General features: G+C 34.4%; 8 protein-coding genes and 1 long non-coding RNA gene across 9 annotated transcripts; 6 read left to right on the top strand and 3 right to left on the bottom strand.

Moving 5' to 3' along the window:
* Nucleotides 1-4,081: 4,081 nt before the first annotated feature.
* On the top strand, nt 4,082-6,042 carry LOC144999964 (uncharacterized). Its single transcript, XM_078959105.1, has 6 exons — nt 4,082-4,489; nt 4,722-4,994; nt 5,081-5,241; nt 5,319-5,424; nt 5,492-5,617; nt 5,719-6,042. Exons 1-6 carry the CDS (start codon nt 4,298-4,300, stop codon nt 5,854-5,856), a joined length of 996 nt encoding a protein of 331 aa, XP_078815231.1. The 5' UTR covers nt 4,082-4,297; the 3' UTR covers nt 5,857-6,042.
* Nucleotides 6,043-19,201: 13,159 nt separating this feature from the next.
* Nucleotides 19,202-20,096, top strand: LOC145003105 (uncharacterized). Its single transcript, XM_078962250.1, has 2 exons — nt 19,202-19,621; nt 19,752-20,096. The coding sequence occupies exons 1-2, from the start codon at nt 19,202-19,204 to the stop codon at nt 20,094-20,096; spliced, it is 765 nt and encodes a 254-aa protein (XP_078818376.1).
* Nucleotides 20,097-20,099: 3 nt separating this feature from the next.
* Nucleotides 20,100-20,567, top strand: LOC145003104 (uncharacterized). Its single transcript, XM_078962249.1, has one exon. It carries the CDS (start codon nt 20,100-20,102, stop codon nt 20,565-20,567), a length of 468 nt encoding a protein of 155 aa, XP_078818375.1.
* Nucleotides 20,568-26,163: 5,596 nt separating this feature from the next.
* Nucleotides 26,164-27,771, top strand: LOC145003176 (RNA-binding (RRM/RBD/RNP motifs) family protein). Its single transcript, XM_078962309.1, has 4 exons — nt 26,164-26,620; nt 26,822-26,920; nt 27,045-27,335; nt 27,435-27,771. The coding sequence occupies exons 1-4, from the start codon at nt 26,258-26,260 to the stop codon at nt 27,549-27,551; spliced, it is 870 nt and encodes a 289-aa protein (XP_078818435.1). The 5' UTR covers nt 26,164-26,257; the 3' UTR covers nt 27,552-27,771.
* Nucleotides 27,772-33,129: 5,358 nt separating this feature from the next.
* Nucleotides 33,130-34,415, top strand: LOC145001357 (stellacyanin-like). The gene is made up of 2 exons (XM_078960728.1): nt 33,130-33,368; nt 33,853-34,415. The coding sequence occupies exons 1-2, from the start codon at nt 33,203-33,205 to the stop codon at nt 34,260-34,262; spliced, it is 576 nt and encodes a 191-aa protein (XP_078816854.1). The 5' UTR covers nt 33,130-33,202; the 3' UTR covers nt 34,263-34,415.
* A 2,093-nt stretch (nt 34,416-36,508) lies between these two features.
* Nucleotides 36,509-38,534, bottom strand: LOC145000403 (uncharacterized). The gene has a single exon (XM_078959625.1). The coding sequence runs from the start codon at nt 38,031-38,033 to the stop codon at nt 36,681-36,683; it is 1,353 nt and encodes a 450-aa protein (XP_078815751.1). The 5' UTR covers nt 38,034-38,534; the 3' UTR covers nt 36,509-36,680.
* Nucleotides 38,535-38,669: 135 nt separating this feature from the next.
* LOC145000404 (uncharacterized) lies at nt 38,670-39,339 on the bottom strand. The gene has a single exon (XM_078959626.1). It carries the CDS (start codon nt 39,231-39,233, stop codon nt 38,883-38,885), a length of 351 nt encoding a protein of 116 aa, XP_078815752.1. The 5' UTR covers nt 39,234-39,339; the 3' UTR covers nt 38,670-38,882.
* A 1,946-nt stretch (nt 39,340-41,285) lies between these two features.
* Nucleotides 41,286-44,107, bottom strand: LOC144999590 (uncharacterized). Its single transcript, XR_013660917.1, has 4 exons — nt 43,698-44,107; nt 42,417-42,486; nt 41,692-42,093; nt 41,286-41,470 (listed from the first exon to the last, which is right to left on the bottom strand). It is a non-coding gene; the product is annotated as an uncharacterized LOC144999590 (long non-coding RNA).
* A 3,411-nt stretch (nt 44,108-47,518) lies between these two features.
* Nucleotides 47,519-48,776, top strand: LOC145001443 (uncharacterized). Its single transcript, XM_078960817.1, has 4 exons — nt 47,519-47,619; nt 48,022-48,168; nt 48,399-48,463; nt 48,569-48,776. Exons 2-4 carry the CDS (start codon nt 48,024-48,026, stop codon nt 48,626-48,628), a joined length of 270 nt encoding a protein of 89 aa, XP_078816943.1. The 5' UTR covers nt 47,519-47,619; nt 48,022-48,023; the 3' UTR covers nt 48,629-48,776.
* Nucleotides 48,777-72,089: the final 23,313 nt, after the last annotated feature.

Raw genomic sequence — 72,089 nt, 5'->3', positions numbered from 1 at the left:
CACAAAGCACAAAGCAAGTAGTATTCAGACAATGGAAAATCTAACCAACATATACTAGACAAATCAGTCTATCCACACATACATCCCTCAAGCAAGTAACACCTGTCGCTAACCTCATCCTAGGCTTACCCTAGGGTAATCTCCGACCCGCAAACTGTCATAGAACATTCGACCCATAAACCACAGCCCCTGCTGACCACATCCACTCGCGCTGTCGGCTGCCTTATGCATGCAAATTATACACAGAATAGGGTCTAATAGACTGTCGAATAATAGACTCTACCCTAAGACCGCATGAAATAAGGTTAAATCAGCTATTATAAGCCTATAAGATCCTAACCGTATACAATTATCAAAACATACACATTGTAGTTACAAATACCAATTATCATTCTCATTCCAGCATAACATCCAATATCCTCATGGCTACAAGCATCACATATCAGGCCAACCTATTGTTGACTGCTCAGCACTAGCATACAAATCTATTAGCTCATACAATATATACATGCATCTCCCCTAGCCCTAACTAGCATGTGATTCACATGTTCATAATCAAATCATAACAGATAACAAATGTGGGTATTTTGGGGAAACTTACTCGAGCTCGGTTGATTGCATGCACCACACCCTTTCTTGTCTTAGAAATTCTTTACTTAAAACATTTTTCTTTTTAAAAGCTTTACAGATGCTGAGTCTGAGTCAAACACACCCGAAAGAATGTCCAAATCCCTCAAACCAAGGCTCTGATACCAACTTCTAATGACCCAAAAATCAAAGGTAAAATTTAATTTTTTAATATAGCTAAAACCTTGATATCATTTACTCTAACAATTCAAATCATCATTAAGTAAAACATTTATCAGAGTTCATCCCAAAATCATTCATTGCAGAAATCATAGGTGTGTGCACTACTACCAATCCGAGCCCTTCCTTTCCAAAAATGATGATACCTGAAACCATATACAAAACCTGTTAGCACGAAGTTTAGTAAGTTTCCCAGAGCATACAATACACACAAACCACATATCACATATCATGTTGCTATAAAAGCTACATGTATCACATTTTCCTGCTAGCTATAAAAGCTACATATAACAAATAACCCGTGTATACAAAACCTATAAGAATGTCATGGGCTACCCCACATGGTCTTTACCTAGGACTGCCATGGGCAACCCCACATGGTCTTACATCCAACGACATGGGCTACCCCGCATGGTCTTTACCTAGGACTGCCATGGGCTACCCAATATGGTCTTATATCCAATGTCATGGGCTACCTCACATGGTCTTTACCTAGGACTACCATGGGCTACCCCACATGGTCTTACATCCAATGCTACGGGCTCCCCTCCAGGTCTTCCATGCAAATATCACAAAGACAACTAGCGTAACACATATCATATAATCACTAGCATACCACTTAGCATAAACTAACTATCATACCACATATCTCTACTACAGCTAGTGTACCACATAACATGAAATGAGCCGGCCTTGGTTCCTTAGACCCATTGGTATGGTGAGAAGACTCACCTCGAATGCAGAAGCTTCCTAAAGAAATCCTTTGATGCTGCCTCGCCAACTTCCTGAGCTGCCTCTACCAAACAATATACCCAATTAGCAATTGGGTCCCAAACCATAATCCTTAATCCACGCATGGGGTAAAATGACCATTCGACCCCTGGCCCAATATGCTCCAAACTTAGGCCCAATTCCAAAACAAAAGCCCAACACTAGGTAGGCTTTCCAAGCCCACTAGTGGCCCATTAATGGCCCAATTTTCCAAATTGGGCCCAAATCCTCTAATGGGCTTTACCTTAAGCCCGAACATCTCCTTGGCACACATTATTTGACTTCAGATTTCCCACTAAGGCCCAAAGAATCAAAATCCCCTGCGTGGCCCAAACTGAGACCCAAAATAGCCCAAAACCATATTTGATGAGTACGTTGGATGTACTCCTATGTACGCTAAGCGTACAAGCCAAATATTGAGTATGCTGGATGTACCTGCATGTACGCTCAGTATAATCCCCCTGTTAAGTCACTTTCACATTAAAGTGCTTAATACTCTACTCCAGAAGCTACAATTACAGATCCAAGTCCTTATTGACGTCTTAAACCATAAAGTTGCTTACTTCATGGCTTTGCATGACCCACATAATCTCAAACTCCAAAAATAGCAATCTACTTCTATGGAAATGGTCTTAACTCATGCATGAACCCATTAGGACGTCAAAGGTGGCAACTTTCTGCCTTAAGGACTCATTTAGAACTGAGAGTAGCAACTCCAAGTCCTAGAAATCGGATTGAACCACAAAACTTCAACCTTTGGACCAAAATGGTCCTAAAACCCAATCTAAGAGATATAAGGAGATAAATGGTCAAGATCAAAACTTTATACCTTCATCAAGCTGAGAATGAGTCCCAAATGCCAGATCCACAAGCTCCTCCTTGATCTCCATCTTTGCAACAAGTTCCATCTTCTTGAAATGCACCAAAAACCACCCAAAATGCACTCACCAAGCTCACAACACTCTTGGATGAAGCTACCATTCGATTTTAGGGTTTAAGACTCTGAGAATGAAAGGGAGTCGCACCCCCTTCGGACTTAAGGTGCTTAAATAGTGAGCCAACCCTAAATTTTAGGGTTTTGGAGATCGTGGACATACGTTGGGCATACATCTTCAGCACCCGCGATTCATTAACCAGCACTAGGTTGGGCGTACCCCATATTACGTTGGGCGACTCACCTGGATGCCACCTTGCATGCATGGGCTGAAATGCAAGCTTTTCCATTCAGGGACCAATTCTGCCAACCACTTCAAAGTACTATAACTTCTTTGTTCCAAGTCCGTTTCCAACGAACTTTATATCCATGAAAAGGTGGCAAGAAGCTCTACGTTCCTAACTACACCCAAGCCTCAAAACCTTTCTAAATAAACCCGAGACTCATAAAATATTGAATTGACATATTACGCTTATACCCTTAGCCTCCGAAAGCACAATCGAACACTTTCAAAAACCGGGTGTTACACAGAATTGCTAGACAGGGTAAGTCGGCACCCCAGAATTTCCATACAGGGTAGGATGGTACCCCGGAATGGCCAGACAGGGTAGGTCAGACACCCCAGAATTTCCAAACAGTGTAGGACGGCGCCCCAAAATGGCCAGAGAGGGTAGAAAACTTTCAAAGAGAAATGTAATTTAACTATCCGATTGTTATTCGCCTCATATGAGATGCCAACCTTCTTGGTGTTGTAGATCTTGTACAAGAATTACTTATTTCAGTGGTGATGACAACATTGAAGTGACGATGGTGGTGCTTCATCGACGGTAGGTGAGGGTGTGGTCCGTAAGAGAATGAGGCTGCAATTCTTTAGGGACCACTTGGGTTATTCCATTCTTGATCATCAGCCCTTGGCATCGATCGAGATCCCTGGCCGGCGACGATTGTGGGATAACTAGTAGGAGCCGTGAGATAATATGGAGATGATATATAGATAGTTGGGGACATGTGGTAGGATGGGTGGGTGAAAGGTGTTCACCGGAGATGATGAAGACCACAAGTATTGTCGAGTCACTAGAGGAGGAAGATGGAATGGGGGTTGGGAGGCTCACTCAACGAAGTAGATAGGAGGAAGAGAGTCCGTATTGTGGCTAAGGATTTATTAGGTTAATAATTTATAAAAATATTTTTTTAATTAATATTACTAATAGAATTTAATTGACAGAATTATAAAATTAGAGGGCAAAAAAATCATTTAAACAGATTTAACAGAGCAAACTAACGAATGTTAGTTTTAGGGACTAATAACACACTCAAACCACGAAAAAAGGATTATTTTTGTGAGTAAATTATATTTTGGACCTTACTCAAAAAAAAATCTGCAAACCGTAGGGATCATTTCTGCAATTTTGTAATTGATAAATTACACAAGCTTTTCCTTAAACTTTTGTGGGGGCATTTGTAGATGTTTTCCTAAAAAGGGAAAGATTTACAAATGTTGTGAAAGAGAAGGGAAGGAGTCGTAAATATTTTCAAAACGCTAAAAGTGCTCACACCCACTTCGACATCTGCCCCTTTTTCTAACGGCTCTCCCCCAATTTCAAATAAACCCTATTCTCCCACTCTCCCTTCAGACCAAATCCTCTCAATCTCTCCCCAATTGTGTGTTGTGTGTGTGGATCTATACACGAAAAAGCGATATAGGGTTTGTTTCTTCTGTTTCATTAAATCAGGGGTGTTCAAGGCACTAACACAAACACGATTTCACTGACGGGGAACTCGAGAATGGATCTTCCACAAGAAACTGATGACTACATCCGTGAATCTATAGAGTATTCACTCGGTCTTCCTGTATCTACACATACTCTTGAGTTAAAGCTTCGATTTTCAGAAGAAACGCAAAGGCAGCTTCGCGATCAGTACTTGTATCTGAAATCTAAATTGAAAGAGAAAGATGAAACCATCGAACGTGTTAGGGTTTGTATTTTCTTTACATTTAACACCTGAAAATTACTTACAGTAAATGTTGCTTTTAATTTCACCAGCTTCTTATGAACTGCTTAATTAGGATTTAGGGTTTGAATTACGCTTTTTATGTTCATTATTTCCACGGCGTAGAAGTCTTCAGTTTAGCAACATGGCATAGAGTGAAACCAAAGAGAAACTTTTTGGAGATTTATTAGATCTTCTTCCCTTGAATTGTATGCAGGTTGAATCGAGTCTGAATGCACTTGCTGTAAAGAAATTCGTAGAAGAGAATCAAAAATTGGCTGCAGAATGTTCTAATTTGTTAAATCAGTGTAAGAAGTGGGAGAAGGAGTGTTCCTTATATGATCATGATCGTGAAGCTTTAATGGACTTTGGGAACGAGGCAGATAACAGGGCTAAGGAGGCAGAGTCTCATGTTCATGATTTGGAAGATCAATTAAGTAAATTGTCTGAAGAACTCGAGTTCTATAAGCATCAATCAGAGTCCCAACAAGTAATTCATCTTTTCATCTCAACATAAGATGCTACTATTTATTCAAGGGTTGATAACATTTATATCATTGTTTTACTCGATTGAAGGTTAGCGAAGTGACAAAAACATCATCTTCAGAACATTTTCTTATTGATACATTGCTATCAACTTTGATTACCAAAGACAACATTCCATCAACTGCACATTCTTTCTTAGAGGCAAACAGTGGGGTGGAAGTGTGTCAAAAGATGCTACAAATGTGGGAAAGGTAACGTTTTCAAATTTGAAACTTTTCTTGGAGAAATTTCAAGTAAATTTACCAAATTTGTATTGTCTAATTTGTAGCTTGAAGCCCTCAACACAAAAAGTTTTAGCACTTGCTTCTGAGGTCAAGATACTCCTGCAAGAAAAGGACCATTTAATGAATAATCTCACAACAGCAGAAGAAGAGGTGTGTGTATGTGTGTGTGTGTGTGTTTGACTTTCTTTGACTAATGAAACTTGGGTATGCATAATAGGTTAAAGTCTTGTATGAAGAAAATGACATTTTGGACAAAGAAAACAGGAGATTGATGAAGCGACTCCAAAAAGAAAGACAAGTGAATAGTGATTCTGGTGGAAAGACTAGTAGTGCATCCTTAAAGGTAAAAAGAAAATCCAACTATATATTAAAAAAAAAAAAAAAAACATTTTAATTTTCAAGAAAGAAAAGTGATTTTTTTTTTTCATGTGAATTTTTGTGCAGAATAATAAGAGGAAAGGTAGTCCAAGAGAAAATAGTCCAATTGAGAAGAAAATTGACTTCATTGAATCGGTTTCACCAAGGCAAGCGTTATCTCCTTTGAGACATAACACCCCAGAGTCTCGATTGCACAAGAAATAAATCTTTTACAAAAAGAAAATTATGAATTTTGGATTTTGGATTTATTATAATATTGTTTATGTGAAATGTGAACTATTATTGGTAAGATTTTTTGTTTTTGGGATTAGCTAAAAACAAAGCGTGTTTTCAAAGATGTTTTGGAATATATCGCTTAATCTAGCAAATATAATAACCTTTCTAATCAAATCATTGTGTGTGTGTATAGTTAGTTTTGTTGGAAACTCATCATTGTACTTCCTAAAATGCTAAAAAAAAAAAACTATGTTTTTAATTTATATTAACTATTGTATTGTAATGAACTTTGTTAAACATTAAGAAACTTTAATTGTCATTTTATGAAAAATAGTATGTGTAAAATATTACGTCCAAAACACCTCACCAAAGTTAAATGAAAAATAGTATGTGCAAATACACATATGGAGTCTAGATGTTTAGGGTCATGTGCCATAACAAATGACCCCACATGAGAGGTATCTAGCCTCACATGCAAGTGAGTCCTACCTAGAATGCCATCATATCACCAAAAAATTAGATACTCGAGTGACATTTTGATCACACAAGTCATCAAACATTACTAAGTGAATGCTTAGGCTTATGACCAAAAGATTTAATCAAAACAATAATATTGTCCTATTTGTAAAAACTCATTAGAAATCCATTTCTTGAATGTATCAAGATATGTATAGTAAATGCACATAAGCCCTGAGGGTGGTGCGAGTGTGCAATCGCACCAGGTCTCTAATCGTAAGGGGCCTCTGATTGAGAATTTTCGTTAATATTATATTACTAAAAAAATTAGAAGAAAATAATAATAATAATAATAATAAGTTAATTAAAATAGAATTTCATGTTACAAATCTCATTAATATTATAAACAATAAAAGTTTTGTTTGATAAAATAGTGGACTCCTTTTGTCTTTAACAGTAAAAAATTTCCTTAATAATATTTTACCAAAAATGTATGAAGCCTTAATTTAATTTTTGCATAGGGTTTCTAATATCTCAAAGGCCGGACCTTTCAAGCAATAGAGTGATTAAGTGAGCAACATATAGTAAGACATGTATTATTGGGCAATAACTGACCTCAATAATTATAGATACTATTTTCCACTTTTAGTGGTTTGGACGTATAGTGGTCACTTAAATATCAACATAAATCGAGTAATTTATTCCTAATTACTTTGTAGATGTGCTTAAACCCAAGTGTATAATCTTAAAATACTCATTTTCTACCAATCCAAAGATCATCGAAGATAATAATAAATAAAAAAAAAGGTGGAATTGAATCAAACAAGTTTTCACGTGTGAAAACAAAGTTCTATCCGGCTGATTGAACGACTTGACAGCACATTACAAATTAAAACTTCCATTAAGCTTCCATAACATATTTATCCAAATGAATTCGAATACCTCTAATTCCAACTCTAATGCTTTAGCATACCTAAATCGACTTCAAAGGTTCATTCTAACACTAAATTAACACATGATTAACACCATTAATTCATCAATTAAAGACTGATTTTCATCATCTTCTAGTTAGAACTTGAAATCTTAAGATATGACTACTAAATTGAAATCTATCTCATTGATCTGGACTTTAGAATACAATAATCGAATTCTAAATCATTCAAGATCTATCCCTATTCAAACTTGAATTTGAATATATGAAGGATGATCCACCATTGTTATAGCTAATAAGCATCATCCAAACTTCATAACATCAAGTTTGACCAAATTAGATGGTTTCAATACATGTTATGAACTTAAAAGCATTATAATTACAGCTAAACATAATTATAAAACTAATCCATACTTGTATCTCAAATTCCATCGTATCTATGGACGAATTCAAGAATTCAGAGATAAACTTACACCATTAGATCAGTGTTATAAACTTATAATTCAACATACAGCTTATTATAATCATGAATTGCATCATAGAATTCGGATTCATAAAGATTTCCTAAACACAGGAGACAACAACAGTGAAGAAAGCTACCTTACAAGCTTCTATTTCAAGTATTAACTTAGAAACACCTTTAGATGTTCAGTTTTGATCTCTCTCTCTCTCTCTCTCTCTCTCTCCAAACATTTAAGTAAGTAATTGGAGAGGGAATTTAGGCCTTAGTTCATAATTTTGATATAATGGAAAAATAGTTACTTAGACTTTTCTTGTTTTCCTCAGCTAAATCTCATTTAACCAACAAGTCTTAATACTTCTGCATTAAGTTTAAAAAGTTCATTTCTTACCATCCTAGATCAAAATATATTTAAGTCAAGGTCAAAATTAAGTTTGCATATTTGGCAAGTTTGGTCCCTTAATATTCAAAAATTCTAATTAACTCAATTTAACCTTTTAATTAACATTTTTAGTTTCATATATTCTAAGGAGTTGTCCGGTAAACTTCTTAATGGTTCAATTAAAAGACATGCTCCTAATCGCTCAACATGTAGGGTGTTTGGCAAGTCTAAATTTAACATATAAATGGTTAAGTAGCCTATAAGCAATTCAACATATTACTTATCTATAACCATTATATTTTGGAAAAACTTACACATTAACCCTCACAACCCTAAAACAAAACAATGCCATTTTTTCTCCATCTTTTAAATCAATGTCCTCCTTTGACTCGAGCCTCCAACAAACCTGTTCCTATTGACAACCATTGACCGTCATCAATGATCCTTTCCCAACGACAACCACTGCTAGCCACCTCCATCGTCGCTTATCCAACTTCCCATAGATGCCAAATACTCGTGTTTATACCACTTACTTCCATCGAATTGTACACTCGACCTCCCCAACAACACCAACTCCCTATCCATAAACTTGACATGAAAACCATGAAGTTGCAATGACCTTTGATATATCCTAAATTGAACATGTTAATTTTGTGAACAAATAAGAATCTAAAGAGAATTAATAATAATATAGAAAGAAAACGGATAAAGTTACATTGTTGATAGAAAACTATTTAGAAGGAAAATGGAGAAGGTTACATTGTTGATGGAAAAACTATCAAATATAGAGAAAGGTAAATAAGACTATAAATAAGAAAACTATATAGGGTTAACCTAGTTGATGAGGAAAACATAAGGCCTAATATAAAAAGAGACTAAATAACTTATTGTACTAACATCCCACTCAAACACACAATGTGGTAGAAACAAGAATTGAGAGTTTGTTTTCAAAGAAAAAAAAAGTTAAGTGTTCCTTAGAAAACACTCGTATCCACAAGCAACCAAACAATTTGCATTCTAGTAGCGAGGAACAATCTTATCTAAACGGTGATAACAAACAATCTTCAAGAGAAGAAGCGGAACCAAACAACATGCATGAAAACATCCAAAACAAACACTTTGCACGAAAGGAGCCAAAAACCAAACAATCTACACTAAGACATCCAAAACCAAACAATCTGCACGTTGGCAGCCAAAACAAAATAATTTGCATGAAAGCAACCAAAACAAAACAATTTGCATGAAAGCAGCCTAAACAATCTGCATGAAAGCAACCAAAACAAAAGAACCTTAAAGATACTTGCGAAAGCATCACAACGAAGAACATACCAACATACAAATATGTATTGTACTAAACTAGTGTACCCAATCATCCTTATTATCTTCTAATAAACTAAAAAATCCCCCCTTATTCTCTTTCTCTCCCTCAAACTCACAATGCTTGAGAAATAGCATTGAGAGTTTGCCAAATAACAATAAGCATTGAGAGTTTGCCAAGCAACAACAAGCATTGAGACTTTGCCAAACAACAGCAACATGAAACAAAAGCAAAACCCAACAGAAAAAAATAAAAATATGTAACACTCCAAATCAGGTATTACTCTTTAGACCATTGAAATAGAAAAAAATGGCATAAAAGGTCCCTTAGTACACGGGGCGTACTCCAGGATTACGCTTAACGTACTAAGGATGCATGATCGCGGAAGGTGGTCGCGTACGCAGGGCGTATGTATAGGTACGCGGGGCGTATGCGACATAGGGCCAAAACCCTAATTCTCGGATTAACACCTATTTAAACATCATTAAGCCTCTTAGACCTAACCCTAGACATCCTCCATAGCCCTAATTCGTCCTTCTACACTAGAGATAGCTTGTGAGATCGTTTTTTAGCTTAAAGAGGGTATTGTGGCCATTTTAGTCCCATTCAAGAAAAAGGAGTTACTAAGCAAGCTTGGAGTGCCATTGGACTTCAAGGATCTGCATCTAGTTCACCTTGAAGAGCTTCTGGAGGTATAAAGCATTGATCTTTCCATCTTATTCATTAAATCTAGCTAGGGTTTTTGTTTGGTCCCTTTTTGTGTTCTTGAACCACCTCTTGAGAGTTTGAGCAACTCCAGAGCTTAGGGAGGACATATATGAAGTCCTTTGGTCCGTTTATAGCACAAAAATGAAGTCTTTATGGGTGTTTTAACCTCATGCATGGATTAAGACCCTTGGAAAGGTCTTAATAGGTTGTTGGGAGCATAGGGGACATGCAAAGGTATAAAGTTGCCAAATTTATGCCTTAGGACATCTTAATGAGGCCAGATCTAAGGTTTGGACGTTAACACATAGAGTATTAAGCAATTAATGGAAAAGGTTCTTAATTTGTTTGTACACTAGGCGTAACCTAGAGAACGCAACGCGTACGACTCAAGGACTGAGTACACTGCTTGTACGAGGGTGGTATGCAAGGCATACACACAGCAGATGGACTTAGACTTTTTTTTGGGCTTGTAAGCTTTTGGGCCTTAATTATTCATTGGGCCTGGTCAGGTTTTGGAGTCAGTGGGCCAGTTTATCTGTTTCGGGCCATGGATGCTATGGTTGGACCTTATTGGTCCATGAGGCCGCATTAGTGATTTTGGACATGGACTTTGGGCCCATTAACAAAGGAAGACTATTTGGGCCATTATGAAAGGACTTAGGGTTTGGGTTTTCCCATTGGATTGTGTTAAGTCCTAACCTTAGTTAATGTTATTACTGTTTAACACGGGTGGTTACAGACTGTTAGGAGAGTATGTATAGGTACGCGGGGCGTATGCGACATAGGGCCAAAACCCTAATTCTCGGATTAACACCTATTTAAACATCATTAAGCCTCTTAGACCTAACCCTAGACAGCCTCCATAGCCCTAATTCGTCCTTCTACACTAGAGATAGCTTGTGGGATCGTTTTTTTAGCTTAAAGAGGGTATTGTGGCCATTTTAGTGCCCATTCAAGAAAAAGGAGTTACTAAGCAAGCTTGGAGTGCCATTGGACTTCAAGGATCTGCATCTAGTTCACCTTGAAGAGCTTCTGGAGGTATAAAGCATTGATCTTTCCATCTTATTCATTAAATCTAGCTAGGGTTTTTGTTTGGTCCCTTTTTGTGTTCTTGAACCACCTCTTGAGAGTTTGAGCAACTCCAGAGCTTAAGGAGGACATATATGAAGTCCTTTGGTCCGTTTATAGCACAAAAATGAAGTCTTTATGGGTGTTTTAACCTCATGCATGTATTAAGACCCTTGGAAAGGTCTTAATGGGTTGTTGGGAACATAGGGGACATGCAAAGGCATAAAGTTGCCAAATTTATGCCTTAGGACGTCTTAATGAGGCCAGATCTAAGGTTTGGACGTTAAAACATAGAGTATTAAGCAATTAATGGAAAAGGTTCTTAATTTGTTTGTACACTAGTCGTAACCTAGAGAACGCAACTCGTACGACTCAAGGACTGAGTACACTGCTTGTACGAGGGTGGTACGCAAGGCATACACACAACAGATGGACTTAGACTTGTTTTGGGCTTGTAAGCTTTTGGGCCTTAATTATTCATTGGGCCTGGTCAGGTTTTGGAGTCAGTGGGCCAGCTTATCTGTTTCGGGCCATGGATGCTATGGCTGGACCTTATTGGTCCATGAGGCCGCATTAGTGATTTTGGACATGGACTTTGGGCCCATTAACAAAGGAAGACTATTTGGGCCATTATGAAAGTACTTAGGGTTTGGGTTTTCCCATTAGATTGTGTTAAGTCCTAACCTTAGTTAATGTTATTACTGTTTAACACGGGTGGTTACAGACTGTTAGGAGAGTATGTATAGGTACGCGGGGCGTATGCGACATAGGGCCAAAACCCTAATTCTCGGATTAACACCTATTTAAACATCATTAAGCCTCTTAGACCTAACCCTAGACAGCCTCCATAGCCCTAATTCGTCCTTCTACACTAGAGATAGCTTGTTGGATCGTTTTTTTAGCTTAAAGAGGGTATTGTGGCCATTTTAGTGCCCATTCAAGAAAAAGGAGTTACTAAGCAAGCTTGGAGTGCCATTGGACTTCAAGGATCTGCATCTAGTTCACCTTGAAGAGCTTCTAGAGGTATACAACGTTGATCTTTCCATCTTATTCATTAAATCTAGCTAGGGTTTTTGTTTGGTCCCTTTTTGTGTTCTTGAACCACCTCTTGAGAGTTTGAGCAAATCCAGAGCTTGGGGAGGACATATATGAAGTCCTTTGGTTCGTTTATAGCACAAAAATGAAGTCTTTATGGGTGTTTTAACCTCATGCATGGATTAAGACCCTTGGAAAGGTCTTAATGGGTTGTTGGGAGCATAGGGGACATGCAAAGGCATAAAGTTGCCAAATTTATGCCTTAGGACGTCTTAATGAGGTCAAATCTAAGGTTTGGACGTTAAAACATAGAGTATTAAGCAATTAATGGAAAAGGTTCTTAATTTGTTTGTACACTAGGCGTAACCTAAAGAACGCAACGCGTACGACTCAAGGACTGAGTACACTGCTTGTACGAGGGTGGTACGCAAGGCATACACACAGCAGATGGACTTAGACTTGTTTGGGCTTGTAAGCTTTTGGGCCTGGTCAGGTTTTGGAGTCAGTGGGCCAGTTTATCTGTTTCGGGCCATGGATGCTATGGCTGGACCTTATTGGTCCATGAGGCCGCATTAGTGATTTTGGACATGGACTTTGGGCCCATTAACAAAGGTAGACTATTTGGCCATTATGAAAGGACTTAGGGTTTGGGTTTTCCCATTGGATTGTGTTAAGCCTAACCTTAGTTAATGTTATTACTATTTAACACGAGTGGTTACAGACTGTTAGGAGAGCAGCTTTCAGATTCTTCAGACAGAGGTGATTCTCTTCACCATGCCAATGGGTCGAAGGCACCAAGGATAACCCATTAGTTGCTACATATGTGTTAGTGGATTATGTGATATGTGATATGCTAGTTGTATCTGTGATATTTGTATGGAAGACCTTGGGGGGGTTCTCGAGGCACTTAGGTATAATAACTTAGAAGATTTCCATGGCATCCTAGGTAAAGACCTCAGGGAGTTCCCGAGGAACTTAGGTGTAAGACCTTGGATGGTTTCCTTGTCATCCTAGGTTAAGACCTCGGGGGGTTCCCAAGGCATTGGGCTAAGACCATGTGTGGGTTCCCATGACACTCAGAGTAAGACCCTAGAGGGTTTCCAGGGTTCCATATATGTTTTTATGCATGGCTTATATGGTAAATGTTGTTTTTAAAGTTGATATGATATGTGTTTTTGTGGATTATGTGTGTGGTATGATCTGGGGAACCCACTAAGCATTAGCTTACAGTTTGTGGATTTGTTTCAGGTACATCTGAGCCCAAGGGAAAGGACAAGGCTTGATGGTGCAACGTGCACTCTCTCTCAGGCATTTTCTTATTGGGCACTTTGATAATTTGAAATAAAATTGTACTTAATATGAATTTTGAAAACAATTGTATTTGGGATTTCATGGTTTGTGGATAGTATTGTGGTTAATGAAAAATAAAAAATTTCTTTTAAAAATTGGTTCGTTACAAGTTGGTATCAGAGCCTTGGTTTGAGGGATTTGGGCACACTCTCGGGTGTGTCGGGACTCAAACTAAGGAAATGGTAAAATTGTTTTCAAAAATATAATAAAAGTTAAACTTTTAAAGAATGAAAAAGAGGAGAGTGCAACGCGCGTGATCGGTCGAGCCAAGTAAGAGGTTCCCTAATATGTTAGGCATGTTATACTGATATTTAAGCTATGATAATTGTATGGATCTTGCTATGTGTATGCTTTAAAAATTATATACAGTTAGGATCTAATAGCCTTAGAATGATCAATTTAGCCTTATTTCATATTCCTTGTTTGGTTGTGGTCCTAGAGTAGAATCTCTTATTCGAAAGTCTATTTGATCCTTTTCTATGTATAATTTACATGCATAAAGGCAACATGTTATGATTGGTATGGTTGGTGTGGGTAGAGCAAATCTTAGGGTTGCCTAGGATGTGAAATATGCAGTAGTCTGTGGGATATGATATATTTTGGGATGAATTGGAGTTATCAGGTAGAGCCTTGGGGAAGGTACATGCAGGTGTGGAAGCTAGTATTGGGCTCGTACTATTGAAAGCACAGAACCTGTACCCGAACTGATGTTAGGCCTGGAAGCTCTAAGGAGGACTAGTGTGGGAGGATCCCCTCTAATGACATCCTAATCATTATGTTTTATGATATTGCAATTGAATATAATGGTGACACGATTTGGATGAAGGGGATTAGGATCATGATCTGGATCAGGGTCGGGGGACACTACCGAGCCCATTGACGAGAGGTTGTGTGAGCTTATTGCAACAGAGGTTATGAGGGGCATCCTTGATGCTACCCCAATTATCTTTGGGAATGTCAAGGAGGGTATGATGGAGATTATAGAGGAGAGGCTTAAGGCATTTAGAGCCGATATTTTTGCAGGCCAAGTTGGGGCCCGAACTCCCTCATTTCGGGAGTTCAAGGCGTGTAGGGCGTCAGAGTTTTTTGGGGTCTAGGACCCCATTGTCAGCTGATGTTGTATGGCAGATATAGAGAACACTCAGCGCACGAGTTCTTACCTCGATGTAGCAAAGGTGGGTTTTGCTTCATGTATGCTAAAAGATGTACACATGGAGCACCTGCTGTTGACATGGATCACTTGCTGAAAGCTAGTTGGATCATTATGATCTCAGATGGCACATCTAGATCATATGTGGAGCATCAATACACTGATGGATCATTTGGAATATTGATGACTCATCAAAAACGTTGTTGACTTATCCACAACTCTATGACTCAACAACAGTTGATGGATCAACAGGAACACTTGGTGACTCAACTAAAGTCAATGGATCAACATGATCACATTGATGGCTCAACAAGACTGCACATGGAACATCATGTACAATGAAGGCACGTCTAAATGCTCAAAGGAACATGAATTTCGTCCATGACCCATAATGAACATGTGATGGTACATCTTCAAGTTCAAGACACAATCCAACACTCAAGTAACAACTCAACTTGGTCAACAACATTTCTTGAAGTTGATGATATCTAAGAAGACAATTGAGCAACATGATGCTCATGTTGATCATCACTTTTTCTCTGTTGATCAAGAACGTTCAAGAATAATGAAGACTAAGTCAATTGATGACTAAGTCATGATGACGTGTCAACACCTGATTGGTCAAGCCATGTCATGGGCTTTTCCAAAGCCTATAAATAGGCCCCTCGGGATCCATTATAAAGTTGCTCTTCCTTGCTCATTTCATATCATTCTACACAATTGTTGTTTAGATTAGTTTTCAGAGAGCCATTTGAGTGTTTTAGCTTGTCTATCATTCAAACACTTGTAACTGAATCTTGATGAATATGAGACACTTTTAAATCATTGATCTTGAACATATAAAAACGTTTTTCTCATTAACTTTTTGATTCAAAACTCTTTATTTTCCGCGTTACTTGCCACTTGACGATTCTGAAACTCTGTTTCAGTGTTTTTAACACTTAGACTACTCTAGTCTAGGTTTACTGAATTTTTCTCATTTCTTCAGTTGGTCTCAGAGCTCAAGTGATCGACTTTGAGACTTAGAAAAGTTTTCACAAAAACACTTTTCAAGTTTCAAACTAGTATCACCTGTTCTCAATGGCAAGTGTGAATCAAAACCAAAATGTTCTCTATTCAGTTTTAGTTGCAAAAAGTCTTGGAGCAGGAAATCGTGCACCTATCCTTGTACCTAGTGAATACACTTCTTAGGCAGATCGCATCAAGTACTACCTAGAAGGTCATGACTCTGACATCTGGACCTTCATCTCCACTGGGAAACATACTCCAGATTTTTTGAAGGACATCAGAGTTCCTGAAGCTGATGTATCTCCTGAAACCTCCAAAGTTATCTCTGGATATGTTTCATCTGCTGCTCAACTCCGTGATAGGAAAATCAAGAAGTTTGAGGCCAAGGCAATGTAAGATCTGTTATCTGGAATTCCTCATGATATCTATGAGCAACTTCCCGGTGAAGACAAGAGTTCACCCTTTAATGTCTGGAATGCACTCAAGAAACAATTTGAAGGAAGTGATAAGATTCTTGCAAATAGCAAGAAAGTTGCATTGACAGACAAGGACGACAAGATGTTACCCCATGAAATTCTCTTTGATGCATATTCTAGGTTCAACATTGTTGTCAACAGGGTGAAGAAACTCAAAGGAGAAAGATCACAAGAGGATTTCAATCTGAAATTCTTGAACAGTTTATCTCCAAAATGGGATACAGTGCATATGATCATACTGCAAACTAAAATCAATCTAGACACCATGTCTCTGTTTGATCTGTATGCTGAACTGCAAAAACATGAACCAAAGGTCAACAAGCTAGCTCAAGCAACTCCTTTTGATAATCAAGGACTTGCCCTGGCAAATTCAGCACCCATGGCAAATCATTCTCAAAACTTGATTGCACATCACACTCCAATCCCAAAACACTTTGCTGATCAGTTTGCCAACCAAGGATATAGAGCATATCCTTATCAAAGTTTGAGTATCGCTCAACAGTACAACGAGAATCCGTACATGTCAACTCAACAACCTCTTCAAATCACAAATGGGTACATGGGTAATCATCAAGCTTTCAATGTAACTACAATGGAATCTCATCAAATCAATGAGGAAAAGGATTATGAAGAATGCTTGGCACTCTTAACCAAGTTCAATCCAAACTTCAAGAAGTTTGTGAACAAGCCAACTGGGAACTTTAGAGCACAAAGTTATCAGCAACCCCAACACTATCATCAAAACTCTGGAAACTTCTAAGGAGGAAGAAACGATCAACAAAGCTTCAACTCTCAGAATTCAAATTTTGAAAGTTATAATTCTCAAAGGATGAATACAAGGGTTCAAGATAACAAGTTGAAGTCCCATGATGATAATGAAGTAATCAGGTGCCACAACTTTCAAGGTGAAAATGATTTTACCAAGGACTGCAAAATGAAAACCAAGAAGGTCAAAGATGAAGCATACTACCTTCAAAAAGCGGAGCAGATCAAGAATCATTCAAAAGACAAAGCTTTCATGGTCATGGAAACTCCAAGTGTGGAAGTCTGGGAAACAGATGATGAAGTAGATCAAGCAGAAGAAACTGAAGACTACAAGAACTACTTCTGCTTCATGGCTGATGATGACAAAGAGCATTCTCCTCTCCATCAACAAGTTGTTGAAAAGGTACGCTTTATGCTTCGTGATAATCATTTAACTATTCAGCCTTTTCTTGATGACATTGACCATATTTCTAAAATAATCAAAGAATATGTCACCAATGTTGAATATCGTCTCAGTTACTACAAAGATGAACTGACCGACACTCAGTTCAGACTTGAAGAACTGAGATGTCATATGGATAAGTTAGAAAATGACCTTGCAATCGAAACTGAGTCACATCTTACATCAGTTGAACAATACAAAATTGTATTGAATCAACGTGACATTATTGCAAAAGACAGTCGTGAGATGTACGCCTAAATCAATACAAAAATCAATAATTATAAGGCATCCAAAACCCTTCTAGAACAGAACTCACATGTTATTCTTAAGGGACCAAAACCATCATGGATCAAATATGGACTTGGTTATGATAAAACGAACAAGGAAATCATGGGTCTTAACACTCAACCAGAGTTGTTAGCATGTGATCCAAGTCTCTTCACCGGAGACAATGAGGATCATGAAGAGATGGTAACTTGCAGTCCCGATGTAATTGCCACTACATCCTCAAACATCCCATTGGAAGTTACATCATCCCATGATCTTCCAGACTCGGACACTAGTTCTGATTCTCCAATAGAATTTTCACTTGAATGTCCCACCATGGAAAGTTTCAATTCAGAAGATGCCACTTCTGAAAAAGCAAATATCCCTGACTCTAAATCTAGTGATAAAAAACCCAAATCAAATGAGCCAATAGGATAATCCAAGACTGAACCCATTGAATTCCTTAGTCAAGAAACATTTCCATCTCTTAACGCTTCTGTCTCTGGAACAAAGGACTTAGGATGTAAATATTCTAAGAAACAGCAGACTTGAAAATCTCCAAATCCAGTCAACAAGGATGACACCTTAAAGACTGTTAGCAATGATAAAACTGTTGTTGAAATACTCAAGAGACCTTTTTCTCCAATCAAAATCTCTTCACCCAGTCCTAAACCACAGGAGACAATTGTTAATCCAACTAATGTCTCTAAAGACAAAGGAAAAGAGAAAATTAATGTCTCTAAAGAACAAGGTCCAACTGTAGTCAATCCTTCAAAACCTAAAGTGGTTAAGACTACAAATAATGACAAGGATAGGAAGTCCAAGAGAGTACCTAAGGCTAATCCAAGCCAAGGGAAGACCAGGCATACCAGTCCTCCCAAAACTTCAAGGGATCAAAGAACCTCTCCATCCAATCATGGTTTCTCAAATTCTGATTTCCTAACCAAACTGGAATTCACTATCAGCATAATTTTAGACCTAACAATCTTCTAGATTTGTCTGAAATTATGAGACCAAGACCTGTTCAAACCAACCCTTTCATGTATCAGAATAGTAATTACCCCATGAATTATATTCTTGGTCCATATTGTGGTTTTTCTCCGTCCATAGGAGGGAATCACATGTTTGGGGGAAACTCTGGGTTTCCAATGATCAATCAATTTGGGGAAAATACCCAGTTTCCCATGTTTGATCAATTTGGAATGCTTGTGAACTATGGATTTCCCTTTCTAGGAATTCCTACTCAGTTCACCAACTCTCCATTCTTCCCACAAACCAAACCTCAAAAGAAAACCCCTAAGAAATCAAAAACTAAGGTCACAAAAAACCAAGAAAAATCCAAAGAGGTTAATGCAAAACAAGAAAAGACTGTCCCAACTCCCACAAGTCCAAAGGAATCTAACACTCAAGGACCCAAATCTATATGGGTACCTAAACCTTCTCTCTAATTGCAGGTTTTTCTTGCCGGGGTACCACATGACGATACATGCTACATTGATAGTGGTTGCTCCAGGCACATGACTGGGCACAAAGGATATCTCAGAGGCTTCAAGATCACAACGCCATGTCAGTATGTTACTTTTGGAAACAACATGAAGGGAGAAGTTATGGGACATGGAAACATATCAAACAGGAACTTTACTGTTAAGCGTGTAGCGTATGTAGACGGTCTTAAACATAACCTTATCAGTGTTGCACAACCGTTTGACAATGATCATGAGGTTTTGTTCACCAAAACCAAGAGTTTAATTATGGATACCAACAAACGCATCCTTGTTGATTCCCCACGAAATGGGAACATGTATCCTCTTGATATTTATCTAATTGAGGGAACTCCTGATATTGTCTTCTTTCCAAAGTTTCCTCTGACATCAGTTGGTTGTGGCATAGAAGACTCTCCCACCTCAACTTTGGTTATTCAACAAATTCACAGGAAAGTATCTTGTGAGAGGACTACCATTGTTAAATCTTGACAATGATATACTTTGTGCTGCCTATGTACAAGGCAAAATTTCCAAATCCCCGCACAAAAGTATAACATAACACAGTGTATCTGAACCTCTTCAGCTTATACATATTGATCTATGTGGTCTTACTACAGTTCCTAGATTAAAAGGTAAGAGATACATTCTTGTGATTGTGGATGACCACACCAAATTCACTTGGGTGTACTTTCTGCGAAACAAATCTGAAACCACCAATGAGCTAATTAACTTCATTCTCTACATAGAAGTTAGGGTATGCAAGCCACTTAAAAGACTGAGAAGTAACAATGGTGGCGAATTCAAGAGCAATGCCTTAGATAGCTGTCTTGTATCTAAAGGCATCGAGCATAATTTTTCTACACCCTACACTCCACAACAGAATAGTGTAGTTGAAAGGAAGAATCATACACTATGTGAAGTTTCTTGATCCATGTTGATCTTCGTAAACCTACCACAATACTTTTGGGCTAAAGCCACTGTAGCCGCCTGTTTCACTCAAAACAGACCCCTAATCAACAACAGGCTTGAAGTCACTCCGTATGAAGCAATGAACAAGAGGAAGCCCAACGTCAAATTCTTTCACATCTTTGGTTGTCGTTTCTACATCAAGAACAATAGGGATCAACTAGGGAAATTTGCACCCAAGGCTGATGAAGGTATCTTTCTTGGATATTGCCTTCATGTTGCAGCCTATAGAGTTCTAAACAAAAGAACTAGGGTGATAGAGGAAAGCAGTGATGTCACTTTTGATGAAAGTTATGTAAGGGTTCTAGATCCATACCACTTTGGTCCTAAAATGGTAGTACCATTTGATAAAATGAACCAGCCATCACATGCTAATGCTTCTGCTCCACTCCATGCTATTGAAGTAGATTTTGATTTCCTCTTTCCAACTTAACCTTCTGCCCTTGAATCAGAAAAGCTCACAAAAACAACTTCTCCTGATGTCTCTCAACCTAGTCAATCATCAAAATTCTCAAGTTCCACTAAAGCTTCGGTTGAGGGGGAACCATCTTCTGAACCTTCTACCCCAACATCCCATCATCATTCTGGACCAGTCATAACACCAGTCACTGCATCTTTCGAGGGGGAACCACCTTTGCATGGTTCCATTCTTAAAGGTACTTTACAATCCTCCCAACCATCTAGTCCATGGTTTCAGGGGGAACCCCACTCGATTGGTTCCAGTCCCTCAAGTTCCTTCACGTCTACTCCATCTGTTGAATTCAAGCATGCAATAGTTAAGGGGGAACCACCTGTTTCAGTTAGTTCTGGACTTTTCCAAGACGATCTTTTTGAAGGAACATTCACTTTTGACTACCCTTCTCATCCAAGAGAACAATATGAGGTAGTTTGTACTCCTTAAATCCATAAGGAAGCTCGCCTTACAAAATGGAAAAATGATCATCCAGTCGATTAAATCATAGGCGATCTAGATTCTGGAGTAGTGAGTTGTTCAACAACCAAGAATGAATGTCTATATGCAAGCTTTCTATCCATGATAGAGCCTAAAGTAATCAAAGAGGCTCTACAAGATGTAGATTGGGTAAAAGCAATGCAAGAAGAGTTAGCTGAATTTGAACGCAACAATGTGTGGGACTTAGTGCCGACACCAGAAGGAGTATCAGTTGTTGGTTCACGATGGGTCTATAGAAACAAAAGTGATGAAGATGGAATCATCATCAGGAACAATGCCAGACTGGTTATCAAAGGCTACTCGCAACAAGAAGGCATAGACTATGATAAAACCTTTGCACCTGTTGTAAGGATAGAAGCCACCCGTGTAGTTTCCCACAGCAAAAAGCGGGTTGTTGACTTCACAGAACAACAGTAGGTAGAAGAAAAGGGATCGAAGCTGTGGCGAATTTGCCCAGATGAACGCTTCTGTGAAAGCGGTAAGCCATTCGCTATCGTCACCGATCAATCTGAGTTCGTTGCAAGCCGAACTGAAAGTTAGATGAACTATACCAGAGACAGTACACAAGTCTTCAAAAGTTGCACATCACTTTTGGTGACAGAGTAGCTTCCGTAGATAAAATAATTCATCGGATGTAGGATGAACGAAGACAAGCCGGCCAATGGTTTTAGATTACTTATCAACTCTTCGGCTCCATAATTTAGATGGGTTCTCCCATTTGTAAGATTTTGGGTATTCTAGGTATGTCAGATCATGGCCTTTTGGGTCTTTTGCGTTGCTGTGAAACCACCCGAGAAGGGTGGTTATGTTGTTGTAAGGATTTGACAGAACCTCAGGCATTGTGTTGTCTTCCTTGAATAATAGTAGTTGCATGTTTTCTTCATGTACAGATAGAATCTGAATGGGTAGATGGCGATGGTGTATATGGAAGTTTAAAATACGTCATGCTGCCTCATGTGGGAATATGTAGCAGCCATCTAAAAAATTATGCACCTCATTTATATAACGAACATCTTCATCTTGGGAGATGTTCTGACCAGCAGCAGGTGTGGCAGCAGACGATCCATTGGGTGATTCCGCCTTTTGTATAGCGTATCTTATGTTGGTAATACAGGAAAAAAACTTAAATTGTTATGAAGACCTTTTATGAGATAAAGCAAAACAGAGGACATGAACAAAATGGGCAAAAGCTGCACTGTATTATTCATTTTCACAGTAAACAAAAGAAGATACATCTACCAATCGTACACTTTCACCCTTTTAAACTAATTAACTGCAGAAAAATAAGGAAACTAACTCACACTACCCTCTAGACTCGGTACTAAAGCCAACATGGATGTATACTTATTCAAACCTACTTTTGACCACAACTTTCAGCAAAATAAATAAAAACATATATAAAATTTTTGGATTAAGTCAACAAACATGGTCAGCTCCCTTAGAAATGTATTTGAATAGGTACTTGATCATCATGTTCCACCCACACTACTCGACATTGACGTGTGCACAAAATCGTGAACAAAGCCTTTTGTTGTACGACACAACATATCCGTTATCTATAACATGTCTGTATTGTGTCGTATGGTGTGCAGATGAGCCACGTTTGTAGCGTACATATCCCTCCGTGTTGAATAATGTAGCGTGAAGAAAGGGTTTAGGGAAGTGTTTACTGCATTTACCATCTTTCATACACTGAGCTTTTATGTTAAGTGGTCCACATGGGCCATGGATCATGCAGGTTGTTATCGTCTCATACAACTCGGGTTTTGTGATTGGATCCAGCAGCTCAACTGTAATATATGTGTCAACATCAGATACGTTTTTTATTCGTTCTGAGCTTTGTTCCTATAGCAGAGTATGACAATGAGGAAAACCTCTCTTCTGGAACTCAATGGTGTACAAATCTGCAACCATGATGAAATTTCCAAATATTAACCTTTACAATTTTTTTTTGTTCTAAGTTAGCAAATAACCATGAGTAGAAGTTCGTGTTCTAACCCATAATGACCTAAAAGCATAACAGATTAAGTAGGAAACAGGAAAAAAATGATTAAAAAATGATAAAATAAATACACGTATGTTGGTTATAGTATGGTACAAAAATGCGAGATAAAAGAAAAAAATGCAGGTAGTGAATAACCACAGGTAGAAGATGGCGTTGTAACACATACTGAGCTGAAAGCATAAAAAAGGGATGCATTTATTACGTATCAATAAAGGGGCATGGTTGGAAGAATAGACAGATTGTTTGGATTGAGTAAAATCCATGTTATGTAAATTTTGTATGTATTTCATTAAAAAACAGAACCTGTAAGGTATGAACATAAGGGTAAAAAAGGAAGAAAAAAAATGATGCATGTAAGGTATCAAAAGAGGGGTAAATTAGGAAAAAAGCAGTAACATACCAACAGAAGAGCAAACTAGGAAAGAAATGAAAATGATAGATGAGTTACATGAGAGCATGCAACAATTATTTTTATGAAAGTGGCATATTTGGAAAATTCAATGTATGGGAAACGATGACAACATTCAAAAAAAGAAAACACTTCAAATAAGGAAATAACGATGGTAGTATGATAAGAGGAGTAATAAATATAATATAGTTTACAAAAAAAGGGTAAATTAGGAAATAGACACTAACATACCAACATAAGAGCAAACCATAAAAGAATTGAAAAGCATAGATGAGTTATATGAGAGTATATAATAATTTTTTTATGGGAGGGGCATATTTGGAAATTTTAGTTTGTAGGAACAATAATGGTGTGGAGAAATTTTCGAAATAGTAAAGTTTTTCACAGGAAAAAAAACATAAATTTTATATGGGTTTCATTAAAACAAAGACCCGTAAGGTATCAACACAGGGGCAAATTACAAAATAATCATCTTGCCATGATAAAACAAACGACGCTACCTAAAAAAAGTAAGATACCAACAGAGGAGTAAACCAGTAAAGAATCGAAAATGATAAATGAACCCCATCAGTGTATATAGAAAAAGTTTTTTTTTTTAACAGGAGCATATCTGAAAAATTGTATTTGTAGGAAACTATATAAAAAAAACAGTTAAAAACGGGGGAAGGCCCTTAAAATAGCAATATCGGGATGAACATTTTTCTAAAAAATAAAAATTTTCATTTGTTATCTTTATTGATGAATAAGTAAGTTTTATGTAAGCATGAAAAAAACAAAAGCAGAGAATAACAAATTGGCACAGACTAAACGCATGGGTTAATTAGCAAAGAATCCAAAACTGAATTAAATGTAGTTTTAGGTAGGAATAAAAGGGCATATTTGGAAGCATATATTATTTTTCGGAAGTGAATAAAAGTTGTGTTATGTAAGATTTCTAGCAGGCCGATAGCGTTGGAGTTTGAGTACTTGCGAATAGAAAGGAGAAGATGTTTAGTAAAATAGTGGAGAAATGAGAACAAATACACATAAGATGATACTAAAACATAGGTGAAAGAGAAAGGAAAGGAAGACATACAAGCGTTAACCCCACTAAAGGTTTTGTCTTCTTTAAGAAAGTTGATAAACTCATGAACTTTGATGTTGAAGACTCTAGCAATGATATTCGCTCTACTATGGAGGTCCCTTTGGCCATGTGTATCTATATAGCGGGTTATATCTTGACATTTGATGTTACATGTGAATATGATAAAGTATTGTGGATTTCCATATACCCTACATATAGAAAGCGCATCTTGATAATGGTTGTACATGAAACGGGGTCCGCTAGTAAATGACGCAGGCAAGAAGACACGTTTGCCAACAATGCAGGCCTCCCTATCCCCCTTCGATAGGGCGTCATAGAGGCTACTAACATGATCCGACCGAAGGTTAGCCTAATGGTTGATGATGTAATCTAACCGCCCTTCTTTTATACATGTGTATACATCAACCAAATGTTGTTGGAACAGCTGAGAGGCGTTTACAATAGGAGACCAGATGTGTTGACGGGCATGCATATAATACGCATAATACATATTAACAGTCATATTTTTTGCGGTAACGCCTCTCCAATTACCCATCTTCAAACGGGGTGACCAATCTTCCTCGTCATACAAACACAACTGGGTATTGTAAAGGCATATAGCTCGGATGAAGCGTACTGATTCGTTGAGGCCGACCTGAATGTGTATAGATAAGAATGTCATAAGTGGTAGCCGTTGTGTCATCCCGGCTTACAATGCAATGCAACCCATTGATCCAGGCGACGACAATTCATATCTACAATCAACAACATTATTAAACAGTCACACTGCATAGGAGTGTAAATTAGTTTCATCAATCATCTGTTTAGCGGTCTTGAAGGTTCACACATACTCATTGTTAGCCCCCAAAAAGTTTACCAAAAACTGCACAATTTTACAATCTAAATCCCTCTTTCTAGGACCATCAAAAGCCTTGATCCTATTCTCTACTTAGTTCTCTGTATCAAAGATATAAAGCTGAAGAAACCTTGGAGCCTTTACAGGATCTGGAGATAGGGACCCTATTTTGTGACTAATCTGACCCAATATTTTAAATAAGTAAGGACCACGATTATCATTCACAACATTATCTACATTTGCCCCAAAAGAAGTCATGGAAAACATGTTATTATAAGCCCTAATGTCCTTCAAAAACCATGTAGGAAGAAAACCTGAAATATACAAATTCATGTGACCAAAGTGTGAAAACAAAAAAAATATAGGAATGAAACATGACAATATATTAAAAGGGGGAGGGTGTGTAAAGGGGGGTAATCTACAAATTTTCTATTACACAATTATTTTGTAATTAAAAAAATACACAAAATCTTTTTTTTTTTTAATTACATAGATAATTTTGTATTTTATTTTCTACATAAAAATTAACCCTAACAACATATAAAAATGTTACAAGTAGGAATTGTTTCTATAATAAATAAACCTCATAGACTTTTTAAGTAAATTATAAAATTATAAGGATTAAGTCTTCAAATATCCAAAAACTTTGTGGAAAACTCTAAAATAAAAAAAGTGAAGTAAAAAGATACTATTTATATACGCTTTGCCTTCTGTGAGTAATTGTTTTTTTAATTTTTTTGTTTGTGTTTTGGGGTTTGATAGTTTGCTTTTTGGCGGAAAGTATTAAACTCCTTATCCACACTTTGAGCACACCCCAAGCCCCAACTCATCATCATCAATGGCGTTGCTTCGTTTTGTATGCTTTCCTTCACCCTCTCTCTTCCCTAACCAACAAAACCCTCAATTCTTTCAACCCATAAACCCTAATCCCTCATCTCTACAATCCTTATCTCTCTCCGCTTCACTTCCCAATCGCTTCCTCAAAACCCACAGACCTAATTTTCTTGTTTTCCAAACCCAATCCGCCGTTGAAGCCCCACAAGTTGAGACCTCAACCAGTACTTTACAACAATTGGAAGAAGAAGAAGTGGAGGACGAAGGCTCTAGAACAAGATTGCTTGCTCAGAATGTTCCTTGGACTTGTACTGCAGATGAAATTCGCCCTCTGTTCGAGAAGCACGGCACCGTTGTTGATATTGAGGTTCGCAATTTGCTTTTAATTTCTCCGTAATCTGTTAAAAACTACAATTTTGCCTTCTCAATCGCAACATATACCAAGCTTTCTTCCATCAGCCCAATACAATGCAACATTTTTGTTTCATAAGCATTTGCAATTTAGATTTTTTAGAAAAAGAAAACGATTCAGATTCCGGTTCTGATTAGTTTGTCTATTCTCATGAAGGTTTCGATGTATAGCAAAACCAGAAATCGAGGTTTAGTGTTTGTTTCAATGGGTTCACATGAGGAAGCATTGACAGCTTTCACCAATCTTCAATCATATGTAAGTATTGATTCGACTCCACATAGCTATGAAACTCAAACAATCACTTTCATCATAAATACAGGAAATCTTTTTCCATTTTCCTTTTCATTTTCTCTAATAATCCTTGAACATATTTATTTAGGAGTTTATGGGTAGAACCCTAAATGTGACATGGGCAAAACCAAAGAAGTCAAAAGACCCTTCTACCCCTGCACAACCAAAGCCAGCTCCTGTCCACAACTTATTTGTTGCAAACTTACCATTTCAAGCAAGATCAAAAGACCTTATGGATTTCTTCAATGCTGAAAATAGTAACCCTGTGTCTGCTGAGATTATATTCCATGAAAAACCACGAAGCTCTGCTGGCTATGGCTTTGTTGCATTTAATACCAAACATGAGGCTGAAGCTGCTCTCTCTGCTTTTCAAGGAAAGGTAAAAACATATTTTCGTTCATTTGTTTATTATATTTATATGATTGAAAATACATTAATGATATAAATTATAATATTACATATTTGGATTGTGTTGTAGATATTTATGGGAAGGGCGATTCGAGTGTCACCTAGTAAAAGATTTCTTAGACAATCGACAAAAAAGGCTCTTGAATCTAACGATGAGTCTACAAAATCGGATGAAGTTGAAGTTTAATTACTTAAACATTTTTGTTTTAAAATATATTAAATGTTTTAGAAGTTGTGGTTATGAATATGTGTAGAATTCACTTGGTTAGATATACTATTATAATTTGTTATTGAAGTTTGTATGAGGAAAAAAAAGAAACAATTACACTATGAGAGAGGAGAGAGGAGAGGAGATTGCAACTTTTTTATTGAGACAAATGACTGAAATACCCTTTATTTGTTAGAAAGTATCGGAATGGGAATCAATCAATGCAATTGATATATTCTAACGATCGATGACGATGAGTATGTAAGAGAGGGTTAAGTGGATGAATGTGTAAATTTACCATTATGCCCATGGCAACTAATGAAGTAATGTTAGTGTTTTTTTTTATTGGTTATAGTATTTTGGGGATATTTATGAAGATAGAGAGAGACTTGGAATAGTGAAAATTAAAAGTAAAGGGTAAAATGGTCATTTTAGATATGGTTAAGGTTTAAATTATTAAAATCATGACAACTAATTTTTAAGGGATGAAAAAGGTTAAAAATACTTTGTAAGGACCACTTCTGTAAAAATCAACAAACCACAGGAACAAAGTCTGTAGTTTACCTTCAATTTTCTCCTCTCTACATCATAAACTAAAGAAAAACTTATATCTTTTTTTTGGATTTGAAATTAGGTTCTAATTTCATAAATTTTGTCCTTATTAAATGTGAGAGGGTGTATTAGTGATGTTGAAATGTTATCAGAATAAGACATAGAGGAATCTGGAGACTCGCTTGAAATGTCCTAAATAGATTGCTTAATGTTTTGGATTCATGGAAGATAAAATTTCAAGTCAACAACTCACTTAGTAATGGCATAACAATATAATATAATTTTTTTTTTAATCAATTGGTAATGTCATATAAAAATTAATTATTGTATAGCACAAATTGATAAAATTTTGATCAAATGTTGTAATGAAATAATGAAATTAAACTTTTTCATGGAGAAAGAAAAGAAGTGTACGGACAAAAGTTGGGAGGTGCGGTTGTTGGTTAAATATGATGGGCCACACATCCATGTGGTTGGTTCTATTTTTCATTTCTGGGTTATCAATATGTTTTAAGTGTGAGAAATATAATGCTATCATGTTGAATATCAATAAATTGTTTCCTAAGAAAACATAACAAAAACACTAGATTGGATATTATCATTCCATTGTTTGCTTTAATGTTTAAGTATTTGATAATTATAAGATGATAAATTTAAGAATAAACCTTCTTATCGGATGAAACCGGTTGGTGATAAATTTACAAAAAAACTTTCTAATTGGAAGGTTAAAGCGTTATTAGTGGGGTTATATCACTCTCCTCCAATCGGCTTTGAGATGCATTGTCATTTATTACATGTCCCATTTTAGGCCCCATAAATAATCATTAATACCGTAGAGTCTTAGAAATTGGTTTTTTGTTGGAGGAGAGGTAGAGAAAAGAATCTTACTTGGGTTAATGTGGGATCAATCCACTTCATAGAGGTGGAAGCCTCTTAGATTGGAGGTTCTGGGTTCAAACCCGAACGTAAGAGAATTAACTAACTTGATGAATTTAACTTCTGATCATTAACTAATTGTTCAGAAAAATGGAAGATTGTTATGGCAAGTAAAGAAGATGATGACTTTGAAATTGGCAATCTTTTGTGTTCGATAGATCGCTTCTTTTTAAATGAAGATTTTGTTTTTCTGAAGACCCAAAAGCAGCTATCTATGTAAGGATGGTTTGATTGACTTGACTATGGTTTTGTAAATGCCCCATGGACAAATATTATGAGATACTCCTTGTGAATGTGTGAAAAAGAATTAACCTTGATTCCTCTTGTTTGAAAAGGTGGGAGGTGATAATCTTACAAGTATGTGGGAGGAAACTTGGGTTATATTTTTGTTGTTGTTGTTGTTGAATTCTAATAAGCATTGCAAGGTCAAATCTAGATTTATGCTTGAAATTTGGGCTAATTTTCTTAGAAGGATCGATCGAGTTGCATGAAGTTCTTCAAACAGTTGTGTTTTTTGGTAAAAGAGACGGTCTTTTGTAGTTAAATCTTGATCGTCAAGAAGTTTGTAGTTAAATCTTGATTGTCGATAATAATTTGACCCGTCGAAATATTTTAGTTCCAATTAAGTTAAATATTTTGAACCAAGGAGTTTCTATCTCAACAATATCAGATATTGTACTTTCTCTTTGAGGTCGAGGGTTCAAGTCTCGTCTGTGATATAGGTCGTTTTAGAAGTAGTTTAGGATTAGATTAAATTTGTTGTTTAAAAAAAAAAAAGAGTAAATGTTGACTTAAAAACTATGTCTTGTTAAGGTTCTCACTAGAGTAAACATAGATAATCATGCAATCAATGTGGTGTCCTTGCTTTGTCATATTTGCAATTTGCATTTAAAGACGGTTGCTCATTTTTTTTTTCTTGTCTCGTGCTGTTCTATTTGGGATCAAATAAGTCAATGGAGAGATATTGGTATTCCTCATGTTAGTTCCATAATTTATTGCATTAGTTGGATCATGTGACCATGTTGGCAGTTTAAAGACAATGTTCTGATGCAGTGCTTTTTACAATCTTTTGGGTTCTCTGAAACTACACAAACTCTCTTCTTCTAAAACGATCAAACTAAAAAAATATGTTTTCCAAGTGATCAAACTAAAAAAATATGATTTGTAAGATAAGATTGTTGCTCAATCTTTCTTTTATTTTTCATAAAACTTTTAAGATTAAATCGATCAATTAGTTAGGTTGACTTCAAAACACAATTAATGCTATAACATTGTTGTAATCTTTGCTAGCAACTTGTTAGCACTCTAAGTAAAATTTGTCATTCCAAAAATAAATTTAAACATACGAATTTTATTTTGTTTTTGTGATATTATGGTTTATCTTACTCGTGTTAGATGTATAGTGATTGACCGATTGACATATATCATTTATACATATTTGATAGAGTAAATTACACGAATTATCTATCATACAGTTGTTAAAATACACGTTCAATCTATATTTTTAAAAATTAAAATAAACTCTCCATCGTGTCATTAAAATTTGAACGTTTCATCCCTTGTTAGTTTAAATTTGAACATTTCATCCTGTGTGAGAAACATATAATGCTCTTTTCATTTTCATTTTCATTTTCATTTTCATTTTCATTTATTTTTAATATTTTTGATATTTTAATTTATTTTAATTATTTTTCTATTTTGTTGAAGAACACATGACCACCACCACCACCTTTAATCAGAAAATAGAGCACCACTGCCACCCCTCACTTCACCCGATTTACTCCTCAGTTCAAAGTTCATCAGTTACACTAAAAATAACCACAAACAACTACCTCATTCCCGAACCAACAACTTATACTCAAACCACCATCGAACCAACCACATTTATTTTTAACACCACCAACAGTCAACACCTTGCACAAAGAAACAAGCATCTCCACCACCATCATCATCACCCCTAATAGCCTCCATCGGAAAACCCACCCGTAAAGCAGGTGCGATGCTATGTGTCTCAAATGCGGGTCACGTAATATTTTTTAGTAAAACAAATATATGACTTAAGATTTTCAAAGCCCATATTTTATATTTTAATAGTTCAAATAGCTAATTCATTTAAGGTGTAATTCAATATGAAATAACCTTAAATTTAAATAAAATAAAAAAAGTGTTTGTCAATTAGAAGACGTCATTTTCTTCTCCAAGACTCTGGTTCACTCTTCACACCTTCATAAATGGTTAATCATCGACATTTGTTGCCTTTGTCGATAGCCTCTCCTTCGCAACAGCCGACGGCAGTTCTAGTTTTCGACAATCTTCCCTTCTCAATGCCAATTTTTTTTCAACCTATAATTCAATTATTAGAGATAAAAGGTTCACCGTATCATTGTGTGTAGGGATTTTTTAGTATTGTTATTATTATTCTGTAAGAACGGTTCACACATTAGTAACATGTAATATTACCAACATGAATTATTTATTGTGTTTTGTCATTAGCATATAAACGATTATTTTTGTGAAAATATATTCAAATATAAAACCTCGTCGGATACAATTGTAAGAACTTTAAATATTTTTTTTCTTATATGATGCGACCCGAATCCAAACCTGCAACTAGTATTTTTTTTTTCATTTTATATCGGTTCATTTAAATAGTGAACCATGTGGTTTTAAATTCTAGATCCGTCACTGCTGCAAAAGATTAGTAGAATAAGGAAGAAGGCTTACCAGAAAAGAAAAAACCAGGAAGGAAGAATCAGAACATGCCAATGTTTAATTCAAAATCAACAAAGGATTTAGGATTCTTAAACTGAAAGCAGACGCCGACGGAGATGGAGGAGGAAATGAGCATTGATGATGCATTAGAAACCTACAAATATGATTAAGTAAGGTCGGATTCAGCAGTGGGTTGCGACGAAACGAATCAGAATCAGATGATGGAGTGTTTCACGATCTTGCCAGATCAACCTATGACCTACTGAAGCAACGCCGCTGATGGTTGGAGGGGTCCAACGACAACAGCGACAATGGTGGTTAGAGAGGTCTAGATCGTTGAAAACTGCTTGAAAGAGAAATAGATGAGAGAGAAGTTGTCGGATTCAGGAAGAGGAAGTGGGTAGGGTGAGATTGAGGGAGACGAAGCTGGTGGGGAAAAGGAATGGGAGAAATGGATTGGATTGTATATTGTTTTTTAATTTGAAAATGATAAACAAAATAAAATTAAATTGAAAAAGAAATTATTGAGGGCAGAATAATAATTTTATGTCCACATTGATGACCCAAGTAAAAAAAATTATATATGGACGGTTCGAATTAATTTTTGAAAATAGTGACCGAACGTGATTTTTAGCAACTTTACGAAGACGATCATATAATTTTACTCGGTTTGATATTAAATTTGAAAATAAAAACGTTAAGGCATTGAGAAACAATCCTTTTACAGAAAATAATTTTATCAAAATTTTAAACATCAAAATGTATAAGTACATTGATTTTAGAAGCAAGAGAAGTTGGTATGAATTTCAAACCAAGCAACCCTCCTACAACCTATGAGGAAAACTATTTCAACACACATAATTGATGGTTGATATGATATTAGACATCACAAATTAACTATTTTAAAAAAAAAAAATTAACTAAAATAACATATAATATGTTTCGAAAAGATAATGTAAAATTTACTTCAATGAATCTGATTATCAGATTCACTTAACTAATTAAATGGTCTTTTTTATATTACTTATATGTAAATATATAAACACATATACATCAATTCTGATCGGTTGTTTACAAATATAAAACTCAATAAGTTTCAACGAATCCAAAACTATTTATATTTAGATTGTTATCAACAATCAAAATTGATTGATTTGTTATAGAAGTAATATTTTTCTTGTACCCTATGAAACTTTGTACCTTTACAAGTGTCAAACCTTTTCTATAGGTACCAACCCACATAGTGACATAGTGAGTGAACCAACCCAAACCAAACCAAAGTACCAACCATCTCACTCACTCCACAAATTCCAAATCATTCCATTTTTACACCTTATATAACTCATAACCCATCTCACTTCCATTAATCACATTCTCACAAAAGTCATTCAAAAAAATCACATTCTCAAAAACACACACACACACACAAAATGGCAACATATGTCATCAAGATGGTGAGTTTGATGGCAATATTGAGTTGTATTACATTCACTTCCGCAAAAGTTTATACAGTTGGAGACTCAGGCGGATGGGCGTTAAGTGTTGATTACACTGCTTGGACTAGTGACAAAACGTTCCTTGTGGGAGATAGACTTGGTAAGATTTTGTTTCATTTTTACATTTATAATAATAATAATAATAATAATAATAATAATAATAATAATAATAATAATAATAATCTTAGATATCGATGATATGAGTTAATTACATTCTTACCAAACTTCTTGAATTTTATCTCGTTTTTGTTTTTACAACAATTTTTTACCTCTAAGTAGTAGGATATTAACCTATGAGATATACAATATACTTGGTCTTGGTCTTTGTTTCCATTTTACCCCTACATTATGTATTTCATGTCAAAAGAGATTGACATAATCATAAGGTGAAAACTAGTTATTAAAACGCATTTCATATTTGATTTATAGATAGAAAAAAATGGTTCTATGACTTTATCATGGTAGGAAAAAAATCATCATCGGATCCCATTTTTTTCTAGTTATGATATTTGTTCAAATTGTCATCATCATGTCAAGTGACATTCTACCCTATAACTAATAATTTCTTTATGTTTTTGACTTAGTGTTCAACTATGATAGTAGCCATACGGTGGATGAAGTGAGCTCTGACGACTACACCACCTGCAATGTCGGCAATTCCATCATGTCTTACAACTCCGGCACCACCACCATCACCCTAAACACCACCGGATCCCACTACTTCATCTGTGGTGTTGTCGGGCATTGCAGTGTTGGCATGAAGCTAACTGTCGATGTCACCGGTGCCGCCGGTGTTGGGAGCCCCTCTGCCGCTCCATCAGCTGTAACAGGCGATTCACCCACCGCCACGCCTTTTGGATCCACCCTTGCTCCTCCCACTGTCGCCGGAAGTACTAGTAATATTCCGGTGGAAAGTTCTTCGCCTGTCGTCTCCCCGTTTGCGGCTGCTATTTTCAGTTTGGTTGCATTGATGTGTGTCGTGATTCTTGGTTGAGTTTTCATGCCAGGATTCTATTTCTCATCATTTTATTTTAGATTTTTTTAATGTATTTTGCATTGTGTATTTTATCATTTTGATTATTGACTTATTTCCTTTCAAAAAACTAGTCGATGCATTGTTAAATTCAAGAAACTATTCATTTGGTCAGTTATCTTTTCGTCCACAACTTTTAATCCGTTCATACTCATTTTTGGTTTAAAAAAAGTTAACCGAATTAAAATAGAATAATAAAGTAATATTAACAAAATTGATATATTTTTTTCTAAAGTTATTTACCGATGGATTTAAGTTTATATTATATATATATATATATATATATATATATATATATATATATATATATATATATATATATATATATATATATATATATATATATTGGTACAAAAACACAAATATTTAAAAGAAACTGATCTTTATATATTTTCACGGCCTAAATACATGAAAAATGTATGTGAATAAATTTAAAAAGAAAAAAATATAAATAAAAATGTTCATAAAAGAAAATATATAAAATAGTAATTCTATTAAAAAAACCTCAATAAAAAACATAGTTGTAACAAAATTGGAAAGATGGACAGCTTTAAAAAAAAAAAAAAAAAAAAAAAAAAAAAAAAAAAAGTTTGGCAAAATTCTGGAAATTTTAGAAAAGGGGGCCAATAATGAAAATTTTTAAAGCCGGATGGGGCTGTTACGATACAAACTCGATTTAAAAAATATATATTAAAAAAAAGGGACTATTTCTTTAGTTTTTCTCACATAAGAATAATTTCCGTCTATTTGAAACTATAGGGACTAAAAAGAAATAAAACAGTGTAGACTATGTATGGCTGTAAATGTTAATGTATATAATGTTTGACCACCTTTTAGAAAGGAAAAAAATTGTTTAATTGTGAAATACTTTCGAGACACATTTTCTTCTAGAAAATTGTTTCATTTTCAAACCAGAAAAACAACATATTTTCAATTTTAAATCAAAACAAACAACGAAATAGCAAAACAATTATACACTTCCATGAACTTTTCATCATAATATTGTATTTATGTAAACAATATTGTCAATCAACATGCTTCTTGAAAATGTACCAATTGATACAATACACTCAAAAAATTTATTCCTTATGTACAAAGTTATGAACAGTCTTATATGTAAAATCGGATCTAAGTATGTCCATGGTACTTTTCACCATTTTATCTTTAAGTAACTACTAAATGGGGGATATATATATATATAGTATAAAGCTTAAAAAATTAACATGCTACTCTACGTAATTCCTAATATTGTCCTTAACATACCACATAACTAACATAAAATAGAAACAAATACGATAATAACTATTATTAGAAGTTTATAGTTATAAGATAAGATAATGATGCTGATAACAATAGTAATTGATAGATCCATTTTTTTTCCAAAAACGAATTGGACTTATTCGTTCATATTGGTAATGGATGACAAATCATCCAAATAGCTTCGAAATTTCATCACATGGATCGAGATTCATATTCCTTTCCACCATTTACCTTGAACCAAACACCACGTCAAAGGCCATATAACACTAAAGTTGGATAAAAAGCTTGATGCATTTGACTAACTATTTAAGTTCATATTCAACTTTTATTTCAATAACACATTGTAAACTACTTTTACTATGGAATTTAAAGGTGATTTTATGCATTAGATCGTTATTTAATCCATTTTGATGGTTGAATGAAAACTAAAAAGTAGGAGGGGGTATAAATTGAATGGGGAGCAAATATGTTAGGTTGCTTGGATGTGGTGATGAAAGATGATTCCTCTTTTGGGATGCCTACGCTAGCTTTTATTTTTGTATTAGAAAAAAAACAAAGAAAATAATATAAATTAATTATTAAAAAAAAAAAAAAAAAAGGAAGAACGTGGATAGTAAACAACCTTGGTAGGGTAATGGGTATACTTTTCTTCACTTGTCTCCTCTCTCTACTCTTCACTCTTCATATCAATCCTTTACATCTTTAGGAGGTGATGCTATGCATTTATTCTTTTTGTACAAAGCCCATTTTAATAATCAATTAAATAGCAAGTTTCTATATTGTTTAAGACCCGATTATTCATTCAAATCACTTTTCTTTGTTGAAAAGTATTATTATTATTACTATGAGGGTAGAGGATAGAGGAACAAGAACATGGTGATGTGCTAGAAAATGTGTCTTATGACATCAACATGAGACGGATAAGATAAAACGATTTTCTTTATCAATTAATTAATAATGATATAGTTATTTATTTTTTATTTTTTTGAATTGTGAAAGAAAAAACTAACAAGTATGTAGGGTACAATGAAAATTTGAAAATAAAACAGGAAGTATCAAGAAAGAAAGAGTTACACATCTTCAAACTGAAAATTGATTATTTATTAGTTATATTAGTTATTACCTTCCTCCAATTTTAGGTGTTGTTTGAGTAGTTGATCTTCTAATTGAAGCTATTCTCTGTAGTCTAATTTGCTCTCTGAATTTCGCTATGAATTCATCAGCTTTTTTATCCACATCTGGACCATGATCATGATGATCATCATCATTCCCCACCATTTCTCCATTTTTTGAAGCAAGTTCTTGAAGCTCATCCTCATCGCTTTCCTCTTCTTCAACATCTTTCTTCTCATCATCATCATCCGCCATGAATTTCTTTTTGTGACTCCCTCTTCTTTCTAAAAACCTTTCGATTTCACTATCATGTAATAAATATTCATCGAATTCAGTTTCTTGTCGTGGTGTTCTAAATGAATTTGATTTAGCTGCCATTGGGGTATCCTCTGAGAATTTATTCGGGAAGCTTCTCGCATTTCTTCTAAACTCCTTACGTGAATACGTATCGGTTCTGTTTTGGGTGTTGGTTAAGTTCACCCGTCGGTGATACGGTGGAGGTGGGGGTGGCGGAGGCGGAGGAGGAATTGGTGAGAAAGATGATGACTTGGTGGTGGGGTTTTTTTTCCGGCCAACATCTTGGAGTGATTTTGATTGGATTTCAGAGAGTGATGGAGGATCTGAAGAATGATTGATAATTTCAGGCGTTTGAGTAAATTCCTCTTTGATTTCCATCCTCCCCGATCTCGATCTCCATGGAATCGGCGACTGTAGAACGATATTCTCCTCCTCCGATTCCGGACTCACTCCGCTTAATTTGCTCAAATTTCTATTAAATCGCCTCGAGTTAGATCTCCCGACCTTAAAATCGATCATGGAAGAAGATTCAGAAACTCCATTTTTCAAACTACGAACAGGTAGAAGCAGAGGCTTTTCAACTGTTGCTGATGAATCCGCCGCTTGTTGAGAGGTCTCTTTCGCTACAACTACGATAGGTTCGCCTCTATAATACTGAGAATTCCATGTCTGAACCTTACTATTATTACTATGATTGGGCTCCGATGGGGTTTCAGAATCATCATCAAAAACCGATGAGACTTGAAGCAATCTGGCCACATACGACTGAGCGTTATCGGACTTAATGGGTTGTTGTTGTTGTTGTTGCTGTTCGTCGTTTCGTTTGCTGAAAAGTCCATAAGAGACAGCAATCCCGACGAATAGAAGTTGCAGAAGCTCCCAACTTCTGGTGTTAATTGTGTGATTGATGAAATCAGGGGCTTCAGAAGGGAATAAGGGAAGAAGCAAGAGGAAGATGGATACGAAGACAGCTTTGTAGAAGAAATGGGTGTAGAATTTATTTGGGTTTTGAGGGAGTTGTGGGTTGTTGATCATGGTTTTGTACAGGTCTGTTTCCGCCATTGATTTGAATGAATATATGAGAAGATGGAGGAATGAATGAAGATTGAAGTGAATATGAAGATGGTGGAAGGAGGTAGAGAAAATAGGAAAGAATTTGGAAGAATGAGTTGGTTTGAAGCTATATATGCTTTTTCTTTTTCTTTTTCCTCACACTCACACATGCTCTTTCTTATTCTCTACAACCTGACTAGAATTTGTATACCACCTTTATGCTTAAAACGTCAATAAGAAGCTACATTTTAGGGGTTTTTTTTGTTCAAAATAAAAAGCACTGAATGAACACATTTTGTGACTTTTGTCTTTCTTAGTTGGTTTTTTCCTTAATTTATTCCCCTAAATAGTATGTAATTATTTATTACACTTTGGTCCTTCCTCTTTAACCGAATGTGTAATTACCACCCAATTCTACTAACTATAACAATTTATGGAATGATGAGTGAATTTGTTTGTAACAAAATAAAGTGCAGTAAACATGTAGAGTTACATGGTGCATACCTTGAATCACGGTCAGCGGTCAGTACCAGACTTTTCACGGTCAGCACATGTCCACTACGATCTCTGTTGCAGTTTTTCAAAAAAGCTCCATTGATGACACACACACAGGGAACAAAAGTAGACATAAAAAGGCAAAATCTCTACGGATGAACTCATGAACAAATCGGTATATGAAATGATAATGATAACAACAACAAATCGAGTACTAGATCGTGAAGCCGAGATCGACATACAACAAATTACTAAAATCAACTACTAAATAAATAATAGTAACAATGAACTGGAATATCATACGAATCGATATTCAGAAACCCTCACTCAATGTGAAAATCATGAACGCCACTAGATCTATCTCTACAGGACGAAAGCAGCGGCTAAGACAACCACGGCAACGGATCCGGCGGCGGCGACTCTGTTCAGGCTAGCGGAGTTAGGAGTAGAGGTAGGTGAACCGGTGGGAGTCGATGAGATCGAAGGAGGAAAAGCGGTTGGAGAAGATGGAGCTAGAGAAGTAGGAGGAGCCGGTGGAGAAGCCAATGGAGCTTCAGTCGGTGAGGCAGTAGGAACAGCGGAGACAGGTGAAGGAGGTGCGGCGGTGGGCGAAGCCGTTGGAGAAACCGTTGGCGCAGCCGTAGGTGACTGAGCGAAAGCAGATCCAGCGATCAATGCAACCAGCAACACCATCAGACAGCTTGAGTATGCCATTGTTGTCGTTGTAGAAAGCTTCTGTAATTCCTGAGAGATATATATATATATATATATAGAGAGAGAGAGAGAGAGAGAGAGAGAGAGTGAATCAGTGATTAGACGATGAGAATAGAACAGAGAAGGAGGGTTTATATACTGAGGTTTTTTAAGTAATGCCAGCAGTCTTAGTTGTCGTCCACCAAATCAACAGCACTAGCGACGTACACGTGTCACAGAGGTTTTACTTTCAGCCGTTGGATTGAGGGTGTAGTGTCTTACAGTGCACCCTTGAGAAAAGAAAATTGGCGAAGTACGAAGTTACCGTTATAATGAGGCACGTTGTAGGGGTGTTAAGTAATTTAAACGGAAAAAAGTCAAAAAGTCAAAGGCTGCTTTATGTTGGTGAGACATTGTGACGTCAACTAACGGCAAATACAGATCATACCTTAGCCTTAGCTTTTCTGTTTTTTTTAGTGCTTTTTACTTTTATTTTTTAATACAGCAAAACTGGTACAAGTAAATCATTTTTTTTGTAAAATAATATTTTATTCTTTTATATATAAATTCGTTAATCTTTATAAATGCCTTAATTAGAAGTATAAATTTATTACTAAATAGATGATAAGGTTAATAATTAAAGATAATTTCTTTTAACAAGAGAACATTAATGCATTTGATAACGAAAATTAAAATATATTGTATGTTATCAATAGAAAGATACATAAAAAGATCATTATTATGATCATTTGAACTTTTGAATTACAAAAGAGATATAAATAAACCATTATGACCTTTACATTTAAGAATTGTTATAATTATACTAAAAGGATAAAAGAAATTTTGTTTGATTTAAGTAAAAACTTCATTTACTTTTTGTCAGTTATATTCTTTTTCTGAAATTAAATATTTAATGTAGAAAAGAAAGTTGATAAATAATTTGGAGACACGTTATAGGAGAAGGTCCCAAAAGCAAGCACAAATATTCTAAGCTTAATGGGCCAACTCCAACCCATCATAAGCTTGCAATCATGTTGGCCACCTCATTTAGAGCATTCATTCATCAATTTTCCAATAAAAATATATACAATTAAATATAGATTATAAAAGTATATTATCTTCTTCATATCAATAGATTAAAATATAAACATTTGATTAAACATACGAGTTAAATACCATCTTTAATGTTACAATTCACTTGCAATGAGGCTAGTCGGTTAATTGCTAGAAATACCAGGTGAAAAAAAAAATGGACTGTTACAACTAACAAATTATAATAAAATCAAGTTGAATCGGGTTAATACATCAAGTTTTTTTTTTTTTTAATTATAAATATTATAACTAGTTATTATATTAAAACGACTATCATGTAAAATATATAATGGAGATCCATTCTTTTTTCTAAAGTTTATTGATATTGTCATCCACATCACCAACATGTTAAGAGTATATCCTGGCATTTCAATGGTCCAGGAGGCGAATATGAATCTTTTATGGTTTCGGGGGCTAAATATCCGACATTTCAAAGTTGAGGGGCCTGTTAGTTAATGAGAGAAACAATAGTAAATAAAGGACTAAAGGGCGGGGATTTTGCATTCATAACCTAACTAGGGCATAACAAGAGAAATTAAGTGGCTGAACATGGTCAAAGTAAGATTTGAAACAACGTTTTTTTGTCTTTCGTTGTCATCATGGTGGCTTTCACCGAATTCCAACAGTCTGAGTTGGAAATTATAATTTAATATCTAGCTTTAATCACTGATTTTTATACCAAAACGTAGGGTTTTATTTTTTGAAAGTAAATCATAATAAATGGGAGAGATTGAATGATGGATTAGAAAGCTTGATGACATATGGTAATGCTAGATTTTCAAAGTAATATATATATATATATATATATATATATATATATATATATATATATATATATATATATATATACACTAGTGAAGTTATGAGGGCCGTGAAGTTTTCATGGATTGATATTATCACGGCCCTGAAGGAGTTTTCATGGATTGATAATAAAGTGGACTTTATACATGCTACAGGAAAAAGGAAAACTGAAAAGTAAAATGTAAAATGTAAAAGATGACATAAATATTAAATAAGTGTTCCTATTATGGTTTCCACATGATGTATACAAGTATGTAAACTCCCATCATAGATAGTGCCTAAAACGACTAAGTGAGATGAAAGCAAGCATAGTAGCTTGGTCGGAATGAATCTTCCATGTAAAAATGACATCTCAAAGCTGTAGCCTTGAATAAACAAGATAAAAACTTTTGAAAATTAAAAATAGAAATACTGATGTGTAAAAAATTGTTTGTTATTTATTATTACTTTGTTAGCATAAATAGTCCAAGTAGTAAGAACTAAAATAGCATCAAGAAGACCAAAAAGAGCACCCAAAGCACCATCAGATATGCATATCTCACACACACATCTTTCCATAATGTGAAGTTGATAGGAGTAATTTTACCTCAAGTTCATCCACATCATTCTTAAGGAAGGTACCATGGAGCATCCTTTTAGCAACATCAGAGCTCTTCAATTCATGAATAACATAAAGTCGATAAATAGGCTTTTTTATGACGCTATGTCCAGCAAGCTCAGGTACAGTAGCTTTGGCGGTGAATCAATCTCAACCAAATTAAGATGTTTGTTGAGTTGATTCAAAAAAAAATTTTGAAACATCAAATCTAACCTACTCCTTAAATCCACCTTATTTACAACTCCCTTGTCTTTATAAAAAATAATAAATAAATAAATAAATTCACGAACATAGACAACGGAACCAATCATAATCCTCAAATCTGCTCTTCCGTTGTGTTATTCAAAACTTATTTCCCTGTTTTGATCTTCAAATACAACCTCCTTTTCCCTAACATTATTGACCAAAAGATTGGATTTAGGAAACAAATTTTTCTTAGAAATATATGCAACTATTGGTAACAGATTACCAAAGATTTCTCTATGATATCAATTTATTTGCTTAATCCAAATCTGTTGACTCCTAACTATTAACATTTATGAATCAATAAAAATATCATTTATACAAAAGATAACTCATTGTACGATATCGTCACACCAAACAACTATTAACATTAGAGAAGTAGTAGTGACTTTCTAAACAATCATCGTATTCATGAGAAAGGGAACCATAAATTAAATAAAATGATGAATTTATCGATATGTGTTACCTACCGCAAAGAAGGAGACTTAGGCTTGTTAAATATATTCTTCCATTCGGTATGCTTCGAAATTTGTAGCTCCACTACAAAAAAAAAAAAAAAAAACAATTGTTTTATATGTTATAAATTATATGGAAGTAAGGAACACAACCATTGAAAAAGATCGAGCTCAAACTTTCGCAAAGAGAGTGAAGAGTAATTCGCTGAATCCATGTGATTACAAATCACCAAAGGCAACCCACAAGAAAGAAAAACACCATTAAATTAGCAAAAAATGCAAAGTTTCCATAAAGATAAGTTATGCCACTACCTTGAGCATATCATTATATTCCTGGTTCAATACACACAAAGAAAGCAAAAATAACATATACTTAAAATATAGTAGTAGGCCTACCCGGAAGCTAAGTTAATGATATTGACAACATATATAAGTAGTATTAAACTGGAAAAGACCAACAGTAGGACTCATTATATCTTCATTAATTACCGCAAGTTTCAAAATGGCGGTGTAAATTTTTTTTAGAAAAATCTCATCTGTTCCTTTACGTTCATCAAAATTTAATCTCCATTTGCTTTCTAATATCTTAAACAAAACAATCATTGATATTAGAGTACCTTCAAATTTAGTCCTATATTTATAAGAACAGAGAAAAAAACAGGAGTAAATGAGGAACAGTAGAGCAAAACTGCAAGATATTAGAGCACATTCAAATTTAATCTCCAGAACCTGCCTATTACAACTCAAATCATATGTAATTAGGCACTTTTCATATCAGACACATGATAAAGAAAAAGAAGATTTAAAAAAAATCTTCAAATTGTGCTAATTCATACCTTCAATAATGATGTACTTTAGTTTCAACAATGACTAACACTTTGATACTATGAAAATCGATGAAGGAAACCGTAAATCAAACTCAAAACAATACATGCATCGAAATATCACAATATCAAATCAAACTCATGTTAATCGACAGAAACACCACCAAGAAAAGCAGTAGAATCATAGAACTACATAACCAAATTTCCCTAAATAAACACACATATTTGATTGTGGATTTTCTGAAAAACACATAAAAAAAATCGAAGAGTAAGATGAGTTTAGTGTGTGTCGGTGGGGTGGGGTGTAGAACAAGCCCTAAATTATAATGTATACAGTCTCAACACAAGGAAAATTTCAAAAACCCACAATTATATGAATCGTAAATACGCTAAAATACCAATAGTGGGCCCTCAATTGCTAAAAATTTAACAAAATCAACAAGCATTATAATAAATTAGGTTTCGAACATACTTTGTCGGTTACATCTTCGTACACAAAGGAATTTGAGTCATCAAGCCTTTATTTACGGTCACGCACTACTAAAACACTGCACCTATGAAGTCATATTTCAAAAATAAAAGTGACTCGATCAGAAACAAGCTTAATAGAAAAACTCATAATAAAACCAGAAAATCGAATCAATTTTATGAAATTAGGAAATTAGTCAGCTCGAGGCAGTCGACGGTGGCTGTCGGTAGCAGAGCACGGGAAATGGTGGTGATGGTGAGTGGTGGTGGCATTTAGGAGGCTTTGGTGCAACGAGTGGTTCGAGAGAGAGAGAGAGAGAGAGAGAGAGAGAGAGTTAATGAAAGAAGACGAAGAAGCGGTGAATGAAAACTAAAACGAAGAAGAGAGAGAATATAAACATCGGTTGTATCAATGAGACGGGAAAAAACGTGGCACGAGAAAATGAAGACAACTCATCAAATTAATGAGTCATCCGTTCCAAATCGATTACGCAAAAGAATTAGTTTATCTTTTTTAATTTACAAACCGACTTGAGATTCTCTCGGTTGACTAAATGAAAAGTCCAGTCCAGACTAATGGGATCCAAAATCTGGGCCCATCATAATTAGCTGAATATTTCAATACAAAACTAATCGATTGACCACAAGCCCAATCTATCAATTAATTTTTAAATATTGTTTTAGATAGCCACCTGTCCATTCTTCCCTTCATCCATGTTTAATTCTCAAAAATCTTACAAAAATCCATGCTAAATCCACAAAAATCCTTTCTAAATTCTCAAAATCTTTCCTCCATCCACTTTTCTCAATTTTTAGAAAAGGTGGCTTACTTTTATATATATATATATATATATATATATATATATATATATATATATATATATATATATATATATATATATATATATATATATATATATATATAATGCATTCTAGTAGTTGAAGAAAGTATAATGCACTTTCCAAACATTTGTTAGTGCATTACATATATGAATAGATAAGTGGCAGTGACCACAATCCCCTTATTGTGAATGTTTCAAATATACATTTATGTCCACATGACTTGATGCAAAGAGCATTGAATTAAGCAGTGAGTTCATTGAGCAAAACGAGTCCCTCAATGTGGAAGGTTTTGAGATAGTTATTGTAGATCTTGATGACACTACAAGTTTGGGCCTCGAGAGTGTTTATTATATGATCTTGGTTTTGTTAGATAAAAGGGATTTAAATTTTAAGTAGGGTGAAATTGATGATCAAAGTCATAGATATGTAATGACATGAGCTTAAAAATATAGGCTTCTTCATGCAATATAGCAGAATTAGGATTAAAGAGATTATTAACAACAAACTACGACGTAACTTCACATTTTCTGATTAATAACTACCTAAAAATACAATTTACAACTAAAATCCATGTCATCGCGATATGGTTCATAGCATACCATGTCATGTTGAGTAGGCATATATTTCACCAATAAATGTTGGCCAAAAAGTTTTTAGTCTAACGGTATCAGATATTATATTCCCTCTTGAGGTTAAGGGTTCAAATCTTATCCGAAGCACATATCAAATTAATAGTAGTTTAGAAATGTTGGTGATTTTATATCACTAATGTTATTTAAGTGTAATGGGGTTAATTTGTTGATCAATATCACTTTGACAATTATTGAGCAAATGTGCGGAGTGCACATTTGTTTAATATTGTCTTTGTTGAAAGTCCACTGCTATTTAGAGGCGAAGCCCCTAAACCGATGGGGGTCCAGGGGCAGCGTCCCTGGGAGCGGGGTCCAAGGGGCAGCAGCCCATGGCAGGGTCCAAGGGGCAGAGCCCCTAGCTAGGGTCGAGCACGAAAATGTTTTATATATGTTATGTTACTATATTAAAAAATGCATCAGAAATCCGGATTTTTGGTAAATATACCCAGTTTTGTGATCTTATATTCTAGAACCTGATTTAAGTTGGTTTATGATGTTTTGACAGTTCTAGGACATAAAACTGTCATGTGGCAGTTTTAACACAAGAAGTTTTTCTGGTTATATGATCATATTCGAAATTCGTGGTTGGTACACTTCTTCTTCATAACATCTTGAACATTCTCTCTTCTGTTTTCTAAAATTTCTGAGTCTTATCCGATTAGAGATTAGGAGTACCACCCAAATAATTTAATCTAAAAGTGTTTATCAAGATTCTTAGAATTTCCAAGCCTTTCTATACCCAAAATTTCTAACCAAAATTAAAGTATTATGTGATAATGACAAGTGGTGATTCTGTGAAGGATATGACAACCAAGTTTGACAAATTAAACAAGTTTGAAGGGCAAGATTTTCGTAGATGGCAGAAGAATATGCACTTTCTCTTTACCACTCTGAAAGTGGTGTATGTTCTGAGTACACCCATGCCAATCTTACCAGAATCTGTTGAAGATGAAACTTTGGAAGCAATAAGAAGGAGATTAATGTGGGAAAATGATGATTATATATGTCGTGGTCATATTCTCAATGGTATGTCTGACTCTCTTTTTGATATCTATCAAAATTTTGAATCTGCAAAAGAACTGTGAGATTCTCTTGAATCCAAATACATAGCTGAAGATACTTCTAGCAAGAAGCTTCTTGTTAGTAAGTTTATGGGTTACAAGATGATTGACTCCAGGCCTGTTATGGAACAATTCCACGAAATGTTAAGGATCCTTGGACAATTTGCTCAACATAATCTAAAAATGTATGAAGCCATTTTCTGTGGCTGTGATCATTGACAAACTGCCCCCTTCCTGGAAAGATTTTAAACATAATCTGAAACATAACAAAGATTAATTAACTTTGACTCAACTTGGAAGTCATTTACGGATTGAAGAGTCCTTAAGGACTCAAGAACTTGATAACAATCCTAAACGCAAGAACCAAGTTGGTTCTTGTGAACATGGTGGAAGGAGAAAGTTCAAAGAATCCCAGTAAGTCTAATGGAAAATGGAAGTTTAAAGGAAAGGATGACTAGTCTTCCAAAAAGAAGGTTAAGTTAGTTTGTTGGAATTGTACCAAACCGGGTCACTTCAAGAAAGATTGTCGTCTTCACAAAGTGAACAATGATTATGCTGGACCAAGTGGATCCAAGGATACAAAAAAGCAATAAGGTCAGATTTCTGTTTCCATGCCGAATTATAAATATGTTCAGAATTATATTTCTATGATTTCTGAAGAATTTTATATGCAGGATGATGATGTTGCATGATGGGTTGATTCGGGAGCAACAAGCCATATATGTAAGGATCTTCGTTGGTTCAAGGAATGTCAACCAATTGAAGATGGATCCGTGGTGAATCTGTGGTTGGTACACTTCTTCTTCATAACATCTTGAATATTCTCTTCTATTTTCTCAAATTTCAGAGTCTTATCTGATTAAAAATTGAGAGTATCACCAAAATACTTTAATCTGAAAATGTTTAACACGATTCTCAGAATTTCCAAACATTTCTATATCCAAAATTTCTAACAAGAAACTGATTAGATTTTTTGTTTTAACAAAAAAAAAAAAAAAAAAAAGATTAGTGTCCTGCTGGAGGTTTACATTGAATTGCAACGTAAAAATTGTATCGGATGATACAAATATTATTTGAATTGTGGTTCGAATTTAATTTAGAAAAATAATGTAGACTTTTAATTGAATATATCATTAATTTTATACATTATGAAATATAAATATTAGCGAGACGTTTATATTTTTGTCCAAAACTCATTTTATTTGGGCTGTAGTCCATAAGTCAAGGCCCATTAGTTCAAACCATTCGAATCTCGGATTGTGTAATTGACCCGATGAATAACCGGGTTGCACGGATTCTAATTCGGAAAAACCCTAGTCTATCAAATCAAAACCCTGGATCGTCTCCTCCGAACTGAAGCAACGTTTCTCAGAGACAGTTAATTTCGCCAGTTAGTATATTCTCCTTCACTTTTTTGATCTATTTCGTTGATTAAATCGCGTTTATGTTTAATTTTATTCACTGAGCAATTGAATTATGTTCTTTGTTCTTACTTATTTTTATGTTGTGTGTTTATTGGGTGGCTTCATACCTGTTCCTCTGCATTTTGCTATTGATTTTAAATCCAACAGTCTTCTGAAGCAAATTTTGAGATGCTTTTATATCATATTCTTGCATGCGTCAAATCTGATTGCTTCGGTTCAACCCTAAATAATCCTAAGGTCACAATTGTTATCACTTTTACCCAAACAATCGAAACCTAGATGCAAACAAAACACTGGATTGATAAATTAAGTTAATTGGTTGCGTTGTTTAGTTTTGATTGATTGATAGATTAATTGATTTGAGGCAGATATGGCTTTGGGATTATTACTTGGAATAGGTCGAGCATACAGAAGAAAACGAACATCTTCACTCAACATTCTCACTTCAAAAACAGGTCCTCGTGATTACTACAAGGGCAAAAACTGTAAACCAACTGGTTTTCACACACGCAAAGGTAATAATAACGAACTACTTCAATCTTTTACCCCAACATTTCTTCATATGTGATAATGAAAGCTGAAAATGTCATCATAGCATATGATGTAGGAATAGCATTTGAATTTGAAAATTCCAAACAAGAATCTAGGTTAAAGACTTTGCAACTGCAGATCAATTTCAAGAAACTGAATCTTCATCTTCATTGATATGATATATGTAATATGTAATATGTTATGATTTGTGTAGGTGGTTATGTTGTGGTGCAAGAAAAGTTGCCAAACTATGTGGTTCCAGATTTGACTGATTTCAAGGTATTATTATGCAAATTTATTAATTAAATTTTTGTTCTTCTAGTTTCTTCTTAAAAGAATTAAAAGGTATTAATGGACTTTGAGTAATTGAGTGTTATATTGCAGCTGAAGCCATATGTTTCCCAATGTGCTAATACAACAGATGCTGCTGCTTCTTCAACTTAACTGTATTATTAAAACTTTTAAGTTTTTATTATTTAATAATATTTTAGACTTTGTTAACACTCAAAAGTGTCATACATGGAATTTGCGTTGTGGTTTCCTTGAATGTTTGCTGACATTGTTAAGTCATAAAAATGGTTTTTTTTTTTTTTTTTTTTTTCTTCCCAATGTGTGGTAACTTGGAAGAATAATCAACCACAATTAAAGATAAAATATAAGAAAAAAATCAACCAGTTTATTAAAATATTCAACTCAGACTTGGTCAATTATACATTTTTCTTGCTTAATGCATTTGATCCGATTTGTTTTTCATCTAAGTTATTATTTTTATTGAAAATATTTGAGTTTGAATCAATCAAATCTAGTTATTTTGTTTTTATTGGAACCGATTTGTGACCAATTTGGTCAATCGAATAAGTATTGGTTTTGTTTTTGTATTTTGGACGTGTTCCACACTCAAACTTGACTCTTAAGCCAAGGTGTGCCCACAAATAATCCTAAAAAACAAACAAATTTGTTTTATGGATTCCAAAATTGAAGGAATTTGAATGGAAGATTTCGTCGAAAATGTGATTGGTTAGCAAAATTTATGGAATTGAAATCCACCAAACATTAAATTCCTACTTTTATTAAAATACAAATTATTCTTTTTTTAATAATTAAAAACATGGTTGTTAAGATTTCAATTTGTTGTTGAGATTTCATTTTTTTTTTTTTCATAAGATTTTAGAATTTTAAAATTCTATAAATGAAAAACAAGCTAGATCATATTAGGATCTATTTGAAACAAGATTTGAGATCTTATCATCTTAATCAGATTCAAATCATACATCTTTAGTCTTTATTATATAATCGAGCTTTAAAAATTCCCTCATACAACTTAAAATTGAGCTCACGTGTCGTGATGGGAAAAAAAATTCATTGAATATACAATTTCATTTATTCTTCCTGAATTAAACATAACGACATGACAATTATATCATTATCCTATAATATTTTGTCTTTAGTTGTATATGCTCGTGATTATTATTATTATTATTTTTATTTATTTATTTATTTATTTTTTGGTTTTGATGTTTTCTTCCTAACTTTTGAAGTTTATAGCAACAATGTATGTTGCATGCTTAAAAAGTTATAGTTAATTACATTATCGGTGTTTTAATCAATATCAATTTTAATGAGTACTACACAAATAATACATTGCAAATAAATTTAAAGACTGGTTTATTTTGGTATAACAACTCGAGTTATTCATCTAGCAACTTGGCATAGGAACTCGAGTTGTTTCTATCTGGATCTTATAAATTTCAATTTATATTTATTTTGATCATGTTTTCGAATGGATTTATAATATAAAGTTCTAATCTTGTTTTTCCATTGTATTTTTTTATCCAAAATTTTATTTAGGTTTTGGGGTGCCGCGCCCTTTGACCCTACCCATATGTCAGTCAACATGACCACTGCTGCAAGGCTCTGCCACCTTCGTCATTCGTTGTGTTTAGGATATCAAACTCGTCTTATACATATATGTACTATGGACAACTTGTTTTGTATTATATCATAATTTGTGTCTTATTTAGCACTAATATTTAATTCAATTATATTAAATAACAACACGATACTAAAATTACCAACAAATAAAAAACTTTACATTTTTTATTTGTGAAAACATCTTTTTCTGATTTATAAAATTTCTTATTATCTAAGTTGTGATTGGCTTTTGTTATATGTTTTCTGATGTGATATTTAAATATATTATAATCAACTAAATTTTTATTAAATTCTACATTAATTATCAAATGTTATATGTTTTTAGAAGAGAAAAACAATATCATATCGAACACCGTCGAGCCGTACGTGCATCTTATTGAAGTCAACGAAAACTAGCCTCGCCTCACTTGACTTTTCTAAAACTCACAACAAATGGTCAAAAAAGTAATTACAATGCAACTCTCATCGAAACACCCATGAAACCTCATCGAAACTTAACCCTAATGACTCTATAAATATTCAAGGCTACACAAAAGCCACCAAACGAAGAAGCCAAAAACTAACCCTACAAACACACACACACAAAAACACCTTATAAAACACACACACACACATACAATGAACAACAAAAGAAGACCATCATCTTCGTCAACAAAATGCAAGAAACACCCGAAACATCAACAATCCCCGGGAGTCTGTTCCTTGTGTTTAAGAGAAAGATTAAAAAAGATCTCGAGATCTTCATCACGGGTTACCACATACGCTTCTTCTTCTTCATGTTCTTCGTCTTCTATCTCTTCAGTATCTTCGGTTTCTTCTTTGTCAAACACAGCATCTCCCATGCATGATAATCGAAAAGGACAAATTTCGTTCTTGAAGAGCAAGCTAAAGAAGAGCAAATCCATGGCTTTTGTTAGTGAAAGGACCATGGATAATGATGCGAAGAAGAAAAGTGGATTTTGGTCAAAGTTGATGCATTCAAGAACTATGAAGGAAATGTTGACCACTGGGGTTTGAATTTAAGTGCTTTGATTTTCTTAAATATTTGTCAAGAGAAAAGAAAAATGATCATTTTGTATTATAAACATACTTCTCGCTTGCATATCAAAACCAGAATATCTTAGATAGAAGCACAAACAAATTCATTTATTCGTGTGTTAATCAACACAATAATACATGTTCAATTGATGTAATATATAATAATTATTAGAATTAGAATTTATATCTTATTTAATCGTCATACTTTATATGTCAGTCACATTCCTAAGTTCTTGGAAAAAGATTTTATGATAGTTTATCCTTGTAGAATTGATACTTTGATCCGCTAACAGAAGATGATTAAAACTTAATACATAATGATAAAATAATTAAATTTAATAGGAGCAGTACGTAAACTTCTTTGACTCGACATTCCAAGACGTAACCAAATATATTATATGCATTAAACAATCTTATATTACATAGTCATGGTATTTGTCAAATATTCGCATTCCTTCCAAGTTAATATTTCAATTTATCATGTTAACTAGATGTACTATGTATGTATATGTATATGTATCATGTCTAAGTCTATACTACAAGAAAACTAGGGAAAAAAGTCTGCCGATTAATAAACGTATATACATACACATACGTACATGTATATGTGTGTGTATGTATGAACCAAAATGCCAAAAAGACATCTATATATGTTTTATGTATCAGCATGATTCATATGAAATAGTCATGGTATTGTCAAATAATCTTAAGAGGATTCGAATAAATGTCTCAATCCTTTTAGATGTCTTACAATTGATATAACAATTAACAAATGTGTATTATTAGTTATCTGGCTTTGCCCATTAGTTAGTAACAATTTGATCCAATATTTAGTTTTATTTTTATTTTGCAAAAAAAAAAAAAAAAAAAAAAAATCTATTTATTAGTAGATTAGGTGTTTAGATATGGCTAATCAAGGTAAGAAATTCTCATGCTTAATCTATTTATCAAAACATATATTTTGATAAATAGATTAAGCAATTTGTCTTTGATAATATTTTGCAGAGTACTCCTTTCATATTGTTCAAATTCGCAAGGTAGAAAAAGGGGAGAAATATAGATATATTTTCAAACGGACCACCTTTATAAACTCTTTTTCTGAATGGAGGTTGCAATTAATATTGTTTACTACTAGTGTACTTCGTCCAAACCAAACCTTTGTTGAATACTTTTTAAAAGAGCTCATTCAAGAACAGGACATGTCACTTAAAGTTTATGAGAAATATAATCAAAGACATCGAAATGTATCGGTATAATTATTTTAGACCTCTCTCCAACTTATTGTGTTTCAAAAGAAAGGTTGTTGCGTTTTGGTCAAAGTTGATGTATTCAAGAACTATGAGAGAAATCTATTCCATCATAATTCTTAAAACACCGTAAGTTGATAAAAGTGTACTTCAATTTTCGCTCATCAAAGTCAAAATATAACCATTTACTTTTTTTAGAAACATTATATTATCTAATTATAATTCCTAATAACGTATATAAATATTGGAAATTATAATAACACTCCACATACTAATTCGCCCATTATCCAATTAATGAAACAATAAACAAAACAAAACAAACCAAACCATTGCCAAAAGTATGAAGATCCAACCTAGAAATTTACCATGGTCCTAGTTTACTTAAAACATATAATTAACAATAAAAGGAGGATGGAGGTCCCAGAGATAAGAATGTTGTGTACTTGTGTTGGACTTGTGGTAGAATCTTAGTCTAAGTGGTATGGGATAAATTCCTACACGTGAAATCATATATGGAGGACATTCTTACATGTGAACCCCGGCCCCTTGGTGCGTAGGTGTGTTGTAGATTGGGGCTATTCACGGAGTGTTGTGATTGGTTGCATGAAAACAATACCAAATCCTTATGTTCTCGACGGAAGCTCGCCGGAAAATGAATAACAATCATACAACTAGAGTGTGTTCCTTCCTTTGTTTCTTTGTATTTAAAAAGGTGAGTCCAATTTTGGTTTTAATTGAAGTTACAACAATGGTCCTTGAGATTGTGTCTCTTAATCTCATTAAATCCTTCCACTTGCTTTTGAATTAAGTTAAAACGTCAAATATATATATATATATATATATATATATATATATATATATATATATATATATATATATATATATATATATATATATATATATATATATGTGGAAAGAACCTTAGAGTCTTTGAGGGACTCCATGGCATAAAGGTGCCAACTTTATGGCCATAGGATTCCCATGCAACTTGTAAACCACCTTTTTGGGTCTTTGAACTAAATAACTCATGCATGGACATAAAGTTAGCAATGTTACATGATATATCGACCCTAAGGGACCAGATCCATGGCTTGAAAGCATTAAGCCTAACAGAAAGTGAGTTAATGGATATAGATTAAGGGGAACTCGATGAGTTGTTCATGCAACTCCACGAGTTGGATCGTGTCCCCAACCTTTTCTGGTTACTGAGCAAACCCAGTGAGTCTAGGAGTCGACTAAGTGAGTTGACTAAGTTTCAGGGTTTTGAAGATTGGAGAACTCGACGAGTTTAAGGAAGGACTCGAAGAGTTGGAATGAAAAGTCTTGATTCTATCATAAGGAAGAACTCTGCAAGTTAGAGGGTAACTCGGCGAGTTGGATCGCGACTTCGGGGTTCTCTGATTTAGGGAACTCGGTGGGTTGAGTCAACCAGATGCTGACTTTGATTTTGACTTTGTCACACCCCCAAACCATAACGGCGGAAACGTTCGGGGGCGGAGGACGTTATGTACAGTATCACAACAGTTGCATGATAGTAATAAAAGTAACAACAACCATTGCATTGATAATTTAGTGTTTACATTATGTTTGCAACATTGTTTGTATAAAACCAAAAGGTATAGCAAAAACTATAGACGTGACGCCATGAATGGTCCGTCTTGTCAAAAACCTATAGTGTATCTGTCTACTGGTTCCCTGAGAATACAAGTGATTTTGAAAGTGTATCAACATTTAAGTTGGTGAGTTTATAAGTATGTTTTTGTGATGGAAAGCTTGTCATTGTTCCTTGAAAATGTTAGTGTGTTCCTCCAAAAAATTCAATATTTTCTTTTGTAAATGAGATGTAGTCTTAGGCTTTAAGACCAAAATGTATATTTGTTATTGTACTCTGAAATAGTATATTGTATTGGGAAAATAGATTACTGTATTATATTCGTATGAAAACCCTTTATATATATATATATATATATATATATATATATATATATATATATATGAGCATAGAATCCACCAACTATACTGTAGTTTAATGTATTGTAATGTAGTTCTATTATAAAAATAAAACCTTTGAAGATGTGTTTGTTCCGTAAACAAAATGTTTAGTTAATACTTATTGTGAGTGAGGTTATAACGATGCTAAAGTGACTAGTAGCCCACACAACATTCTTCAGGCGTAGGAATGTTATGGCATTTGTCATCCCAGGCCTGCCGGCCTAACTGTAGCTAACGGTTTAGGTGCGGGATTGTCAGTCCCGTATAGATCTATACAAAAAATTCATTATAATCAGGACTTTGACACTTACCTTAATAGGTAGAATGAAGTAGTGGCTCAGAATCCCGTGTTAACTTGTTTACGTATAGTGTGTAAATGTTCTCTTGTTCTTGTAATTGCATGTATTCCCTTTTGTGGTGTTCTCATAGTGTAAAATAATTATACTTAAATAATTATTTATGTATTGTATTCTTGAAACTTAGTAAAATAGTGTATGTGTTCCATAAATTATACATATTATAATTTATCATGTATGTTATTGCATAGTTCCTTGAACTAGTAGGGTAGTATGTATGGTTCATAAACTATACATATTATAGTTTATATGTATGTTTTGTGTGTACTGGAAAATATGTAAAGAATATCTCTTTGATCGACATGTTACAAAGAGGTTAAAGCTAAGTTTAATACTCATATATATATATATATATATATATATATATATATATATATATATATATATATATATATATATATATATATATCCTAATTCTAATAAATAAGTAGAACTCTGCCACGTGTCAATCTATAAGACCTCCAAAATAGAGTTTTCCCGCTCATTTTATTCATCTATATTTACGTAAATGCCATACAATCCAAAATCAATAATTCTGGAAAAATCTGCAAACAAATATGTTAATCAATCTTCAGATTCGAAAAACACGCATTAATTTTGAAAGTTTGTTTATTTTGATTGCAAATTAAATCCCTAAAAATCTGCAATATTTATCTTTTTCAAACGTAATCTTCTTAATTCTTATTCTTATTTATTCAAACGTAAATAGCATTCATACGGTTATTTTCTTTTTACCATTCTGCTCCAGACGAATTCTGCTCCATAGTAATATTTGCAAACGTATTCTTCTTCATTCTTCTTGATTCTGCAACGCTTCAAAAATTATAATATCAGGTTAGTGTATTAAAATATCAGCATTACTAATATTTCTAACCTCTTAATTGTCTGATTTACCAGTTTCTATCATTTTTCATTTTATTAGTGATGTTCTTCTTCTTCCTTTTGCTAATTCTTCTTAATCATGTTCTTCTTCTACCTTTTCAGTTTAAAAGACGTAAATGTTAATGAAAATGATTACAAAATACGAAATTAGTAATAAAAATGAGAACTTTATTTTCTTTAAAAAAACTGTTCTTCAAAGCTTTAACTATTACAATATGTTTTTTTTGTTTTGCTGTTTCATTTACTTTGATTTGCTGTTAATTTAAAAGGTTGCTAATTTTCGCCCCAATTCCAAAATCAAATAACAGATCCTTCGTATGATTCATTTAATAACCAAGGCTTCTTTTACTTCAAAATGACCATATTGCCCCTAACTTGATAAGTATTTCATATATCGCAATTAACAATTAAGACAAATCAATCAATCAATCAATTTGTATAATAAAAATGCGAAATTCTTAGCTTTCTTCCCCAATTCGCATTCTACTGTAAAATTAACATTCTTCATTCACCCTATTTCTTCGCATGTTCCAGTCATTTTTTTTTAGTTCATTCGCATTTGAGTTGTTTGTCTCACCAAATACGAAATGAATATTAACCATAATCACCTTCGCATCTTTAACCCCAATCCATACAACCTCATATGCGAAACCCAATTTTGATTTGTATTACCAAATGCGAACATTTTTGCTTTTACACGTGAACTGCATTTGACTCCAATATGCGAACATCTTTAACCCCAATCCATACAACCTCAAAGCTTTAACTATTACAATATGTTTTTTTTGTTTTGCTGTTTCATTTACTTTGATTTGCTGTTAATTTAAAAGGTTGCTAATTTTCCTTACAATACTATAATGATTAAATTTATTGCAGAAAATGGAAATAGGAAATAAGGTTTACCTAAATAACATTGACCAGATAGATGAAAAATCGCATATCAAGGTTCGGGTGCTTAAAATTTGGAACTTTGTCAAAAATAATAAAGTTTGTTCCATTGAAATGATCATCATGGATGAGGAGGTTTGTTGTATTTGATATATTTTTTATTCATCATTCAATATTAGACATGTTTCATGAACATAATAATTTTTAATTTTTTTTTAAACAGGGTACACAATACCAAGCTCGTGTCTTCAATCAGAATTTCTCCAGATTTCGTCATCTTTTAAAGGAAGATGAAAGTTATATAGTTATAAAACCCAATATGGCTGCTGTTACTAATGGTTTTAGTTATACAGGTCATAAACAGACCTTAGCTTTGGATTGGAAAAGCATCCTAAAAAAATGTGATGATTTCTCGGGTCCGATCAATGGACTTATGTTTGTTGACTTTAATTCTATCATAGAACAAACATGCCCAAAAGACACATTCTTTGGTTAGTCATAAAATATTAATAAAATCATTTTTTATCATTTGTTTTTTTGGTTATACATTTTATTATTTAAATATTACGAATTTAATCCTAAACTTTTATTTTTTTGTGGTATCTGTTGTGTAGATGTTATTGGACATATCGTGTCATTTAGGCCTCTTGAAACTTCAAATCCAGTACCATCCAAGCATTATATAAAAGTCACTCTTAGCAACCTAGAGTGAGATTATATTGTATTATTTATTTATTATTTATTATCTTTAATTAATCACAAATTAATATTAATATACTATTTTATGGTTTATTTAGTTCTGTACATCTGAAGGTTACTATTTTTGGAAGTCAAGCATATCAAATTTCAGAATACCTAAAAAATAACCCGACTATTAATTTTGTTGTTATCGTGATGCAGTTTTTGAAGCTAAACATTTGGAATGGTTTGTATTCAGTCTTTATATATAGATGTTTATAATTACTGTTTTTATATAAATTTTAATAATTGGATATACATTTTTTACAGGTCTTGGTGAAGCTAAAAGTCATTTTGAAGTAACGAAATTGTTCATAAATTCTGACATTTATGAAATAAATGAGTTTAAAAATAAGTTAGTTTCCAATTGTTTTTTATTTTTTTATAATGTATTTCAACTTAAAAAAAACACAAAACCTAATATTCATGAATCTAAATTAAACATTACAGGTTGAAATGTCATGACAATTTCGGTATAACTGAAAAAAGCATAACTACACTTCAAAGCTACTCTTCTTCATATACAGATGACTTTAAGGGCAATTTTCCATTAAAAACAATCTGTGAGATCACCGAACCAATTAAGGTATATTGCATTATTTTATATGTTTTACATTTTATTTTTGCATAATTTATTTTAATAATTTTTACATTTTATATGATACAGGAAATGAAGTTTTTATTAGTTGCTTCCATTGTTAATATAAGGCAGAATCTACCATGGTATTATGAAGCATGCAAAAATGTGAAAAAAAAGTTATCCCTGTTCCCAAAACCAATCATTCGTATACCAACCCTGAGGGAATTTCCGAAACTATGGTTGTCGAGTGTACAAATGCACAATGCAAAAAATCTGAATTTCAGTCAGTTATAAAGTATAGACATATTTATTTATATTAATTTTGTCAATCTTAAAACAACACTAACAATGACATAATTATTTTTTGTTTTAGGTATATAATTCCAATTAACGTACAAGATTGTACTGGAACCATTGGATTGACTCTTTTTGATAGGGAAGCAAGGAGGTTGTTAAATATAAGTGCCTACGAGTTGAAAAAGATACATGATGCGGTATATTATTCATACCTTTCAAATCAGAAAACATTTACTTAATTTTTTTAATTTATTAAAATATATCTTACAGGCCGGAGACAGTGATGCCCTATTTCCAATGCAACTTAATGTGTTGAAAAACCGCAAGTTTGGTTTTGTTGTAGATATTACAGAATACAATGTCAACAACTATAATAACATCTACACAGTTCTCAGAGTTACAGAAGATATGTCCATTGTTTCTGAATTGGAAAGTAAAATAGAACTTATGGTATGTAATTTTTTATTGTTGAAAATTTACAATTCTTTAATGTTAAAGTACATAACGATTAACATATTTCCATTTTATTTTTTAGAGTAATCAATCTGTCGCCTTAAATCAAGTTGCTTTGGAATCCGATGATGTTGTACAGCCTGTTCAAAAGGTTTTTCATTTTATTTTATAAACTTTTAATTATATTAGTTATTTTTTTTAGGAATCAAACATTTTTTTTTTAAAATTAGGATGTGATCTCACAAACAGACGAAAGTTTTACACCCTCAACAGTTGATAAGTCAACCGCAACAAGTCCTTGCAAAATATCAGGTGATCTGAAGCGCAACCTCCAAGAAATTTATGATGTTGATTCTGAATATGATTTAAGTTCAACTAAGGCTAAAAGAAAGTCAACCGCAGAGGAAACTCCACTCTTGATTCCAAAAATTGAAAAGTGAGTGTCTATCGGTTATAAGACACATTTAATATATTTTGATCATTTGTTTTGGTTATAAAGATATTTTAATTGCTTGGTATGATTTTTATTTTGGGGTATTTAGGATGTCAAATATTATTGGTTTTGAATATTTTTGGATACTTTTATTGTTTTAAATTGGACAAGTTAGTTGATTTTGGTTATAACTCAAATAAAATATATTGCCCCTAACTTGATAAGTATTTCATATATCGCAATTAACAATTAAGACAAATCAATCAATCAATCAATTTGTATAATAAAAATGCGAAATTCTTAGCTTTCTTCCCCAATTCGCATTCTACTGTAAAATTCACATTCTTCATTCACCCTCTTTCTTCGCATGTTCCAGTAATTTTTTTTTAGTTCATTTGCATTTGAGTTGTTTGTCTCACCAAATGCGAAATTAATATTAACCATAATCACCTTCGCATCTTTAACCCCAATCCATACAACCTCATATACGAAACCCAATTTTGATTTGTATTACCAAATGCGAACATTTTTGCTTTTACACGTGAACTGCATTTGACTCCAATATTGAACAAATCACATTTCACAGTCCTTCTTGACTTCGCATTTTTCTTCACGAATCGTTCCTCAATCAATAACCCAATTAACCCAATTGCTAATCGAAAATCAAAACTTATCTGTTTTCATATGCGAACCCAACTGATTGGCTTTTCAAAATCAAATTCACAACTCCAAATCGTTCGATTATTCGCCCCAATTCCAAAATCAAATAACAGATCCTTCGTATGATTCATTTAATAACCAAGGCTTCTTTTACTTCAAAATGACCATATTGCCCCTAACTTGATAAGTATTTCATATATCGCAATTAACAATTAAGACAAATCAATCAATCAATCAATTTGTATAATAAAAATACGAAATTCTTAGCTTTCTTCCCCAATTCACATTCTACTGTAAAATTCACATTCTTCATTCACCCTCTTTCTTCGCATGTTCCAGTAATTTTTTTTTTTAGTTCATTTGCATTTGAGTTGTTTGTCTCACCAAATGCGAAATTAATATTAACCATAATCACCTTCGCATCTTTAACCCCAATCCATACAACCTCATATGTGAAACCCAATTTTGATTTGTATTACCAAATGCGAACATTTTTGCTTTTACACGTGAACTGCATTTGACTCCAATATTGAACAAATCACATTTCACAGTCCTTCTTGACTTCGCATTTTTCTTCACGAATCGTCCCTCAATCAATAACCCAATTAACCCAATTGCTAATCGAAAATCAAAACTTATCTGTTTTCATATGCGAACCCAACTGATTGGCTTTTCAAAATCAAATTTGCAACTCCAAATCGTTCGATTATTCGCCCCAATTCCAAAATCAAATAACAGATCCTTCGTATGATTCATTTAATAACCAAGGCTTCTTTTACTTCAAAATGACCATATTGCCCCTAACTTGATAAGTATTTCATATATCGCAATTAACAATTAAGATAAATCAATCAATCAATCAATTTGTATAATAAAAATGCGAAATTCTTAGCTTTCTTCCCTAATTCGCATTCTACTGTAAAATTCACATTCTTCATTCACCCTCTTTCTTCGCATGTTCCAGTCATTTATTTATTTTAGTTCATTTGCATTTGAGTTGTTTGTCTCACCAAATGCGAAATTAATATTAACCATAATCACCTTCGCATCTTTAACCCCAATCCATACAACCTCATATGCGAAACCCAATTTTGATTTGTATTACCAAATGCGAACATTTTTGCTTTTACACGTGAACTGCATTTGACTCCAATATTGAACAAATCACATTTTACAGTCCTTCTTGACTTCGCATTTTTCTTCACGAATCGTCCCTCAATCAATAAACCAATTAACCCAATTGCTAATCCAAAATCAAAACTTATCTGTTTTATATGCGAACCCAACTGATTGGCTTTTCAAAATCAAATTCGCAACTCCAAATGGTTCGATTATTCGCCTCAATTCCAAAATCAAATAACAGATCCTTCGTATGATTCATTTAATAACCAAGGCTTCTTTTACTTCAAAATGACCATATTGCCCCTAACTTGATAAGTATTTCATATATCGCAATTAACAATTAAGACAAATCAATCAATCAATCAATTTGTATAATAAAAATGCGAAATTCTTAGCTTTCTTCCCCAATTCGCATTCTACTATAAAATTCACATTCTTCATTCACCCTCTTTCTTCGCATGTTCCAGTTATTTTTTTTTAGTTCATTCGCATTTGAGTTGTTTGTCTCACCAAATACGAAATGAATATTAACCATAATCACCTTCGCATCTTTAACCCCAATCCATACAACCTCATATGCGATACCCAATTTTGACTTGTATTACCAAATGCGAACATTTTTGCTTTTACACGTGAACTGCATTTGACTCCAATAATGAATATTAACCATAATCACCTTCGCATCTTTATGTTGATTATTTTAAACATGGAACATTTATGTCTATTATTTATAATAACTATTATTTTTGTCACGATAAATATGTTATTTTTAATAAATAATCAATAACCAATTGTAAACAAAATTTATATCTTTGATTCTCTAAAATTAATTCATACATTTTTGTAATGGTTGCAGCATATTTACCTATCTTCTGTAAATAACCTATATTCAACCAACTATTTCCTAATATTCTATACTCCTTTTTTAGATGAAATTTGAATATTAAACTAATTTTTAGTTGTAATCTTTTAAATTCCAAAAAATCAGGAAGAAAATCTTCCTAATCAACAACAGATTGTATATGGCGAAGATGATGATATTGATGATGTTCTTGACAAACCTTCTGTTGCCGCTTCAAAGTTCACAGCTTGGATGGAGTGTAATGCAATCGACAGTGAAGCACGAAAACTCACATATGTTGAATTCCCTACAAAGTTTGTTTGGATATTAAATGTTCGGTTTTGGAAGCGAAGGAAAGTAGGAAAAGCCATCGGTAGAATTCATTCAGTTTCACCTAAACTAGGTGAAGCATATTTCTTAAGGATTCTTTTAAATAAAGTAAAAGGACCAACATCATTTGATGAAATTCGCACGGTAAATGGAGAAACACATTCTTCTTTTAGAGATGTCTGTTATGCACTCGGGCTATTAGATGATGACAAGGAATACATTGATGCAATTAAAGAAGCAAGTCATTCTGGATCTGGTTTTTATCTACGCTTTTTATTTGCTACATTGTTGATGTGTAATAGTATGTCTAAACCAGAGATCGTTTGGGAAAATACATGAGAATATTTGGCAGATGGAATTCTATATAGCCAACGACGAAGATTTAAGTCAGCAGGTATTACATTTTTTCTTATTTTTTAAAATTAATTTATTTTTATTTTTCAACACCCATTAAATAATTAGTAATGAAATTATTAAATATCAACCACGTATTTTATTAATTATTTAATATTTTCGTGCAGAATTGTCTCTCGGAGTAGATGAACTTAAGAACTTAACTTTGTTCGAAATACAACAAATTTTACTTCGAAACAACTCTACTCTCAAAAACTTCAAAAACATGCTATACCCAGATGTTGAATCCGTTTCTTCTTCAAACAATCGACTTATCACCGAGGAACTAGATTACGACATTCCCGTGATAAAGAATGACTATGATCGTATGTTTCTTGCATTAACAAATGAGCAACGGAACATTTTCCTAAACATCAAGAGTGTTATTCAACAAAATAAAGGAGGTGTCTTCTTTGTTTACGGGTATGGTGGAACGGGTAAAACTTTTTTATGGAAAACAATATCTGCAGCAATTAGATCTGAAGGAAATATTGTATTAAATGTTGCTTCAAGTAGTATTGCTTCCTTATTATTGCCCGGTGGTAGAATAGCACACTCTCGATTTATAATTCCATTTGAGCTTACAGAGGATTCTTTTTGTAACATAAATCCAGACGGTGAGTTGGCAAGCTTAATAAGGAAAACCTCTTTGATAATTTGGGATGAAGCACCTATGGTCCATAAGCATGCATTTGAAGCTTTAGATCGAACTTTGAAGGATTTATTAAGGTGCGTAAATTCAACCATCTCAAATATTCCATTTGGAGGGAAAGTTATTGTCTTTGGAGGAGATTTTAGACAAATTCTACCTGTTGTGCCGGGTGGCAGTAGACAGAACATTGTAAATGCTTCTTTGAGTTCTTCATATTTATGGGAACATTGCAAAGTCCATAGATTAACAAAAAACATGAGGCTAACTGTTGGAAGGGATCAATCAGATATAGGAAAAATAAGAGATTTTGCAAATTGGTTGTTGGATATAGGAGAAGGAAAACTTGGTGGTCCGAACGACGGTGAAACGATTATCGATATTCCGGATGATATTCTCATTAATGATTCACATGATCCTATAGGTTCCTTAATTGAGTTTGTATATCCTTCAATTTTAGAGTACTATAGCGATATAAATTATTTCCAAGAAAGAGCGATACTTGCTCCAAAAAATGAAGTTGTCCAGGAAATAAACGACCGTTTACTTAAGAAGTTTCCAGGAGATCAAGTTGAATATTTAAGTTCAGACTGCATATGTGAATCCGAATTTCTCCATGATCAATTTGATGCAAATCTATACTCTCCTGATGTATTAAATGGACTCAAAGTATCCGGTTTACCAAATCATAAATTAGTTTTAAAAATTGGTGTTCCAGTAATGTTACTGAGAAATATTGATCAGAAAAACGGCTTATGTAATGGCACAAGACTACAGGTGTTATCATTGGGCAAACGTGTTATTGAGGCACGTATAATAACTGGAACTAATATTGGAAATCGGACTTTTATTCCAAGAATGTCTTTAACTCCATCAGAAAAAAAGATTCCCTTCAAATTCACAAGAAGACAGTTTCCTTTGGCTGTATGTTTTGCAATGACTATTAACAAAAGTCAAGGACAATCGTTGTCAAAGGTTGGTCTGTTTCTGAAAGATCCAGTTTTTTCACATGGACAATTGTATGTTGCCTTATCTAGAGTTCAGAGTAGAGAAGGATTAAAATTATTAATTTTAGATAAAGATGGCAAACTCACAAATAAAACTTCCAATGTTGTTTATAAGGAAGTTTTTCGAAATTTGTAGCCAACTTTTTTGTAACGTCGTTTTATTCAATTTTAGGAAATCACACTTAATCCATCATATTACTGTATTTTTTTATAATTACGTATTGTTGTATTTTATGTTAATTTCATTACACACATTGGTATTGTATCATCTGCATATGTCCAATTAGAATGATGAATAAAAAAAATAGTTTTCAAAAATCTTCATTCCTAATTAAATACTTCCCATTTAGTTAGTAATTAAATAATTACCAATAAAAAAATTATTTAAATATTCAATATTACAATTTATAAGTTATCAGAATTATTGATATAATATTTTATTAAATAATTAATTTTTAAATTCAATTCAAAAACAGCACCCGTAGGTTCCACGGGTTTTAACCTAGTATATATATATATATATATATATATATATATATATATATATATATATATATATATATATATATATATATATATATATATATATATATATATATATATAGGGAAAGGATCAAATGAGAACAGCTAAAAGGTTGAGAACGCGAGAACAATTGTGGACCAATTATTTTATAAGGGCATTAGAGGTATTTTACAATTTAATTAAATATGGATAAATGGAAAGTAATTAATCAATTCCGAAAATCATGGAAATTTTTCCCCAATTATTAAAAATACTTAAAATCTTCCTTTTATTTAATAAATTAATAAAAATATCATTTAACATGAATTAAAAAAAAAAAATTGTTTTATATTTTTATTTTTACTAACAACATTTGATAATGAATAATTTATCGGTTTACCTCATTTATTTAAAAAAAAATTTCATAAATAATGATTTATACATTACATTTAAAAATGAATAAAATTGTAAATTACAAATGAATTAACTCAAACCCGAAAAAAAGATTATAAAATCAACTAAAATGATACTCATATATAAATAAATAAAACACATATCGACTCATATAATAATATAATTATATTAGTAAATGAATAAGTTACAATATATATATATATATATATATATATATATATATATATATATATATATATATATATATATATATATGACACCAAAACTAGAACTACAATTACAATCATAAATGAATAAATCACATTTTTTTTCTCCTTCCAAAAGAGGTACTGGTGTCGGTGTTTAATTTGGTAAATCTCCCACCTCCACTATATGCATGGTTATTCATTGTATCTGCAAAAATGTTAATGAAACAATTATGTATAATTATATAGTCATTCACACATAAATACACTGATATTCACAAATGAATACCCTGTTTTTCATAAAAAAAATATAGTCATTCAAACATAAATTCACACATAAATATACTCATTGTGGTTGCTTGCCTTGCTCCTTTCGGACCCGCCTCACGAAGTATTCATTGATAATTAACTGTAAAATGAGACATCTAACATTATGTTTGTAACGACTCGTTTCCGGTATGTTAATTAATTGTTAATGGTCTAAGTCTTCAAGAGGGACTCGGCGAGTTCTAGCCTGACTCGCCGAGTTGGGTCGCGCATTTTGTGCACGCGGGAGCCGGCGACTCGGCGAGTCCATATCCCGGACTCGGCGAGTCCGTCCGTCTGGGTGAAACCCTAAATCCCCGGGTTTGCTCACTATTTAAACCCCATTATAGCCTCATTCTCGCCACTTTCACCCTGAGAGCTCTGTGAGAAACCCTAACCCTTCCATTTGAGAGCTTATAAGTGATTTAGTTCCATTTTGTGAAGGTGTGAAGAAAGAGAAGAAGAAGGAAGCAAGGAAACGAGTTGTAGTGCAAAGATCCAAGGTCAAATCTGAGCTTATTGAGGTATTTTCGGAGTTCCCTTCTGGTTACATGCTTAAACTTCCATTAGAGCTCTTTTAAGGGCTATTTGATGTTGTTCCAAGCCTTATGTTTGCATGAATGTGTTAATAAGTCGAAATACCTTTGGATCTGAGTGTTGGGGTGTTGTAGAGCCCAGATCTACTGTCTTTTTGGAGCTACATTGCATATTAGCCATGGATCTACTCTTGTTGTGCATCTTTTAGTCTTATTTCCCTTATTCATGAGGTTGTGCACGTAAAGTTGGAAGCTTTACGTGGTAACACAGCTTATTGGACCTAGATCTATCATTTGCATGTGTTGGATTCAAGAGAAATCGAGTAAAAATATGTTGCATGGCGGCGACTCGGCGAGTCGGAAGAACGACTCGACGAGTCGGGTCGCGAGTCCTGAGTTCTTCAGTTTTATCAGTGTCGAGTGGACGAGGCGAGTTAGGGAGTGGACTCAGCGAGTTGAGAGTAGACTCAGTAATGGAGGGACTCGGCGAGTTTGTTCATACAACTCGGCGAGTCCAAGGCAATCTTCTTGGGGATCAAGAACAACTCGTCGAGTCTGTTCATCCGACTCGGCGAGTCGGATGAAGATCATCTGAGTTCTTGGATCCAGAGGGTACTCGTCGAGTCGATGCCACACTCGACGAGTACCAGCGTGTAAGGGTTGAGAGGAAAGTCTAGGACTCGGCGAGTTGGGTATCCCGACTCGGCGAGTCAGCCCTGAGTAAGTTGACTTTGACCAAGGGTAAAAGAGTCATTTTACCCCGAGTGTAGTGTTAGTGATTGATTGAATGTGTTTATGGATTTGTAGCCGAGGAGATTCAGGAGCAGCAGCCGTTAGCTTTCCGAGCCACACACTGATCCGCTAGCTTATGAGGTGAGTTTCCTTCCAGTAGGGACGGGTCTAAGGCCACAATGCCGGCCCGTTCAGTTAGTAGTAGTTCCGGACTTCGGTCCATGTAGTAGTTAGTATCTTTGATGCCTTCGTGGTTCAGACATAATTTATGCGCTATGTGTATGTGTTTATGTTCCGGGCTACGGCCCGATGTAGTATGCAGTATAATTGTTATGATATGCTATACTATGCTCAGTCAGTTCCGGACCTCGGTCCGATGCAGGGGACAAGGTCCCAGTCAGTGCCGGACTTCGGTCCGATGCAGTCAGTTCCGGACTTCGGTCCGATGCAGTCAGTTCCGGACTCTGGTCCGATGCAGTCAGTTCCGGACTCTGGTCCGATGCAGTTAGTTCCGGACTTTGGTCCGATGCAGGGGACAAGGTCCCAGTCAGTGCCGGACTTCGGTCCGATGCAGTTTCCGGGCCCCGGCCCGATACAGTGGGCAAGGCCCAATATGTGTTTATATGTTTTGTATGGTATGTGGTATTTTGGGGGAGCTCACTAAGCTTCGTGCTTACAGTTTCAGTTTTGGTTTCAGGTACTTCCGCAAGCAAAGGGAAGAGCTCGGGGTGACGGCATTGCACACACCACCGCCTCAGCTTTAGTCTGGGATTGATTTAGTTGTTGATTTGATGTAGTATGATACAGTTTCCGCACAGTACTTTATTATATTTTGGGACATATCACGCATGGTTTATTTATATGATACTCTGATTATAGTTTTGATTATATTAAAAACAAAAATTTTTGGGTCGTATTTTTGGTCGTTTCAATGTTCATATAAGATTACAACTACAAGCATTCAAGTTCCATTTTTCTGAATTCGGGCATTTCATCGAGCACCTTATGTGCATAACTTATCTTTTTCCCCTATTAGCCAATTTAAATGAGTAAAGTACCATACATGAGAAACATTTTCAAGCAAAAGAATTGTGAAGCTTTGGTGCATACAATAAAATAGACAACATTTAAAGATAGCGGTATGTTTTAATTAAAATAAATACAAGTTTGGTTGCCTGTTCAAATTCCAGATCAGGTGTTTAATTTTCCAGATCGTAAAGAGGAACATTGAGACCCACTTCGATGTCTCATGTTCGACTGATAATTAACAAAGGAACGGGAATGGAATTTTTCAAGGTGGCGATGGTCGACTACTCACAGTGACAGCCAACGCTGGTGATGACGGTTCAGCGAAGTGGCGCAGGGGGAGGTCAACGAGATCGAATGAAGAACGAAAGTCATCGTTGGGGTCTGCCACTGTTCGCCGCCAACATAACTCCATCACTGCTGCTTCCCCTCCTCCTTCTCGATCTCACTCTGAATCCTCATGTACTCTCTCATCTGTTTCACATTTTTAGATGCTCTGGTGGTGTATAGATGAGGGAGGCAACGAAGTGTACCCTAGGTATAGAGATAGATAGATAGATAGAGAGAGAGAGAGAGAGACGACAAATTAAAAGGAAAGATATCAGTGTGTGAGAAGTTATAGAAATTCAATAAACATTCAATTACTATTATACCCTTTTCACGATTTAAAGTTACACTTTAATATCAATAATTTTCAGAATTTACATAAATGGTCCGTCTGATAATAGCCTTAGATTTGAATATTTAGATGGTCTAGATCTGTTCTCGTGTTCTCAACCTTTTAGGTGTTCTCATTTGATCCTACTCATATATATATATATATATATATATATATATATATATATATATATATATATATATATATATATATATATACACAAACACACAACATATATAATTGTGATTAAAAAGGTCGTCGGGCAAATAATCTCACCCTAAGCCCACAACCAAACAAGGAACAAGAGTTAAGGCAAAAATACTAGTCCTAAGCCTGTTGAATCCTAATTATATATATATATATATATATATATATATATATATATATATATGTGTGTGTGTGTGTGTGTGTGTGTGTTTTGGAAATAAAAGCAGTTTTAGCCGTAGAAATGATTTGAAGTAGTTGAAGTCGTTAAAATATTTTGAAATCATGTGAATATTAACAGAAGATCCCTTGTGTTTTACTTGTATCCCTTCCCCCCCCCCCCCCTAAACATAGGGGTATGAACTCACCTAGAATGTATGTTCGTGTTTAGATGCGAAGTGGTAGCGATAATCCTCGGGTTAGAACCCGCGTGCGTAGTCGTGTCCTAATAATAATTATACACGATATCGTATTTAAATTAATCAGATATTAATTTAAATAATAGTTAAAGTGTTTAGACAACACTTAATTATGAAAAAAAAAATACTTACAAAAGCCTTAAGAAATATTTGAAGCAATTCTAGGCATTTTCGGTGTGCTTGGGTGTTTTCGGTGTAAACTTGTAGATTTGAAGATTGTTCTTGGTGTTCTTGGGGAAATTATGATGATCTGGGTAAAAATCCCTTGAAGATATGGAGGTTTTGTAGTTTCGGTTTTTGAAGAAAAGATGAAGACGATGGTGTGGTTTTCGGCCTTAGCAAGCTTCTTGAAGGGACCTTCAAACTTTGATGAGTTCTAGGGAGTATGATCAAGAGATTAAGGTTGTAAGAGGGGTGAATGGGTGTATACAGAAAGTATGTTTATAAAATCTTACCACTAGTATATAACTTGAAGTGATTTTTGGATGAAATCCTTCTTGAACCCCTTATGATTCTCGAAAATTTTGAGAGGAGGTGAGGGGTTGTTTTTGTGAGTTCTTGAGAGAAAATTCAAGTGAGTTGTGTGTGTGTGTGTGTGATCCTTGGCTGAAACAAGAAGAAGAGGGAAGAAGTGAGAGAGTGGTGACTTGCATGGAAGTCCACCATACAATAAAGAGGTGGCATGCTCACAAAATTTCCCTAATTCCATTTTTTTTATTTTTATTCTTTTCCTAATCCTTTCTTTTCTTCTTCTTTTTTCTTTTTCATTGGGCCGAGAATGGGCCTAGAGAGATGAAGAAAATGGTGTTGAGCCCAAACTCTTGGCTTGATCGAATTTCTATAAGCCCATTATTATTTTTCGGCCTATTAGGCTCATTAAAAGGTTCATGGCCCAATTAGCATTAAAGAATGGGTTTATGGTCCATTAAAGCTAATTAAATCAATTATGGCCCAATAAGGCCTATTAAGGTAAACCGATTCATTTTGGATCCATTATGGCCCAAAATATTAAGTTTCATGAAATTGGGTCCAATTAGAGCCCATTTAAGGGTCCTAAGCCCAAAATAGTCAAATTGGAAACTTATTGGTCCATTAGGCCCAATAAGGAAGTCATAGTCCACATTAGACTTAAACCGGAAATTTTAGGGTTTCCAATATTTCATTGACCAATTGAAGTGTTTATATAGGGTTTTTGATGAAATTTGTTGTCATTGAATAAACACTAAGCATGCTTTCAAAATTTTGGTAACAATTGTTATCATTGTTATAGTTACAAGGGTACATAATTTCCTAGTTGTGATAAATAGTTATTTTTGGTATTGGTACCTCGGGGAGCTAGAGGAGCAGCGATTCGGAGAGTTGTCGGATAGCAATCAGGAGGGTATCAGCAAAAGCTTCAACAGTGCAAGGTGAGTTTTCCTCCGGTAGGAACGGGTCTAAGGCACCAATGTCGGCCCTCTTAAATAGTAGAGTATGTCAGGGTGAGCCCGATGTCGTGGGTTAGCCTGATGCAATTTATATGTTTCCGGACTTCGGTCTGATGTCGAGGCGGTCCCGAGAAGTAGTTAATTATGGTTGATATCTTTGTGATTCATGTATGTTTATGTGTTATGTGTTATGTGTTTCAGACTCCGGTCCGATGTCGGGCAAGCCCGATGCAGTATATGTGATTATGTTATATGTTATGTGTTACGGGGTAAGCCTGATGTCGGGGCAAGTCCAATGTATGTTAGTCATTATGCCATGTATTATGTATTTCAGGGCAAGCTCGATGTATGCTAGTTTATGTTTTTATGTTGTTGTTCCGGGCTTCGGTCCGATGTCGGGGCAAACCCGATGCATATTATATGATTATGTTATGTGTTTATGATATATGTTATGCTGTGTATGTGCCAGGGTAAGCCCGATGCCGGGGTGAGCCCGATTCTCGATGTGGTCAGATGTCGGGGTGAGCCCGATGCCGGACAGGAATCCGATGTCGGGTAAGCCGATACCGGGATTCGCCCCGATGCAGTGGGAGTAGTCCCAGAGTTATGTTACTTGTGATATGTGCTTTGTATGGTATGTGGTAGTTTGGGGGAGCTCACTAAGCTTCATGCTTACAGTTTCAGTTTTGATTTCAGGTGCTTCAATTTTCAAAAAAGGAGCTCGGGAAGATTGCAATGCACACACCATTTGTTCAGCCTGGGATGTTTATACTATGATATATTTGACAGATGTTATGTTATTCTTGAGATACAACGTTATGATTTTTTATATATTGAAATACAATTATGGTTTTATTAATGAGTTAAAAACATAATTGTTGGCTTGTATTTTTGGGATGTTTCAAGTTGGTATCATAGCCTTGGTTTGAGGGATTCGGGCACACTTTCAGGTGTGTATGAACTCAAACTAAGGAATTGGTATATAAAGTATTCAAAAGGAAAATCAATATTTGTAAAAATGAATTTTGAGAAAAGAAAAGAGTTTTAGAAAAATACGTCATTAGGTGTTAGCCATTAGGTGAATACGTCAAGTCACATGTGCTCAGGGTTGAATAATCTCAGAGTGCTGGATTTGACCCTATTGCGCAGCTCTCGTATAAGTCTAACCATTGTAGGGACGAGTCCTTTACTCGAAGGATTATCTGAGCCTCGTCACAGGTGATGATATTCAGATAGTAACTAATTGGCATTACAAAGATATTTTCAATAGCTGAGGATTGGGTGCGGGTTGGAAGTTACCCTAGAGCAAGCCTAGGATGAGAGTAGTGCTGGGAGCAATAGTAGCAGTGAAAGAGACTTGGTGAAGTCGAGGCACAAAGTGAGAAATATATTATCATATTAAGTTATTTTCCTGACTTACCTGGAGTTGCTTGTCGTAATAACTAAATGTGTACAACATAAACAAGTTAAAGAGGTAAATGTTAACGAAAAAAAATTAATCAAATATGTATAAATCAAAATTTATATTACCCTTTAAAGTCATTATCCATTTAACAAAATATAAATTAAAAGATCAATGAAGAGTAATTTGGACATTGTAAATCGACCAGAAACCTAAATCATTACAAGTCATAGGTGAGTTAACAAAAAAGAGAGTT

This window comes from Lactuca saligna, chromosome 6, assembly GCF_052625555.1.
Source record: "Lactuca saligna cultivar CGN05327 chromosome 6, ASM5262555v1, whole genome shotgun sequence".
NCBI classification, from domain to species: domain Eukaryota; kingdom Viridiplantae; phylum Streptophyta; class Magnoliopsida; order Asterales; family Asteraceae; genus Lactuca; species Lactuca saligna.
The sequence above is the reverse complement of the archived record's forward strand: the minus strand, read 5'-3'. Positions and strand labels throughout refer to the sequence as shown.

Excerpts from the sequence above, each read along its gene's own strand:
- LOC144999964 (XM_078959105.1), top strand. The coding sequence starts at position 4,298 with ATGGATCTTCCACAAGAAACTGATGACTACATCCGTGAATCTATAGAG. Across the intron at positions 4,995-5,080 it reads ATCAATCAGAGTCCCAACAA|GTTAGCGAAGTGACAAAAAC; the intron begins GTAATTCATCTT and ends ACTCGATTGAAG. Across the intron at positions 5,242-5,318 it reads ATGCTACAAATGTGGGAAAG|CTTGAAGCCCTCAACACAAA; the intron begins GTAACGTTTTCA and ends TCTAATTTGTAG.
- LOC145003105 (XM_078962250.1), top strand. The coding sequence starts at position 19,202 with ATGACTGGGCACAAAGGATATCTCAGAGGCTTCAAGATCACAACGCCA. Across the intron at positions 19,622-19,751 it reads TTCAACAAATTCACAGGAAA|CTTATACATATTGATCTATG; the intron begins GTATCTTGTGAG and ends GAACCTCTTCAG.
- LOC145003104 (XM_078962249.1), top strand. The coding sequence starts at position 20,100 with ATGTTGATCTTCGTAAACCTACCACAATACTTTTGGGCTAAAGCCACT.
- LOC145003176 (XM_078962309.1), top strand. The coding sequence starts at position 26,258 with ATGGCGTTGCTTCGTTTTGTATGCTTTCCTTCACCCTCTCTCTTCCCT. Across the intron at positions 26,921-27,044 it reads TCACCAATCTTCAATCATAT|GAGTTTATGGGTAGAACCCT; the intron begins GTAAGTATTGAT and ends ATATTTATTTAG. Across the intron at positions 27,336-27,434 it reads TCTCTGCTTTTCAAGGAAAG|ATATTTATGGGAAGGGCGAT; the intron begins GTAAAAACATAT and ends ATTGTGTTGTAG.
- LOC145001357 (XM_078960728.1), top strand. The coding sequence starts at position 33,203 with ATGGCAACATATGTCATCAAGATGGTGAGTTTGATGGCAATATTGAGT. Across the intron at positions 33,369-33,852 it reads CCTTGTGGGAGATAGACTTG|TGTTCAACTATGATAGTAGC; the intron begins GTAAGATTTTGT and ends TTTTTGACTTAG.
- LOC145000403 (XM_078959625.1), bottom strand. The coding sequence starts at position 38,033 with ATGGCGGAAACAGACCTGTACAAAACCATGATCAACAACCCACAACTC.
- LOC145000404 (XM_078959626.1), bottom strand. The coding sequence starts at position 39,233 with ATGGCATACTCAAGCTGTCTGATGGTGTTGCTGGTTGCATTGATCGCT.
- LOC145001443 (XM_078960817.1), top strand. The coding sequence starts at position 48,024 with ATGGCTTTGGGATTATTACTTGGAATAGGTCGAGCATACAGAAGAAAA. Across the intron at positions 48,169-48,398 it reads TGGTTTTCACACACGCAAAG|GTGGTTATGTTGTGGTGCAA; the intron begins GTAATAATAACG and ends TGATTTGTGTAG. Across the intron at positions 48,464-48,568 it reads CAGATTTGACTGATTTCAAG|CTGAAGCCATATGTTTCCCA; the intron begins GTATTATTATGC and ends GTTATATTGCAG.